This window comes from Gordionus sp. m RMFG-2023, chromosome 1, assembly GCF_954871325.1.
Source record: "Gordionus sp. m RMFG-2023 chromosome 1, tfGorSpeb1-WG-v2, whole genome shotgun sequence".
NCBI lineage: Eukaryota > Metazoa > Nematomorpha > Gordioida > Chordodea > Parachordodidae > Gordionus > Gordionus sp. m RMFG-2023.
In genome coordinates this window covers 11,765,774-11,837,862 of record NC_088775.1, presented here as the reverse complement: position 1 = coordinate 11,837,862, position 72,089 = coordinate 11,765,774, and the positions used below count along the sequence as shown (strand labels likewise).

The 72,089-nt window shown below is 27.3% G+C and overlaps 1 protein-coding gene and 1 long non-coding RNA gene across 2 annotated transcripts; one reads left to right on the top strand and one right to left on the bottom strand.

Annotated features, from left to right (window-relative positions):
- Window positions 1-39,714: 39,714 nt before the first annotated feature.
- On the top strand, window positions 39,715-71,555 carry LOC135922088 (nuclear hormone receptor FTZ-F1-like). The gene is made up of 5 exons (XM_065456503.1): window positions 39,715-39,876; window positions 61,178-61,769; window positions 61,920-63,520; window positions 68,263-68,521; window positions 70,348-71,555. Exons 2-5 carry the CDS (start codon window positions 61,463-61,465, stop codon window positions 70,602-70,604), a joined length of 2,424 nt encoding a protein of 807 aa, XP_065312575.1. The 5' UTR covers window positions 39,715-39,876; window positions 61,178-61,462; the 3' UTR covers window positions 70,605-71,555.
- On the bottom strand, window positions 54,845-56,742 carry LOC135922204 (uncharacterized). Its single transcript, XR_010570782.1, has 3 exons — window positions 56,617-56,742; window positions 55,132-55,250; window positions 54,845-55,027 (listed from the first exon to the last, which is right to left on the bottom strand). It is a non-coding gene; the product is annotated as an uncharacterized LOC135922204 (long non-coding RNA).
- Window positions 71,556-72,089: the final 534 nt, after the last annotated feature.

The window sequence follows — 72,089 nt, the reverse complement described above, 5'->3', positions numbered from 1 at the left end:
ATGGGAAATATTTTTAGATTTCCATGATAACTTACATCTGTCGAAGATATAATTTGTTTTTCAAATATCGACTAAAGAATAACCTAAAGAATGATATGATTTTTATGAACAAAATTTCTGGAGTGATTGACCACATAGTGGAAATTTTTTTTTGTTTTTAATGGATTTTATTTAAAAAAGAGAAGAGTACATATTAAATTGAAAATGAAAATAGATCAGGATATATTTTTTAACATTTCAAGGATAGAGGACGCCTGGTAAGCCCACTGATATATATATAATAGTCGTTTTTATTGCACAATCTAAAATAAAGTATAACTAAAAATTCTGACTAGAAAAATTCAAAAATAAATTTTTAATTTAATATGGTTTTTATCGCAATATTTAAAATGTAATAAAATTAATTAAAAAATATACCAAAAATGAAAGTTAGATTAAGATTATTTTCTTGTCTTTTTTAAAAAAGAAATTAATTAGTTTTCTCAAATAAACAACTAAATTAAGCCTTTCGAGAAATTATTGGAAGGAAGAAAGTGCAAACATATTTATAATAATTTCATTATCTAATTCTGTAAATAAGGTTATTTTATTTTCCATAGTTATAATTTTTAAATTATTTAGATGAGGATTTTTCATCGCTCATCGTACAGCGAAGTAGAGATTTAATTAGTCCTATTTTGTTCATTACTCTTCTTCGTTAATATTGGTGGCATCACATCAAAAAATATGTATAACTTTTTTTTAATATTAGCATTTATCAATCCCTTTTACTTAGAGGTATTTAGGTTCCTGTTTTTAGGCTGCTTTAATTTGATATCATGGAACGCCTGGTAAACAAATGTCTAACGAAAAACTTTTTAATTTTTTAAATAATCGACAAATTGTAATTGAATACACTATAATATTTTGTACATTAAATTTGAAAACTGATTGTGACAGATAAGTTACAAAAAAACACAACACAATGTTTCGTAGCCAGTAGCATCACTGCGGGGGGGGGGGGGTAAAGCAGGGGCTCGAGCCATCTGAAAAATTTGAAGAGCCCCCTCAAAATTTTGAATTTATTTCTTTATACCACTAAAAAAAGGTCATTTTGGATAATTTAACTAAAAAAAAGTAATTTTGAAATTATTTATAAAAAGAATTTTGAGCGCCCTGAGATGATATAGGCTAGTGACGTCCCTATTCTTAGTTATTATACTATATTAATAACATTTTGAATTTTGATTATTTTCAATATTTCTATGCGCATTTAAAAATAATAATTAATTCACATCGCATAGTGCATAATAATCTTAGTGGGTCATATCATATAATAAATTTTTCAAAAGCAAAAAATAAATATTTAGGTTACACCTATTCTATTTAACTTAAAGGAATTTATTTTCTCTTAAATATAATTTAAAATAAAATTAATTGTTTTTTAAGAAGACGGGTTGAAAGTTATACAATGTTTTTGTTACAAAAGGCAAGACGGGTTGAAAGTTATACAATGTTTTTGTTACAAAAGGCAAACCATAATAAAATTAAAAGTAAGCGGTGACCTGGACGAAAGAAATAAAGCCTTGGCCCGATCTAAAAAGTCCAACCCTAAATTAAAATAACCCCCCCCCCTTAAATTTAATATAAAATTTCTTTTTTAAAAAAATAAATATATTTATTTATTAATAAATGAATTTTCATCAAGTTAACGCACTTGGCGTCTTAAATGAGAATTGCCATAATATATTTTATATTGCAGTATAGTTTACCATGAGCATAATCGAACTTTTGATCTTTATCATCAAATATTCAAAGATATTCCATATTTTATTCCTTATAATTATTTTTATTTCAGACTGTAATATTTTATTAATTAATTTTATATACTACTTTGACAGTGACTATGAATGGATTGAAGCTATCCTCAGCCAAAATCTCTGTCTTTACCTATCTTCCTAACAATATAGAATATCAATTGGCCCTTATTCTGGTTTCAATATCGTTTCATCCTTCAACTGATCTCTGCAGCATAGGAATTGAAGAAAAACCATCCATTTCGCAGTCGCCTCTAAAGGCCGCCATCTTTGGCATAGCGCAGTTAACAATATAATATCTAAATATCTAAGAAGAGCCAGCATAATTGCACTCTCGAACCCTTAGATCTCAATTTTTTAGATGGTTAGAGGCCAGATGGTTTTACCGTAATTCCATGGGAAAGAGATATTCTTCTATCATGGGATTACACTTGTATAGACATATTCGTGAAATCTAACACCCAATAAAACTCTCTTTCGATGAAGGGATTTAGAAAATAACAAATAAATATTCCAGGGCTATATTAAATTTGTTCCTTTTGTCATGTCTATTCCAGGAAACTCCATGAGACACTTTCCTTCCTGAAGGAGATTAACCGGCGATCCCACTGAATATTCCTATATTCGCTAGAACATTGGCTTATAAATTTTCAGCTCAAATTTCTTATCAATTCAAGGCTCAGTGTAGCTATTATCGTTTATAATATAATTATTATAATTAGTCATTTATTTTAAATCTTTTTTCAAAAAAAATCATATTTACTTTTTTTTGTTTTAGCATATACCTAACCCTACATTCATTTATAGCCCATGCTGCGAATTCGTGATAACTGTGAATGCACGGTGACCAATTAGCGGCGGGGAACACAAAAATACCGCGTATTTTATATAATTCGCCGCGAATTGCGTTAACTATGAATGAGTGGTAATGCATATTTATTGTAATGAATGAGCATAATATAAATTTAATATAAAATATCAAGCTCCCTTTCAAAAAAAAGAGATTCTAAAATTATAAGCTTTTTATTTTTTAAATTTTTCTATAAATGATGTATGGCGCCTAGTTTCCTACAAATAAATATTTAATATTTTCCTAATTGTAAAAAAAATATTAGAAATGACAAATAAAAAATTATGGCGTCTTGTTTCTTGCAAAAATTTTCAAAATATATAAATTTTATTTCATAAAAATTGAATGGAGTGGATATTAATTAAATATTAATTTTTAAATTGTGGGAGAAATTTGGTAAAATTTTTCAATATAATATACATACTCTATTATAATTGCGATTCTGTTTACTAAGTTATAAATGGGAATTTCTATCTTTCTCGTAAAGCTAGAAAGGTGGAATCAAGTTGACTATTTTATTTATAATATATAGAATTATCATTAGTTTCTCAAGAATAATGATCTTTTGCTCAAAACAAAAAATAATAATTTGAGAAATGGAACTAACATCTATTTTTTCCTATGTCTGCAGCGAGCTCCTTATCCTGCAAAAAAATATAAATATACATACTTTGACCAGGTATCCATGACCAGTCTGCGGGTGTTCCTCAGTCGCTCTTATACATCCCCTATTTATTTCTCGATTAAATATATATTATTTATTATAAAGCTAGGGGAAAAAAATCTGATGTCAAGGGACCTGCAGTTAATTCCAGGATTTTTATTCTCAAGTATGGGGCACATATAAAATTATTTTTGTTGGTTCTGGTTTGGGTTTTCCATTTTGAAGTTCGATCTAGATACAGTTCGGCCGGGAGATTTAAAAATTTCGTCATTTAAAAATCATTTTGTCTTTATATTTCGCATTATTTTAAATAAAAATTTATACATAATATAATAATGGATATAATTTATATATTCATTTGATCCTGCTGGGGATTTGTTAATTTATAGCCATTTAACTAAACTGCAAGCTAGGCTTTCAGTAATCTTTAAATTTATAGTAATAAGATCAATAGACGTCGATAGGATTTTTCTAAGGCAGCAAGAGCACTTTTATGTTTGTTTTTCTGTCCTTTTCTTTGGAGGCACACTTGTTATTGCAAGCATTTGGCCAGTATACACTTTTTCAAAAAAAAAGTGCTGTAAAAATTATTATAATTTATATTATATACATTTAATTACAGTTTACAGTGACACATTCTATGCATTTTTGAGAGAGGCAGTAGCGGTCACTAAGGGAGAGGCTCAAACTCCTGAAAAATTTAATAATCCCTCAATGAACTTTGAAAACTTATAAAAAAACCTTAAAAGTTAATTTTCAAAAATAAAAAAAAAGATAAGAAAATTTTTGAGCCCCATGAGATTGTATAGGCTTAGTGACGCTACCGGAGAGAGGGAAAGGGGGGTGAGGGGGCGGGATATAAGGGATTTTTTTGATTCTTAACAGGAAAATTTTCGAAGGTAGAAAAGCCTTTCCTTCCCCCCACCTTTCTCACGCTTTGGATAGATCAAATTCATATTCTTTCATGTTTAAAGGCAGAGTTTGGACTGGAGAACCTAGACTAAAATAGGGTCTTGGTCCAATTTCTACATATATTTTAAAAAGGTAGTTCTGTATAAGGTTTCCAAAATTCTTGAAATGTAAAGTTTGTATTGTGTTTCCTGTTCTTCGCGGTACCAAGAGTGCTAGATTGTGAAGTTATCCTACTTCATTTGCCACATTTCCGAAGTTCCAATATCTTTCGGTTCCATAATCTGGTAAGAATATCTAATTTGGTAAGTGATACATTTCGATATTATCGTTGAGCCTCATAGTCTACTAAAAAAAATTTTAATGAAAAACTTTCAGACTATAAAATTTTTTTTATTATTTAACTCTATTTTCTAGTTGTATTTTTTTTTAAACCAAATAACAATTCAGCTAACAAAACAGCTGTTAATTAATTTTAAAAAATATATAAACTTCGTATTTTATAATCTACCTATTATATAATTTATATATATTTTTTTATGGTTTTTTATTATATTTATCTCACAACCAAAACAAAACTATAAAATATTATAGTATTAGTATATGTATGCCTTTGTGTATACCATTTTTGGGTGGTTTTTTTGGTTTTATATAATATTTTATTAACACCAAGACAAAATCAGAAACTGCATTTTTTACTGTATTGGTTTTACTAATAAATGCCAATACTAATAGCCGATAAATCAATCCAATATTAATGGTTTATATTAAAGGGCAATATCAATTACCAATATTATTCAAATATTAATTAATAAACAAACATCTATTTTTACATTTATCGTGAATATTTTGCAAAATTTTTTATTTACCAATATTTTTATTTTCAATTTACCACAAAATATATTATGGCAATAATGATTAGTTTATAAAAATCAAATAGTATCTAGATCTCTTATCTATATTTTATTTATTATTATGTTTAGCGTCTGGTCATTACAATATTTTTTATATCTATGGAAAATAATATTTATTTCAATTATTTATTTAGGATTATCATATTCGAAGTCAAAGATACAGACGAATTAAAATTTAAATAATATTTTACTCTTGAAAATATTTGTAAGGAACAAGGAGAGGGCAATCATCATACAAATTACACACCTTTCTTTGAAAATGATTATGTTTACGTCTTAAAACACAATCTGGAGATTTTTTTTAAATGATTAAAAATAATTGAATTTATTTATCATCTATTAGTATTGAGCACTGAGTGGTTAAGCAAATACAATATGTCTGATTTTACATTAGATTTTATCGGTATTTTTTTTATTTTCTAAGTTATATGGTAATATAACAACAAATCCTATTAATCAATACCAATACAATATAGGTAAAATGTTGTTTAGACCCGAAACTGGATCATCCACACAAATCTGGAAACCGAAAAATATAACAAACCAATATAAAATTTTTAGGAAACGGTTTCTGAAAACATTTCTAAGAAATATATACAATTTAATTGCGTGATTTCATTATAGATGACACTGGAACCCTGGAAAACTGCATCAAAATGGAACCAAAACCAACTTTTCGAAATTGTAAGAACTGGAAGTGGAAACAAAATCTTTTTCAACCTGAACAAAATACTTTTCTCGTTCAGATTCAATACTCCCTGGTGTGATTTTCCTCATAAACTGGAGGGTATTCAATGCTTATCCAGCTTTCACAGTTAGCGCGATCTCACGGCAGAGAATATAAAAATAGAGGGTATCTTGGATAATTCGCATGAAATTCTCGCTAAATATGAATCAGGGGGTTAGTTGAGTTTTAGTATATGCTGTTAGTTTAGTCTTTAAAGTAAAATACATTTTTGCAATAAATATGTTTATATTATCTTTCGAAAATATTTTGAAAAATTAAGTTTAGATTACATTCTTTGAGCATGAAATAACTTTCCAGTTTCTTTTTTTTTAAATGATAAAATTAGGAGTTTGGTTTATGGCTTGTCATCCTAATGATTTTTCTTTATTTGGAATAGTAAAATATTATATAGATTTAATCATCGAGGACCCTTTAATAATGGGGTTACGAATGCGATATAATTGTGCCATTTAAATTTCAGAGGGGGGGGGAGGTCAAAATTCATTATCACTATAATTGAATCATTTTATATTTTAGTTAACAGAGTAAGGGGGGGGGGTGGATTAGTATAAATGGTAAAATAAATTTATTTTTCCCTTTAATTTAATCTCTTCTCAAAATAAAACAAGAAATAAACAATTTCCACTCGAAAACGGTGTTTGCTTATAATAATAATAAAAATTATTGATTTTCCCTTCTTGTTTCATTATTTCATGAAATGTAAGAACTATTCTCTCTACTCAAAATTTAAAAAAACCATATTAATAGCCGGAATATTAATTTTTATCGTATTATTTAAAAAAAATATATATAGATTGTACATTCATTTCTATAGTAAAGTAAGCGATTAGATACGATAATATTATTCCCTTTTTTAAATCAAATCATTTAATTGATCGGTTAAGCTTGTTTAAAGTGATTTATAAATGTATGGTTAAGAAATTATATTATATCCCCTTTAATTTTTTTTAAAATAGCTTATAAGGGAAATTTAAACGCTGAGTCATGGGCAGTAGTGGGGTTTAAACGAACCCCCTGTAAACTCTAAAGAGTCCCCTATAAATAAAATATTGAAACGCTGACAACGCATGGAGTCCATCATTATAAATATAAACAAAGAATCTGTATAATGTATTTTTAATTGTTACGTCAGGAGCCAAACTTGGCTCAATCAGGGATTGGGAAGAATCAATTACGTCAATATTCTGGATATATTTGGATTGGAGAAAGGGAACCCGATTTATACAAGATAATATGTATATAACATAACGGCAAACAAAATCTTTTTCCAAAAATTTCCAGAGGAAATGAGATGCTAAAAAATTCTTGCTATGTAAGACTCATTAATTAATTTGGTTTCTTTAATAAACTCAGAACCCCTTCTATGGCTCTCTGATGCCTAGGTATTTTAACTTTATTTCATAAAAATATTTGGAGGGGGATTTACTTTTTATATATTATACTTATGCCTGTTTTGAATTGACCCACCTTAAACAAATTTAGAATTGATGGTAATATAAGGTCCTTTAAAATTTAGTTATAGTGGCTGATGAATTATAACTACGCTTGCCAGAGTTAGGCAGTATTTACATTTTGTAATTAAATTACAAACTAAAAAACTCTCATTCCTAGAGTGTATGAAATGTTCAGATTCAGATATTTAAAGAGACACAATTTGCTGAAGAATAATTTCTAAGACTTTTCACGCTACAAGAAGATGGAGCCTTCGACATCAGGCTTTTATATCATTTTGGGCTGGAGGAGCCTATTTTTAGTGCTCTTGGGAAAATATCACAATGGCTTGAATCATATATTTCACCTAAAGCTGATACATTATTAGATTCAATGTGGCAGCGGATTTTGGAATGTATTAATAAATTATTCAATTACCACAATTTTATGCAATATTTTACAAAATAATGATATGAATTGAAGCTACGAGAATCGCGAATATTATTAAATTACCACTTAGAAAACTAAGAGAGAATATCGATCATTTTAAGAGAATTATATGATTGTTGAGGCTTACGCGAAATTATATGATTTTGAGATTTACAAGCCTATACTTGCATCCACACAAATGGTTTAAATATTAACATTCTATTATTGAGAATAACTATAAAATAAAAGTTGTTATTCCACTTTTGGCTACACTTTTGATTAAAATCAATGAACGATTTGTGATTCATCATATGGCTCTAGCCATTTTGCAAATAATGTTACCTATAAATACTTCTAAGGATATATTAAATTGAATCTAAATTTTATTCAGAGGATATAAATAAAATATATTTGAAGGTCTACTAATGTAAGAATTTAAATCTTGGTATGAAAGATTAATTTTAATAGATAATCCTACAAGATAGGCAATGGAAGCATTGTTTACTTTATATTATATTTTGGAGTTTTCTCCAAATGTATTATAATTACTGTATATTTTGCCAGTACAGTTAGTGCAAGCACAAATAAGGATATTTTCTTTATTACGGAAAATAAAAACTTATCTCAGAAGTACGACATCTTAAAATAGATTGAATGGACTAACTTTACCATATACATCGAGGTTTAATCTCCATTCGGAAGAAATGATTGAATAATTTGCGCAATCGCAAAATAGGTTAAATTTTCATTTATGAACTATATTTTGATTAACTTATTAAATCATTATAAGTGTTAAAATCTATATTTTATTGTGATTTACAGATACGGGTTATAGATATAATATTTCTTTTAAGAATATTACATTGGTTCTTAAATAATTTGTATTTTCCAATATTTAATTATATTTGTGTTCAAATAGTCATTATTTTTATTAATGATTGGTGATAATGATAATGTATTTTATATTGATTAGTATACTAATAAATATTTAATTTTCCAATATTTAATTGTATTTGTGTTCAAAATTGTCATTATTTTTAATAATAATTGATGATAATATATTTTATATTGATTAGGATACTAATAAATATATAATTTTCCAATATTTAAATTATATTTGTGTTAAAAATTGTCTTAATTTTTATTAAATGATTGGTGATAATATATTTTATATTGATATATATACTAATAAAATGTTCCAAAAAAAAATTTATTTCAAGGTAAAAAAAAAATTATCCCCTTTTTAGAAAATTCTGGGTTAGTGCCTCAATGCTTACCAGAAGTTTACAAGGACACATTATTAAATTTTTTCTAAACCAAAATATAATTTCCTAATAATTCAATGAGTATATCCTTTAAAAAAAATATTTTGATGTGCTAAAATTAAATTACGCCGTGATGAGAGAAAACAACGAATTTATCCTTCTTCAGAAGAGTGGAATATATTCCCTTAGTTACCCTCAATTATTTTAAATGGAGAAGCTAGTGGGCTTATAAATTTTTCCAGTAAGGGGAAATGTATGTATTATGGTAAAATGCGGGGACATTTTCTATGATCTTGCATAGTATTGCTCATATTATTAATATAATATAAATATTTTACATGTTTTACCAACTTTTTATATATTTTATGTCGTTCAACACGTTTTTCTTGTCATTTTGTTTAAATTTGTCATTATTTTTCTAGTCAATTTTTGTATGGGCTAGTAATGCGGATAAAAATATTTAGTACTTTATATCGAAAACAAACTATGGATAAAACATTTAATTTATAAATCGCGGACAACTTGTGCTATATATTCCTTATAGACTGAGCCAGGCCTATATTTTTATAGGCAATTTATAATTTTTATCTTTCATGAAAAATTATAACGGACCGCGGGCTGGATAATTTTGTGCAAAACTATTTTTACTGTGGCCGAAAAAACCCTTTTAAAAAGTTTCACCTGCACTACATATATATATATATATATATATATATTAAAATAGGTAGCGATAAAGGCAATTACTAGTGTCATGATTTAAATATAGGTCTTCTAGTAAGAGAAATATCATTGAAAATTATCTATAATATAAAAAAATTAATTGAGATAAATTTTTTTTCGATTCTTAAAAACTCATCCCATTGATATTTAATGGGGCCTGCAAAATTAAATAATAAATTGAAATAATTTAAAAAGTCGCCAGATATACCTAAAAATATTAAAAATATTATAGAAAAATGTAAAATATTTTTTTATTAAATTGAATTTCCCAGAATGGGGCAAAATGATAAAATAGCATAGAAGTTCTGAAAAATGATATAATAATAATGTATTTTATAAATAAATTCATGGATAACCCCATCTACCCCCCCCTCTTCCTAGATTGTTTTATAAGAAGCTTAAATGAAGAAATTTGCCGAATATTCTTCCAGCATTTCCCGCCAACCAATCATAATAACCACCATTTAACGTTCTTTCACCTTCGCACTCTCACCTTTTTCAAAATAAAACACCGAATTTCCATAATCGGTGATTCTAAAAAAAATTTTTTTTTACCTGCGGCTAAGAATATCAATCTAATAGTTGAGCTATCACATCAATTAACCTACTTCATTGATGGAGAGCGTTATAAAGGCAAGCCCTCGCTTTGTTAAATGAAACATATTGTACCATCTGTGATGGAAAATTGTTTTTTTTTAAATGTAAAGCAGTGTAGGTATGGAAAGATATTGAGAGCCTAAAATGTATGGATCGAACCGATCAAACTTATTTTAAAAACTATAACGGGACGGGCCAGGCCGGACAACCTGTGCAAAAATTCTAAACGGCCCGAAGTGGGCCGGGATTTGCGGTCCTTTATTACAAACACTAACAGATGGAAAATAAGAATGAAAGGAAAATATTCACCAATAATTCTATAAAATATTACGTGAGTTAATTTTACTATTTTTTTAAAAAAAAATAAAACAATAATTTTTCTAATCTTCATTTTTTAAAAAAAACCAAAAACAAAAAAAAATACACCCATTTATCAAATTTTTTACCTAAATAAGATTTTTTTTTGTCATTAAAAATTAATTCGTCTCTCTCAGGTCTTTTTTTGTTTGTTTGACATAAATAAATCATTTTCTAATAAAAATTAAAAAAAAGGAAGAAAAAGTAAAATAAATACAAAAAAAATTGTTAAATACATATTTTTTTAAAATGTATATAATAGCGATATAAAATAAATACTACACCTTAAATACAAGATCTTCGGGCTATGTCCAATTTTTTATGTATAAAAAATATTTTTTCTTTCAACAAAATGTTATATAATTATATTTTTAAAGTACACTAATTATTATTATAGGGAAAAGGGTAGGTGGGGAGGGGAGGAGGAAAGGGGGTCGCGTTGCTACTTTCATTTTACCTTTTTTTAAATTATTAAGGTTTTCTCACAATTAATAATTATTTTATTTATATTTTTTTTTCCTGCCAAAAAGAAAGAAAGATTATAATCATTTATTTTAATTTATTTATATATTTTTATTTTATTATTTTGTCAGATAAGGGTATTTATTTTTATTATGAATATTTCTGCCTAACTCCTCATTCGTATCAGAGCGAATTCGCGGCTAATTATATAAAATACGCTGGTATTTTTGTATTTTCCGCCGCAAATTCGCGGGATTACCCTGCATTCACAGTTAAAACGAATTCCCGGCAAACTATACAAAATGTGCCGTAATTTTGTGTATTTTAATATAGCAGCTAATTCTCGCTAACTGTTAATGCCGAGACTCGTGGTATTTCTAAACAGGAATTTGTTTAACCCACTAAATAGCTTCCTCTAAATAGAATATTAAAAAATAAGCTATTAAATTTTAAAATACACTTAAAACAAACAGGAATAAGACATAAATGACACACATTTACTCCAGCCTATTATATTGTAGCTGACTTTAATATATGTACATTTTTAATAAATGAATCATAATCCTAGGGTTGTATTAATGCCACTGGTTCCACCTTACCCCGTGATATAAATGAGGTCTGAAAATGTATCTAGCCTGTAATCAAACTCCCTCGGTATATTTCTGATGGTTTTTTAAACAACTTAATCATTAAACCCCTAGTAGACTAATATTAATAAAAAAAAATTGGTTTTTATTTTAAAAATATTTCGCATAATATTATTAAAATTACATACATAAGTCATCACCCGAGATTTCATATTAGATATTAGATGAAAATATAATTATTTTAAATCTCACATATATATATGCCTTTACTACCATTAGCCCGAAGTAAGACCAAATGAGGATTTTCCTATATTGCTCATTTTGCATCTTGTGTAGTCCATTCTTTACATTTGGCGCATTTGTGCCCTACCTGTCCTTTTCAAATTTAAAATACTGTTTTTTTTCTTCCCCTTATATACTGTCTGTTATAATTGTGAGAATATTGCTATACTAAATTGGTTGAGGTTTATGTGATGCTGGATTAAATTTATTTTTAGAATTATTAAAAGACTTTAAATTCAAATCTGATGTTACTTGACATTAATCATCACAATAATCCCCTGCTGTTGTATTATGCAGAGATATCGATGTATTTCCAACTGTTAATTTGAATAACTATTGTAAAGGAAGATCAGGACTATGTTATCCATAATAAATTAAACGGCTATAAAAAAAGTCTCCAATTTAATTGTTTAAGAATTAAAACTGAAGTGCTTAGAGAAAAAAAATCCTCTAACGCTCAGAATAAATATCTAACTCTCAGAAAAATACTGAATATGCTCAGAATTATTTCCTAATGCTCAGATATAAAACTTAATTGTCCAGAGAAAAACAATAATTGCCGAGGTATAAAACGGAAATGCTGGGATTGGAGTGAATTGTTCAGAAATATATATGAAACTCTCAAAAAATTGGTATCTATGAAATTCAGTAAAATTCTGAGCTCTAAGGCGGTCTCCTACCGTCTTTTAAGTATCGGCTAAATAGCCAAAAAAGCCAAAAGAAAAATTTTTTAAAAAATGAAATAAAACATAATAAAAAATAATAAAAAATAAAAAACGAGAATAAAATACCAAAAATAGCAATGCCACCGAATACTTAAAATAAGCCAAAATAGCGCCCTAGATCAAATACTTTTTAGCCTATAGTAAAAAAGTATCCAAATTAAAACGTAATAGGACACGGCCTAAATATTTTTTTTTTAATTTCTGAGCAACTAAGGAAAAAAAATTCTGAGCCTTTCAGTTTTTATTCTGAGCGAAATAATACAAGTCTATATAATATTGAGGAAGCAAATTTTCAAAAATATTTAATTGTAGTTTTCTACAGTAGAAATTATTATTTAAAAATTTCCAAAAAAATAGCTAAAATTTTCTATAAGTGTCTATTTGTTTCTTTTAAAAAATATTGAAAAATAAACAATCCCCCCCCCTCTCCCCTAACTAAAAATTTCCAGCTAAGGGCCAGCGTAAGAACTTACAATATCAAGTCCACCATTTTCATTGGCATTCGTGACCCTAAATTATTGGCTTCTGGTATTCATTTTTATAAAAATTAAAAACCTGCTGAAAAATGGCTAATATGCGCTGCGTTAAGATCTTCCCCAGGTCTTCACATTAAATTAAAAGTTAATTTTAGATATTAACTTTATATTAATATTGTCAATATTTTTAAACATGATAAAATTGAGATTATTTTATCTTTAAAAAATTTATATTTAATCTGAGTAACTTTTATAAAAAAAAAATTATTTCTAAAAATGCGAAAAATTTAAAGCCACTTTTTAGGAATTTAAAAATACTTTTATGGTCATTTACAAAAGGGTATATTAGATTTGCTAGAAAATGTATGCTCGGGTAAAATACTATCTCCCCCTCCGCTACTACTTTATTCATATTCCCAAGATTTGTAATTAATTTATGCATTCTTATATTAACTGTTTTAAACAATCGAATGAATATTGCTAATATACTAAATAAGAGTATTAAGTTTCAACTTTTTTTTGTAAATAATGTTATATGGACGATATTTACAAAAAAAATCAGTAATATGAATGCGTAAAAAAATTTTTCTAGGCGAAAAAATAAATATAGAAATAGATTTCAGTAAAAAGCGGTCCTAAAATAATTTTCTCAAATATTTCTTTCTAATTATATAACGGTCATTAATATATGCATATTGAATGACAAATTAATTCAATATATATTTAAAGTTTGTATGACCAGCCAACGCCTATGATCACTTATCTTCTTTATTCCTTATATAACTTAGCTTCAGAAATTCAGTAAAACATATACATTAGTCATTAAGCTAAACCTGGGGGGGGGGGGGGGGGTTAGATAGCTAAAGACTCAATTGTTATTTGAACAAAATTTGAAGAGGAAATTTTTATTGAGGAGCGGAGAGATAACGAGTAAAATTGGGAGGAGAGGGGGCTAAATTGTGACTGGCCTAAAGGGGAGGGTAGAAGTTCCTGATCATAGGCGTGTCCTGAATCTTTCTATAAGGGGATTATTAGGCGTTCGCAATAATATTTTCGCGGCTATACATCCTCTGTAATTAATTCAAGTTCCGCTGTGATAACGAAGACATTCGCGTTAAGCATTCCCGACAATATATATATCTTCCGCGGAAAGAGTTCCGGTAATTATGTAACTTGAAATATTTTTTTGTGAATAAATAAAAACAATTTGGGTAAATCACTTTAACCCTGATGTGATATTTTACAAATATTCTTAAAAGCTTAAACAGGATAATTTTATATAATCTAACGGATTTATTGTTATCTTTGAAAAAAGAAAATAAGTTTAATAAAATATATATTTATATAATTGCAAAACCAGACAGTCAGTAATTTTGTATTTTAAAAAAAGCATAGTTTTTTTTTAAAAAAATCGATATTTGTTAGCGAATAGAAATAAAATATATAATGATAAATAAAAATATTCCATGCACAAAAGGCAGAACAGAGCTAAGGGTATTATTAAGACTTTAATTAATTTATTTATGAAAGACAAAGATGTGTTAAAGAAACAAAAAATAACTTTTATAAAAAACATTGCACCATAAATTCTATATCTAACATTTAATATATAGGTCCATTTAAAACAAATTATCTTTGATTTTTGTTTAATATGCTTTTCTAAAGGTGAATTCCTTCAACATAAAACTAAAAAAAAATGTAAAGGAGTAATACAACCAATGATAAAAATGTTATAATTAAATAGAAAATTTGTAAAAATAACCTTAAATAGAAAAATGGAAGATATAATATATATACAGGAGTTTAGTAAAATTGTACCGTAGTCACGTTGTGTATTTGTCATCCGTCCATCGTCTGTTCTTAGCATAAGAAGAAAGAAGGTTTTTATATTAAATATCATTTTAAGCTATTAAAAGTTACTCCTCTGATACACATCCCCATCATTCCCTTTTTAAAAAGAATAATTATGTTGTGATAACTTTGCATTAAAATGTATTTCACTATATACATAAATTTAGCTAAAAATATATCTAGATTTACATATGCTACATAAACTTATACGACTATCTATCTAGATAAATGTCTTGAGGCTTTAAAAATTCTGATTCTAACATAGAATGCACCATTGGCTAAATAATAAAATCGAAGAATTGTTAAGGTCTCTATTGTTACATAAATTTTCTCCTTGATATCAATATAAAAGTATTACAACAACACAAAACTTTACCCAATAATATTTATAATAAGAATGTGGGAAGGAGGGAGGGGCTAACTCCTAAACCCCTCTTTGCTTACGTCATTGATTGATAGATTTAGAGAATCCTTTTAATTCAATTAACATTAGTTACAACTCAAGGTATCTCAAAGGCCGATCAGTTAAACCTCATTTTCAGATACTTAAAATTATCAAAAATAACGAAAATATGAAAATTAATATTGAAATTAATGAATCTCCTTCCTTCTTGATATTTTAATTAATTAACGAAATTCAGAATCCACAATGTCTTATATGTATTATACTCATGCCTGTTCGCTCCTGGCTCAACCCGGAGGCGCTAAAAAACTTTCCACTCCTGAATTGCCGCCGATTTTTTTTATAACGGCGATGGTCTAAAATTTTAAAAATGCTATATAATTATATTTATATATTAAATTATTGTTTACTGAATCTGAATGTTAAAATTAATAGAATATAAATAAAATATGCATTGTATTGGTATGTAATAGTATACCATTGCAATACCAAATCGAATAAATATGAAAACCTTATCATTGTCCTTCCCGTTGGACAGCATATTAATTACAAGCTAAAAAATATCCTCGAAGGTCAACAAGGACTCTAAAATAATATGCTAAATAAAAAGGTAGATACAGTCTTTGAAACTTTTCAATAACGAATAGGATCCAGTTGTCTTATTCTCATTTACTAAATTCTTTCAGAGAGTCTGTAGAAATTCCCTCGCCCCTCCTTCCTCTAAAAGGGATCAACAATTAATTTAGGTTTATTATTTCGTAGGGAAATAGAAATAAATATACAAATCAATAAATCTGATAAGACAAATATCATTTGTCTAAAAGTAAATCAAAAAATGCTTGACGATAGATTTCCAATTACCGTGTAAGTAAATTATTTTATATAATTATTTTATATAATAATTTTCTATTTAATATTTTCATTATAATAAACATTTATTTAAAATAATTTGCACATTAGATAGTTACTATTTGATCGGAGATTTCTAGATCTTAAAATTGTTTCAGTATATCTAAATTCGAATTTTATAATATCATTGCAAATTTTAATTAGACAAAACTTATAAAGTATCATTGAAATGCAGAGAATGAGATTCAAGTGGTAGATAGTAGACAAACATCCAATTCATATATAGCTAAAATAGCAAACAAATATTTCTAAATAACGGCTATAATAACACTGAAAAAGAATGCCAAATTTTACTCAGCCAACATACTATACCAGAACTGGAAATTCCTAGACCTGCTAATTTAGCTAAGAAAATACTTTGCATACCTGCATTACACCTAGTTAATAATATTTTTCATCGCTGGATTAATATTCATTGCTATAAAGACCTCTTTTTGCCCCACCAATCTGAACAAAATAATATCGAAAATTTACTAAATTTGATTTCTAATCTATTTATATTTTGTTTACATACCAATTATATATAAATTTGTTTTTAAATAAAATTAATAGAATATTACGGGCGTGATGCGTGACTCGATTAAAAGGGTAATCTTTAAGTATACTATTTCGGAAAATGAGAATTACCTAAATATATTTAGTATTGGGTAGGAAATTATCTGGGAACTAAACAATATTTAACAATCTTAGCACTATAAGCGCTTAAATAAACTATAAAAAAAAATGTAATTCACTGAATTATAAATATATTTCATTTTTTTAAAATACATAGCGCCATCGATTAATTAGACCCGCCTATAAACACCGATAAAAATTTTAAAAAAAACAGCCACCGCTTATTGAGACTTCGGCTCACATGTCTAATTATATTCTATTAAACAATATTAATATTAATATAGAAAACAAGGATGGATATGATATGACAGAGTTGTTTAATATCAGTGGAATGAACTCGGGGGGAGGGGGGCAAGAAATAAAGATATATAATCAAATCTAGTAGGGAAAACTTCCGGTAGTAAGGGTAAAAAAGGCAAACGATAACTTTTTCATCTTTATGGCAAATTATTTGGTCAAATGATGTATTTATATGCATCATATCTATCAAATGTCCATTTAGTATAATAGGGAACACCGCATTCAAATAATATTGTTCATAAACAAATTTTAGTCCCTGAACCATTTTTTATTTGCTATATTTTGTTTTTAATCAGAAATAGGATATATTTCTGAATGTCTATATGTCTAGGCTGCCGAATAAACTTAATCAGGGGTTTTCAACTTAGCTAGAATAATTGCTAGAGCAATTTGAGTTAACTCATTATCCCCTTGGCCTATATGGCAAGGAGTAAAATGACAAATTTGCGAATTAAGAATTTCCTAAAGCAATAATTCCAAAAAATATTTAAGCACTGACTATAAAATCTACCCACTAAACCCAAATTACCGATTATATTTGTAATAATCGTTCTGGAGATAAAACCTTTTTAAAGATGTTATTCCTAGTGATACCAAAGGAAATAATCGCTTAAAACATTATATAATTTAATCATAACAAGATGATCTTCTAGACCTGACGCGATATTATTTCCAGTTCGATATAATTATATATATCAATAAAAAAAAGTATATATATCAAATTTTATATTATAGCCAAAAGACAGAAGATAGTTGAAAAGCAAAACCTATTAATAAAATGGAAACATTTGCCTTAAGATTTATCAGACCTATTCACATTGGAAAATTGCAATATTATAACAAAATATCTAAAATCTTTAAATACATAGATCCGTGTTTCACAGCAAAGTAGACTCAATAGATATTAATTTTTTTAATGAACTATGTCAATGTGAAGGTAGAAAAGTTAAGGAAAATATGAATATCTATATTACCTATATAGATATATTACATCTATCAGATTGATGATCGATTTAAATGTTATCACCACATTCATTTTTTAAAAAATAAGAATCGAATAAAATTTGTCTAATCAAACATTATTTAAAAAGAAGCCTTAGAATCTTGCGAATGAGCAAATATAAGATTTCACGAACCAAACCCGAACCCAGAGAAGAAAACCCGAGTTTTTGGAAAAAAATCTGAACCGAATCTGAACCCCGTTTATAAAATTTTCAAAACCCCGAACCGAAACCGGGAATTTTATTTTAACCAGGGTTCAGTGTATTGTTTAAAATTATATAAGTTATTTATATAATTGTAAATAAAATATTAATAATTTAATTGAGATTTTATAATATTTTTAAATTTCCAATTAAGTGAAGTGTTAATAAATTTTACACAACTTAAATCATTTTAAATTTTTTTTAATTTATTCCCAAAGATTCATATTGGAGTGTTAATATATTTTAAACAATTAAATTCATTTCCATTTATCTTTAATTTTTAACTTATTCTCAAAGATTATTAATTAGAGGAAAATGCAAGTGAACAAGTCAAAGTAAAAATTATTATATTGGATATAAATTTAAAGAAATACGTCAAAATAAAATTTTTAAAATTAATACATGACTATGCTTTGTATTTTTTACTATTATAAATAAAATAAAAAATTCATCTTTTATACCAAATCTATGTCTAGTTTTTTAATTATGATTTAAATATAGAATATTTTTTTGTATAAATTCAAAAATTCTTAAATCCGAGTTGAACCTGGAACCAAACCCGAACGGAACCCAGGCAAAAATTTTTCCGGGTTCGCCTCCCTGGATTTAAGCTGTTTATTCCAAATGAACTTAATAATTGTCGTTCGACCAATTATAAAGAAATCAAAAAATTTGAAACAATACATTTTATAATCTAAGTATATCATCTTGTTCTAATAATAAAAGTGACGACCGCAACCGTTGATAATCAAAGAAAACCTAAGATTGAGTAATTTGATATGATATGCCTAAAGCACACAATCGCCTAATCAGATATAGATACATTCTAATTTTTTTAAATATACCTGGACAGGGCTTAAAAAATTATTTTTTAAAATACCCGGGCTGGGTCGGAATATTTTAAATTATTTTAAATCCTCATTATAATCTATTAAAAAAAATAAAATATATTTTTTAAAAAATCGGGGCTAGGACTGAAAATATTAAATCCAGGTCGGGCCGAAATCTTTTTTTAAATTCAAGCCGGGTCGTGCAAATGATAACTCTTCAGGTCTCTGATTTATATACATTTTACATACATTCCCACCCGAAGTTTTCTGTTCTCGTAAATAAAGCTAATATAAGCTATAAACCCCCTCCCAACAGTTTATAATATATCACGATAAACAATAATTAGAAAGAAAAAATAAGTCCTAGCTGATAATTTTCTTAAATAAAGACTATAAATTTAAAATTTTTACAAAAAAAGCCTTATTATAATAAAAAGTTATAAAACCCAAATTATTATTTTAAAAATATAGCATAGCCAAAAGGTCTATTAAGAGCGAAAACCCACAACTAATAGTGGCCCTCCCCCAATACGTAAATCCTGGATAGGCTTCGGTATGTCTTATTTGATTAAGCGGTTAATTAAACAGACCAAGTGAAATAAATATAAAATTGACAATTATTTAATACAACTTATCCAAAATTTTAAAAATCTACTGCTTACTTACTTAATTTAGATAGCTTAGCCGTAATTAATATTATACTGCCCATTTCATTTCTTATTTTAAAGAAAAACGCCTGCTCAAAAAATTTGTGGTCATTTTAATTTGCAGAAAGGAATCCGATGTCAATTAGGGTATCGATTGATTGACACTCAATAATAATTTGTCAAGGTTAGGTTAATGATTATCTTATTATAAATAACGAAATATTTTTTACACTATTTTTGAATTTGCATTAAAAAGATTTAAAAAATTGGTCTTCTTTAACATTATATTATATATTTGTAAGTAAGACATAATTATAATTTAGCACAATGGGATTATAATGCAAAATTCTATTTTAAAGTTAAAACAGTTGCAAAGCTGAAGTTTAAAGGAATTGACGGAAGGGAACCATCAGAAGTGGAGCTTGCAACATAATTTGACTCAACATGGTAAAACTCACCCGGTCAAAAAACTGTAAGGATTGAGAGATTGATAGCTCTTTCTCAATTCAGTTGATGGTAGTTACGGTTTTAATTTGTGGATTAATTCCGATAACGAAAAAGGCTCTAATCTACTTTCCAGTATACAGGTTCTGGGTCAAAATTTATAGTGAGGTAGGGTTCCAGAAAATATTGAGATCGGCCTAGCTCCAGATTGGTAAAAGTATACCATAATATTATTTCGGCCATTCTGTTACCTATTTCATTTTGATCCAATATAGTTCATTTATTTTAAGAAATACTTCCAATATATTAAGGAGTTAGTCTGATTTGTATATAAACCAAGAAGATAAAATCACTATTGTTGTGGCATGGTGATGGAGTGAAGGGAGCGTGAAGGAATCTGTATCATTTTAGCTAATAAAAAATTTCACACTTACCAACTCCACCACCTTCTCTCCCAAAAAATGTATACAATACTAGAAACAATAAAAAAGAAAAATAAGAAAATGTTAATAAATTTTTTAAAATAATGACTAATTCGAAATATTTTAGAAAAAAGGGGATTTATTTTTTTAAAAAAAGAATTAAGACCCGAAAATTATTTTCATAATATGGTAACATAGTAAAATTCAAATAGTGGCGCTTAAAGACCTTTTATAAAATTCTTGGGGAAAAACCTCCCCTAATAGTGCCAACCCCCCTCCCCCACCAGCATAATTCTGGTCACTTATTAATATCATCATTTAAACCTTTTCAAATAATCTTCTAAATAAAAAAATACACAAGATATTGTGTAGTTTGAAGCTTTTCAATTTCACTATCTGTCTGTCAAGCCTTTTTTTTATTCTGGGAGTAAAGAGAAATACCGCCTTGTAAATTTTTAAAAATCATAAAAATCAGATATGCGGATTTACTTTATTAAAAATAAATAGAACTTAATCCAGTATAAGAAGTACAAATTAAGATTTAAAAATATAAAATTACCTATTCATTTGAAAAATAAAATTACAACTGGTGCTTCTAAATTGATAGTACGTGTGTTACGTGCTGCGTTATTTCTAAAATAAAAATACATATAATGTCGGGCGCGTAACCACAAGTCCCCCCCCTCATAAATATCATTTTGAGCTAATACCCTACATTCTCACCACCCCTTTTCACAAAAATCTAAAAGTTGAAAGAAAAATTAGTAAAAGTTAATAACTTTTTAAATAACAACGATAATATAAAATTTTTAGAAAAATAAACAATTTTATAAAAAGAAAATAATTGAAAACCCAAAATTATATAGCCAAAGGCTTACAATAAGTGGACCTGAATACCTCTAAAAAAAATTATAGGAGGGGGTAACCTACTTAATTGTGACCCTCCCCCTCACCCACCCCTTTACAAAATTCTGGATACGCCTAAACATAATGTATTATTCTCTAAATTGAAGTCATATTTTTTAAAAATATAGGAATGTGAAAAAAATTCATATTAAAAATGAAAACATTAGTAAAAAACAACAATTTTTATAAAATATTGTAAAACGCAAAAAAAGAAATTTAAAAAGGTTTTGATTTTTTTTAAATGTATTTGAAAATTTAGAGTTGTTAAGGAACGGCACTCTTGGACCGTCGCTACACTTCTTCAAAAACACCTGGAGCGCCTATTAAAAATCAGAAGTTAAGGCTGGAGTGGAGGAGCGCCACTCCACTATTATTTTAAATTTAATGTATAAATTTAAAAAAATTTAAATATTATGAAATTTTATTTTATTTAAATTTATGCAATATAAATGTTGAGCCGAGTTTTATATTGGTTTTTCATCTAGTCAGAAAATCAAGTTTTTCTTTCTTTTTATATTGAAAATTTCTTGGAAAATCTTGTAAGTCATATTAATATTCATTTTATAGATATATAATAAAAAATTATATTATGGATCCAGACATCATAGAAGAAGAAAACGAAATAAATAAATTATATCTTTATTTCAGATTTTCAAATGTTTATAATGATGAAAATATGATTGCGTCTATATCCATCCTACATTAAAATTAAATTGGAAATGGATAAAAAATTCACAAAATATGGAACTAAAATACTAATTAATTAATTTTTAAAAAAAAGAAATTCCTGATGCAAAAATAGCTACTAGTTCATGGAAACCCTGTTGCAATGATTTGGAAGATTTTTTGAATTCCATGAAATTGATCATCAGAAAGATAATATATTGGACAAATATTTTTTAAATAATGATATCAAAATTACTATTTTTGATAAATTTCCTGAATTAAAAAATATTTTATAAAATACAATACCGCGCATCCTCTAGTGCTCCTTTTGAGCGCCTGTTTAATATTGCTAAACAGGTTTTAGGGGAGATAGAAAATTTATTAATATCAAAAGCTAATAAAAGTTTATAAATAATTTGTTATATCATTTAATATAAAACTTTTTTGATAAAATAAAAATGATTTTGTTGCGTGTACCTTCTAAAAAAAGCGGCTATGGAGTGGCACTCCATTACTTGGAGCGGTAGCTAGTTCCTTTTGAAAAGGTAGGAGCGGAAGCTTTTTCAAAAGGAGCGTTAATAACTCTGTGAAAGTTACAAAAGATTTACTTAAAATAGATTTTGACATTTTTAGGTAAATTTGATCGAAAACTTATCTTCTTTAAAAAAAACGTTCAAAGATTTTTGCTTGAAAAAATTTTGAGGATTAAAAATTATGGAAATAAATTAATGATGAATTTTTAAAGTCTAATATAATAACAATTATGAAAATTATTTTATTTTTTTTTAAAAATTCAAATAAGCCCATCTCTTTACCTAGGTCGAAGGTAATTCGATTATTTTCTGTTGCAATTAGAAAATTTTGACCTGACAACTACAGTAATAAGGTTAACAGAAATGATTCTAGCAAACCTTATAGAGCTTTTTTGGATGATTATTTTATAGGGAATAAAATAATCTAAATTTATCATATTGAAAGATCAAAATGATTAATATTTAGCAAAAAATATTTTTTTAAATAAAAATAGGGACTAAAAAAACGGTTATTTTGGTTAATATTAATCAAATCTCAACTTTGAAATATTTAGCTTGGAAATCGTAGCCCGTTAGAGGGTTCCATCCCTGTCTCACATAGTTTAAAATTTTAATATTTTTATATTAGCTGTGATTATGGTATATATATATATATAATGAGTATATAACATCTTGATGATATTATTTAAAATAAAAATAATTAGATATTTTCACCCAAGGGCGATCATCAGTAATATATTTCATATATCTTTTAATGCGTTTAATGTAAATATCCAAAAAATAATAATCAGGTGACAAATGTGATTTTTGTCAATTATTTTTTTGACATAATATTATCAATAATTTTTTTTTTAATTTTCTATTCTTACAATTACATATATATTTTAGCGGAAATGAGTTTTTTTCAGCAATGTATTATTATTTTTTTTAACTTTAAATCTAATTTTACCAGAAATGTAATTCCTCATGTTTGAAATACCTACCCTATGAATTTCAAGCAATTTTTCAAGAACTTTTAAATTTAATATATTTTAAATTAGTTTTTCTATAGATCTTTTATATAAAGTATAAATGATTCAAAGGCTAACGAATAAATTGTCTACAATTCATATAACTTATTCTAAACATGTTGGAAGAAATTTCTAGTAAAATCAGATTTTTAAATTTAAAAAATAGTGTTCTAAAAATAATTTAAAGTTAAAAAATAACATATTGCCGGGAAAAACATATTACCGTAACACATACGCAAATTATATAATATTAAAAATACTCTTAATTTTTTAGGGGTTTTATATTGCTATACATATTAAAACTTGAATATTTAAAATAATCAAAATATATATAGAGCAGTGGCGTAGCTAGGAATTTTCCTTAGAGGGGGTCCATAGATATAAAATCTTGGGGGCTTCGCCCCCCAGGCCCCCTTTAACGGGCCGGGTTTATCTAACAAATCATAACCAAATCTTCGATAATATATAATAAATATATTTTTTAAATGCATCAATAATTATGTTATTATAATTTAGTAGATATTCTCAATGACTTTATAATAATACTATCCAGAATAATTTCAATAGTAATATAATATCCTTCCACAAACATCAAAACCAGAAAAATATAATTCATATAAAATCACTTTTAAGTCTTTTGAACATATAATCTAAAAAAAATTTTGCTCTGGGAGGAGTCCAAACCCGAAAACCACCCCCGTAGCTACGCCACTGATATAGAGTATAGCACTTATATAGAAAGTGTCGAAACTTTTTGATATAAAGGATCTGTTTAGTTAAGGGTCTAGAATTGAAACTTTTTGATATAGAGGATCGGTTCAATTAAGATTTTAGAAACAAAAGAAAAAATTAAAAAACGTTTAGATTTGGTTCAGGTTAAGGAATTATAATTTATTAAAATTCATGTTTATAAAATCTTTAATCCTTAAGGTTCAGTAATTATTATCTTTTATACAAGTTACCCCATAATTGGACACTCTTAAAATATAAGTTGTCAATATTATATGAAATTAAATATAAAATCTACGAAAGATATAATAAATTTCCAATCATGAAACTTATCGCTCGACTGTAGTCTTAGTTAGCTGTGTAATAAAATAGCGATTGTTCTAAATTAGTAGAGTTCGGATTGTTCTAATTTTCTTTTTTCCCGACATTCGAGATCATCGGTGTTTGTATTAGTCCTTTAGGATTATTTATTAATCGCTCTTGCTTTATATTATGTGACATATTTTTTGTTTTTTGTTATTTTCTTTCGTTTTGCAAGAATTAAAAATTGTCCTCTAGGTCGGGATAATTTTATACTAATGGAGGAGAAGGAATCAAATATAATAGTATTCAATAAGTACATGCCTAAACTAGTGTTCTAAACTAACGCGTTCATTTTGAACGTGTTCGTGAACTAAGTTCGTTTTTTTTGAAAAAAATGATGAATAACGTTCCTTTTATTTTTGATGAAAGGATGGACGTGAACGCGTTCCTTTTTTATGACGAATGCGTTCGAATTTAACGTTCGTTTAACTTTAAAAACACTTTTTATTTTTATTTATTTGAAAAATTTAATATTAATCCGAATTTTTTAAGAAAAAAGTCTTATATTTTATAATCTACTGTTTTTCCTTTTCACATTTCAATTTTTTTAACACGCCATTATTATAGTTTAGTAATTTGGATATCATTGTTTATATTTTAATTTTATAGATTAGCATAAGCGTGGATATTATTATTTCATTATCATCTGATTCTAAAAATTCAAAATCAGATGAATTCACACCATGGCTCAAATTTGATAAATATTTTACAGTAACATCCTATATTGAAGGAACTAATTCAATACTTACCAAATGTAAAAGGTGCCCAAAAATTATATAAGTTTCAATATCTCCAAGTTCCAATTTAAAACGACATTTGATTCTAATATTAATTATTTTATATAATATAATATAATATAAATAAGTAAAATCATTAAATTTGAAGAAAAAATGCATTTGGACTACTTGACGCCAACAATAACGATAATTATTTTAAAATAAAAAAAATTAGTGGCCTAAAATATGGTCAACCATTGATAGACGAAGTATTAAATGGAATTAATAAAAGGTATTAAACCTATCGCTATCAAATTAATTATATATTTTTTTTTTTAAAAAAGATTTGCATATATATGAAGATCAATAAGTTCTTTCTCCAATGCATCCAGTATTCAAGCTTCAATGGCCATGGGTATAACCTCCACAGAACGAACCTTATCGCTGCTGAGTAGCATTTATATAATTCTTTAAATGCATGATTATATTTTTTTATACATAATATGTAAGATATTTTCAAAATTATGATTTTCTTTAGCTTCCGAAGCTAGCAATCCTTCTGCTATCTTCATTTCATGATGCAGTGTTTCCATATTTAAGTTTAACAGGGATTTTAATGGGGCCATTTTATCTGATAAAAAATAATCAGGGTCAAGAGGGGGGGGGGGCAATGTATTAAAAGATGAAAAAAGATTAAAATCATCTTCTGTAAATCGGTCTAATCAGTTTCTGAAATTTCTGATGTAGTATTACTAGTAGTTTGTAGAGGTGATGTTGCTTGACATTTGTTTAACTTTAACTTAAAATAAGAGTTAATAACTGATTATTTCTTCATAATTTTAAAATAAACGCTGTAAAATAAAATAACTGGTTATATATTATAATATAAATGTGATACCTATAGAGAATGTTATACACAACAAAAACAAATGAAAAAAAATAAATGAAGGATAATTTAATATTGGGTAAAAATAAAAATAAAACTGGATAGAAAAATACAAACTAGACATGTTTGTAGAATAAATATTCAAAATTTATTTTAAAAATATAAAAATAATCAATTCTAAATAGACATGTTTTTTGAATATTTTTGAATAAATATTCAAAATTTATATTAAAAATATAAAAATAATCAATTCTAAAAAGAATTTTCAAATTTGGGGGCCAGAAAAATTTTTGGGGGCCACTTTTGGGGGCCAAAAATTTTTTCTGGGGGCCAGGTTTGGGAGGCAAAAAATTTTATGGGGGGGCCGGGCCCCCCGCCCCCCCCCCCGTGGCTACGGCCCTGGTTATTGGAAAAATGCATTGAAAACCCTAGAAATGATAATGCAATAACTGTTAATTTCGAGATATCCTTTTTTTTGACGAGGAAGTCGAGAATGGATTGGAGGAGGATAACTTATCTCAATTTTTTTAAAAAAGGACAAAACAATAAATGTTTTTAATAAATTCCCCACGTTAAAAGAGTTGTTTATTAAGTATAATACCGCAATCCTCTCATCTGCCCCTGTAGAGCACGTTTTTAGTATAGCGAATGCCGTATTAACTGCCAAGTGTTACTGTCTATCAGATGAAAATTTTTAAAACAATTGTTAATAAAAATTAATAAGAAAAATTTTTTATAAACTTACCTTCAACCTCAACTATTAATGAAATATTTAGAGATTCTGAACCTGTTCAACCAAGCAATATCTTATACAGCTTTTATTTATTTCAAATAAAATTAATTCTACTCTTGAAAGAAAGATTTGATAAAATTTCTATAATTTTTTATTTTTCTGATGGAGCTGTTACCCACTATAAAAACAAAAAAAACTTCATAAACCTCTACAACCAATATACTTTTATATTGCATAAAATCAATGACATACTTTCTAAATAAAGCTTTTATGGTTAGACATTCTAAATTATATTCATGCCAAAGAAATGTTATAATAATTCATTCATTGTAAATGAGGGGGGCTTTAATCATGATCTAAAAAACACAATATTTTGATAGTTGGTAGTAGAGCTAAAATAATTGAAGTTATTCTTTTAACAATTTATCAAAGGAGTACCATTATAATTAAAAAGATATGATTAATAATGTGTGTTTTGAGGGGGGTTTGCATCGAGTGAAAATCTTGTCATGTAGACGCCGGAGGAAACTGTAAAAGGCATGCTTGAAGTAACCTCTAAAAATAAGGTTAATTAACGATTGAAGAATAGGTTGAAATAAAAGACAATATATATTAATAAGAATAAATATTTTATTATCACTTTATTAAATAATTCAACATAATTATAAAATAGTAAGACATAAAAATTAAAAGGCAAAGCTAAAATAAAAATTAAAAAAGAATTCTTTTCAAAAATTTAAAAGTGAATTATATACACAAATCTCAAATATATATCTTTCCTTTAAAATTTATATCTTCGAAATATCCTTATCTACATAGTTTAAAATATGATAAATAATATGGTAATAATTCTTATAATTTGCATAAGAAAATGTTTATATCACAACAGAAACCTTTCATTCATTTGTATTATAAATGTATCTAGAAGAGGTATAAAAATATATTTTGTAATATCCTACTATTGCCCCTATTTAACTTTAGACGATGAGCTTGCCTTGCTGCAAATCGAGGGAGACATATATTAAACTCGTGAAGCTCTGCTTTTGACCAAACAATAAATCCTAAAATTCTTCATCTATATTAGCCCTAATTTCCTTGAGTTCTAATAAAATGATCTCCGCTATTCTCTTCTCATTGTCTCAATCAAGTCAATGTCATGTTTATAAAAAATATTAAATAAAATAGTTGTATAATTAAATAATTTATTAATACATTCTGATGGGAAAAAAATATTTGGTATAAGTAATGAATCTAATAATTGGCTAGCCTCTGAGGAAATATCTCTTTTAGTTATTGTGGTATTTAGTAAAACATTAATAATAATCTCTTTTAACTCCATAAAAGCTGTTACTGCTTGCTGAACTTGTTTTACAAACATTTTCCAATTTTTTTCTCCTTGTTGGGAAAGGAGTTTTAAAAATCATTCATTTTAAAATATTTTGTTGCTTAGGGTATCTAAGCATCTTTTAGATGCTAGATATTTTGCCTGATACAAATAAAAAAAAAAATTTAATTAAGATTAATAAACATATACCTAAGCAATGATTTCATTTGTAAAGAACATGAATTAGAAATTTCCAAGTAGAGGAAATGAGCAGCACAATGAATTTATATAACTATTGGAGCCCATTGATTGCTCACTCATTGCACGATTTCCATCATACCCTTGGACAGGTATTAAATTTATATTCTGCTATATTTTTCAGAAAAATAATTTTATAGTGTGACTAATTATTATACTTTAAATTCTTTAAGATTCTCAAATATTTCACCCGCTAAGGTTGACCTACTCATGCTTGAAACGAACATTTCCTTGATAATATTATTTTGAGTATCAAAGTATCCTGCACACAATGACATCTGTGCTAACAATATTTGTAGCCTCGCCTTTTAAAATTGAGAAATATAGGGCAGAATTGATTTCATTAATCAAATTTTCTTAAATAAACTATTTCATGTTGAATCCTTGGGCTAGATATGTAGCATTTTTATTGCTGCTATTTATACTTCATTAATGCAGAATCGACTGATGCTTTACAGCATAGGCGTAGCCAAGGAAGGGGGGCAAGGTAAATCCCCCCCTCTTTAGAAATTTATCACTTGTGAATATCATTTTAAGATAATAAAATTTATCCCCCTTACTCCTCCCCCACTCCTGACCCCCAATAATGTATGCAATCTTAAACAATAATTTGAAAGAAAGAATGTAAAAGTTGATATTTTTTTATAAAACTATTCATCATAATTTATACATTTTTGGAAAAAAGCATTTATATATAAAAAAAGTGAAGCAAAAATATTTTTTAAGAAATGGAATATAAGCCAATAATTAATCTTAAGACAAAAGTGAAATGTATAATAATTATTAATAATAGATCATAAAATTACTAAATAATATAATATATAAAATATAATTTTTTATAAGTGAGTAATTTTAATTTATTTTTAATAAAAGTAAAATATAATTATAAAACTATTGATAAAATTAAATCAAAAATTAAATAAATAAATTAAAGCACAATACAAACAGTGGAATATTATTTATCGTAGATTTACAGTATATCTAATTTTATCAATTATGACTATCATATAGTTTTTACCAATATAGAGAATTATATATTTTACAGAAAACTATAAAATATTGATAAGAACATCAGAAAATATATTTTAAAGACATTGTGGCAGTGGCCCCTACAACGGTGGGTGGGGGGGGGGGGGGGGGGTCCGAAGCAACTGCTTCAGTAAATTTGAGTGGGGATACCTTTTTTTTATTTAATTCTTTTACTGTTTTGTTACATCCATCATGATCAAGTGATTCCTGGTTTATAAATGTAATAATAAGACCCCCCCCCCCCCATTTAATATTTAATTTAATATATATTGACGAAAATTTTGGTTGATGTTTAGTAAATTAGGTTGTTATCCGAGATTTCTTGTCATAAATTATTTTTCCAATTTTAAAATATGCCTAAAAATATTAACCATAAAAAATACAAATGCCTAAAATTGCAAATCGTATAATATAAGAGATGATAAATGGATAGATCACATTAGAAAAAGACATGGTGGGCTTAATTTTAACGATATAAAGAAAAGCTTTGAAATAGTAGCTTTTAAGAATGTTACTCAAAATTGGACAAATAGCAAACAAATTTTTTTATTAAATATTTAATTATTTATACTTATCTTATTATAAAGGGTATTAAATCACAATTTAAGAAAAAAGAAATAAAAATTGGGAATTCAATGCTGTTGGTATAATAAATATTTTTAATTAATATAATTATCTTTTAAAAGTCTCCTAATAATATAGAAAATGTGTTAGAAGAAAATATAGTATCTGATGATTCTGATAATGATCATGAAATTAGTGAACCTGAGGTTATTTAATTACTCTTATTTTTTATCTCTGCTATATTTTTTTATAGGCAGACACAGAGCAGAGATTTTATAAAGTAGAACAAGAAATAACTATTATCTCTCTACTGGTAATAAATATTAATTTAGCTTTATTAAATTTTAATGAATACAACATATGCAGTTTAACGAAAGATTTAATGATGATTCGATGAAATTTTTACATCAAATCATTTCTTACGGTAAAGGGAATGGCAGAAAAATCAATTATTAAAGAAGATATTGAGGATATCTGTTAATTTTACAATTTAAATTCAAGTCAAATTTTCGAAGTAATGTTGAAGTTTAGAAATATTTATAAGATGGCCTTACTGGTTCAAGAATATAAAGATTTATCAGATTCTGAGAATTGTAAATTTATTTAATTAAAATATTTTTACCAATACATTATTAAGCTTCTTTTGATGATGATGATAATTCAGGGACTTACGATTTGATTGGAAAAACTAATCATTTATTTTACATTATCGTCTACTTTAAAATTTTTCTGCTTTCCCTAATTTAAGAATTTTATATAAATATTTATTAACCATTCCTACAACCTCATGTACTGCCGAAAGAGTAAAATTAAATTAATTAAAACAAGACTTCGTAGTACCATGAAAGATTCATTTCTCAATAATTTAACCATATTATCAATGGAAAAAAATTTATTTAAACAATTAAATATTGAGGAAATTATAAATTTTTTCGCTTTCTCTTCCCCTAATTTATCTAAATTATTAATTTAAAAATAATATTTTTAAAGTATATATTTTTTGCATTTTATTTATATTATATATTAAAAATTGATGCAATAAAAAATATTTTTTAAATTTATGGGTGTCATAAAATAAATATCATTTTTTCGAGGGGGGGGGGGGTACTTTTCAAGGGGGTAATCTGCTTCATTTGCTCAGAAAGTGTAGGGGCCACTTGGGTTAAATAATATGAAGATTAATTTTTAAATATCACTTTTATTTAAAATAAATAGATGGCGTTAAATAATTAAATGCAAATTGTTGCTATATTTATTATCAAGAGCATTGATGTAATTATAACTGTCAAATATGTCTGTATTTAACCTAGAATTTTGTAATCAATTCTATATAATAGAGGAATATCAACTATACATAGGCGTAGGCAGGATTTTCCTAAGGGGGGGGGGATTAAAAAATTTTTGGGGGCTTCGCCTCCAGACCCCATTTTGGGAGGGCCTTCAGCCCGCTTTTGCCCGGCCTTCGGTCGGGTTACCTTAGTCTATATATAGTCATAAAATACTTTTACAAGATAGGAGGTTTATTTTAAAAATAAAAAAATAATAAGCCTGGAACAAATATGAAATATATTTTTATTAGTTTATATAGAATATAATAATTTCTTGTATATACATTAATATAAAAGCATGATAATAATTTATTCCAAATAAATACAATAAATTTATAAAAAGTAAGTAGACATATAGTTGATATTCCTCTATTATATAGAATTGGTTACCAAATACTAGGTAAAATTCCACTTTTAAAGACATATTTGACAGTTAGAGAATATATTACAGTTAATATTTTAACAAATTTTACTAATCAAAGCTCTTGATAATAAATATAGTAACAATTTGCATTCAATTATTTTATCCCGTCTATTTATTTTATAAAAAAATATATTAAAAATTAATCTTCATATTATTCATCGCACAATGTCTTTAAAAGATTTCTGATGTCCTTATCAATATTTTATAGTTTTCTGTAAAATATATAATTCGCTATATTGGTAAAAATTATTTGATTGTCATATGATAATTGATAAAATTAGATATACTGTAAATCTACGACATATAATATTCCACTGTTTGTATTGTGCTTTAATTTTTTTATTTAATTTTATCAATAGTTTTATAATTATATTTTACTTTTATTAAGATAAATAAATTAAAATTACTCACTTTATAAAATATTATATTTGATATATTATATTATTTAGTAAATTTATGGATCTATTATTATAATTATAATATATTTCATTTTTGTCTTAAAACTTATCTTTGGCTTATATTCCATTTCTTTAAAAACACTTTTGGTTCACTTTTTTTATATATAAATGTTTTTTTCCAAAAATGTATAAATTATGATGAATAGTTTTAGTTTAAAAAAATATCAACTTTTACATTCTTTCTTTCAAATTATTGTTTAAGATATATGAATACATTTTTGGGGGTCAGGGAATGGGGGGAGGAATAAGGGGGATATTTTTTATTAGCTTAAAATGATATTCATAAAAAGTAATAAATTTCTGGGGGGGGGGGGATTTTCCCTTGAACCCCCCCCCTCTTCCTGGCTACGCCTATGCAACTATATGTCTACCTCCTTTTTATAAATAAATTTCTTATACTTGTTTGGAATAAATTATTACCATGCTTTTATATTAATGTATACAAGTAGTATTATTTTTTATATAAACTAATAAAAATATATTTCATATTTGTTCCAGGTTTATTTTTTTTATTAAAATAACCTCCTATCTTGTAAAAATATTTGATGACTATATATAGACTAAGGTAACCCAGCCGAAGGCCCGCCCAAAATGGAGACTGGAACGAAGCCCCCAGAAATTTTTTAATCCCCCCCCCTTAGGAAAATCCTGGCTACGCCTATGCTTTAAATTTAACAAGACGAAAATTACCTTCATTATTATTATTATCAAAATTCAAGCTTTCTGAATGCAAATGGCCGTGTAATGCTAGGTCCTGCAATCCACAATACAGAATGCCCTCAATAGTTTATTTTATTTTACGTTATTTTTTAGTGCAATTTTACTCCCATTTTTATCAATATATGATGAAATGGGAATCATATCCCCACCATTCTATTGTTTATTTAGAAAAAATTAGTTACTTTTATTTGAAGGAGTTCACATCCTTGTAATAATTTGTTTTTGATGATCGTCAAAGTTTTATCCGGCATGGAGTCTTGACAAGACAGCTTAACTAAATTTATTCCATCATATCATAGGCATTTAAATTATGATAATTGTATCTTAATTGTTATGCCAAATAAGTCAGTCCTTTATCAATCATTACAACGGCATAAAAATTAAGCTCAACCATTATATTATTTTTGGCGCACCCTACGCATATTATTTATTTTTATTTGTTCTTAATTTCGTATATTCATAATTTTGATATAAAAGGGCAGGTTCATGTAATTCCAAATTCTAATATTATAATTAATAAAAATATATTCCTTAATATATAATAATATGGAAAATTGAACAATATATAGAGAAAAATATATTATATTTATGGATATATACAAAACTTTATTTTTTTAACATTATAAATCTTTGTTGAAAAAACGATTGAATTAAAAAATAATAAATAAATAAATACATACATATTTCCAAGAATTTTGTGAGGATATTTTTTATTATTGTTAATGATAAACATAACCAAACAAACACCACACTTTAAAATTTTTATTTATAATTATCAAGTGCAGAAGAATAAAACTTCGTTTTATCAAATGATTGAGTGATAAAGTGTCTCCATGATAAAGAGTCGTGGGATAAAGTGTTTCCAAACCAATATAACACCTTATAAATAGGTTCATCCATAAAATAAAATTTATCACAATTTATTATTCAATATAGGTAATCTTGATGGTCGTCAATTATTCTTCCACTTTTACTTCCATTATTTGTATTTATTAGGGGAAGTATATTAATTATTAAAAGTAAATAAAACAAAATGTAAAAAATTATACTCTATTTTTGATTTTTTGTAATATATGACTATGATCCATAATGTCATTATTATCAATATCTGTAAAAAAATTCCCTTATATCCATAATTTAGAGGTAAAAAAAGCTGAAATTATTTGTTGACGGAAAATTTAAAAATGGTAGATAAATATTGCGCTAAGAAAAATTGGAACTCAAAATTAATTGATAGAATTAATCAGTAAAAGAATGTGATAAATAAATTTAAATATATATTTAATAAGAGAGATAGGATAGGAATAATTATTATCATATATAAACTTTTTTTTAAATCCGATTTAATTAGAAATATATTCCTCGAACAATTTTCTCTTAAAAAATTATGTAATTACTTAATTTATATAAAAAAAATCATTATAAATTAAAGGTAGTTTTAAAGTTCACGGCAAAATTGTTTGAAATAGACAGTGTGGGTAACTCTACAGATGCTTAAGTACCTTTTCGGTTAAATCTAATTTTTAAAATTTAAAATTTTCCTTCAGTAAATGATTTAAAATTGGGAGATTCCGAATTCCAGTGGATTTTATATCCTAATATGACAATTTGAAGCATATGTGATAAGGATAGATTTTTTATGGTGAGTTATATTTTATATTATTATAAAAAACGTGTCTTTATAAAATTCTTAATTTAGGTCTTTCTTACTCTTTCTCTCTTTCCTTCAAATCAAATCACTGTATTTCATTAAATCTAATTTTGTGACATATATAAGTATTTGATTCTTAATTATCACTAATAATTATCTCACTAAATTTTAAAAAAGTAATTATTGCTTAATAAGCATTTAAAATTTTGTCGTTTATCAAAGTTATCTTTAAAAAAAACACTACCCATAGTTGATTAGATAAGCCATTTTTATAACATTATAAAGAACATGAATGGTATAATGTTAATATAACTTAATAGCCCTCTATTTATGTCAAATAAATAAAGCATTGTAGTTTTAATAACTAAAACACATCCTTTTAATTCTAGTCCTTGTTTCTGGTAATGTCAATATCATAATCCACGGAGTAATAGCTGCTTTAAGATACAATAACTTACCAAATCTATCACGCGAAAGAAGAGTTTACTATTGGGTTCATATAATTTGGATGCAGCATTTGATTCGGGATCAAAATTAGAATACATCAGAATGGGGATTAATGGAGGTAGTGCATATAAATTTGAAAATGGCTATACGAATTTGCAATTTTATAAGTATAATTTTTCTCTGGATTTATATGTAATCTAGTGGACTCAGGTCTTCAATGTTTTTCCGCCATAGATAAGTCAGGTCTATCATACATACTTGATGAGTGGTTAAAAACATTTTTTTTGCCCACATAATCTACCAATCATAATAATCAATCTATCCAGTTTCTTTATACTGATTTGGCCATTATCCTCCACAAAAGCTTGGGTAATAGTTTAGCTCCTTCTGAGTTATTAAGTACGTCATAATTGGGGCTACAATTTTTCCTGTCAATCATATTCTTCTCAGCATTATCTAAAATCATCATTGCTCTTTTCCCTATTTGTCTCATGGCTTTTACACTGTTTTAAAAACGATTCATTGGTTAAGTTTACGACTCTGCTATAGAGAGAATGTCAATACCATCAGATACACTAGCATAAACGTTAAGTCTCCAAAATATTAGCGTCACATGACTTGTGTCTTTTAATTCTTTTTCTGAAATACATTTTTATAGGGAAAGCTAGTTTTATCACATTTTTGTTCAGCTTGAATATTCTCTATATAAAAAAAAAGATTAAATATTCCGTATGTATAATTATAATTTGTTTTTAAACTCTTCATATTTTTTAAACCTTTCCGAACATTATTAAAGTATGGAATTATAAAACAAATTAATTATAGTTATTAAATTATCAATGCTTCTTGCGCGCTCCTATTCGGATAGAGCGATTATTTAAAGTAAAAAAGAAAAACATTAAAACAAATTCCCCCTATTTAATATTGTTTAAGCTAATTTTTATCGACACACTTATAGGAATTGGATCTTCAAAACTGTTCGGCATGCCCATTTTTTATGAAGGATTATATTTTGCCTTACATTTTACTTGAGTATTTCTGAAATAATCGATATGGTAAATCATTCATATGATGAAAATGAACGTAACTGCCATGAGTTTGGGCGCTATAACTGATATTTCCTGGTAACTTATTTTAAATCAAGTGATATGCGGCAATGATTAGAAGAGTCCAGTAGCTAGGCACATTAAGGATGCAAATCTCACAAATTTATTTGTTGACAATATAAATCAGTTAAGCTTTAACTATAATGTAACGTTCAATACTAAATAATAACAGAATCAAGGATATGGTCTTAAGATAAGGTTGTTAAACGGTTCGTTTTGAACCTATTTTTTTAGCTAACTCCATATTTTAGCCAGAAAAATATTGCCTGAGCCTCGAAATTTCAATCGATCATATATATTTAGCTAGACCTTTGCCTTCTATAAGCAGAATCTTCAGGCTTGCATAATATTTTTCTGGATGAAATATTGAATTATCCGTTATTGAAAATCGGCTCAAAACGAGCCGTTTAACAACACGTCTTAGATAACGTGTTCCTAATTAGGGATGGCAGAATTTAACAATTTTTTGCAAGTGAAATTTTATTTTCAAATAAATCAAAAAAGATGGAAATGATTTCCATTAAATCTGATCAACACTGTAGTATATTGTTTGGCACGAATATTATTTTACTGATAGAATTTTTAAACCTTTTAAATTACATTTAAAAATATAGCAAAAAATGATACAGAAATAGTTTTATTTGGAAAATAATTTCTATGATTGTGGGCCAAATATAGATTTAGTTGATGTTTAGCAATATCGTTGTATTATAATAGGTCTATAATAATAGTATTAATTTTTACAGTAATAAATTTTGCACTATTCCATCTAAAAATTTAATAGATAACCTCCCATTAGATTTATACCCGGTATACCCCCTTTAATCCTACCCCATATACCCCCCTCAAAATATTTGTAAACTGTTCTTCATGTAGACGCTTGACAGGATTTTCGCTGGGTACAAACCCCCTTCAAAAACCTTTGCCTACCCCCCTAAAATATTTACATCACCTTCGGCGGCGGTGTCTCCCTATTATTATTTTCACCTTTTTAATTTATTTCAGAGAATTTATATATGATAACTTAAATTAATCTATCTCTACTATTAACTATCGATATTTTGTGAATATAAAGAATTTATTTTTTAGATAAAAAATTCAATTAAAACCTCCATTATTTACAAGGAATTAATTATTATGGCATTATAGCTGAAATATCTAAACCTTTTAAATAAGCTTTATTTGGAAAACAATGTGTATGATTGTTTGCAATATATAGATTTGGTCGATGAATTGTATTATAATAATTCTATAATAAAAGTATTAATTTTTATAGCAATAAATTTTGTCCTATTTCATCTCAAAATTTAATAGATACCCCCAAAAATTTATACTACCCTCATTAAAGCAGCCTACCCCATACCCCCCTCAAAAAATAGGATGCGAACTGTTCCTACCCCTCCCGCTCATGAAGACGCTGGACGCTGCTACCAACTACTATCAATATATTGTGAATATAATTTTTTGCACCATGAATTAAATTAAAAACCCCCTCAATTACAATGATTGCATATAGCATATTGTTTGGCATGAATATGAGTTTGCTGAGAATGTCTAACCCGTAATTTAAAAGGATAGCAGAAAGTTTTATTTAAGAAATAATGTCTATCATGTTTGCAATATATAGATATGGTCGATGATCAGCATTATTATTGTATTCTAATAGATCCTTAATAAGGGTATTAATTTTTACAGTTATATATTTTGTCATATTTCATTTAAAAATTTAATAGAGCGTTCCCCAATAAATATATCCTAATCCCTTAAGGCACCTACCCCCTATCTTCCTCAAGTTATGATGCAAACTGTTCCTACCACCATCCCCCTCCCTGCTCATGTAGACGTTACTCATGAGCCTAAGGTAAAAATCTTAACAGAAAAAATAAGTTTGTGTTAATATTTTTGCTGAGTATCCTACCCACCAAAAAAGATTTGAGTATACGCTAACTTTCCCTTTCCTCTATCAGTGTCTTCATATCTTCACATTTATCATATAATAGAATTATCAGCAATTATCAATAATTCAGATCCTTTACATCATGTCATCGACTTATGGATCCTTGCCCCAGTTGATTCTCCATCAACCTCATTGCATAGAAACTGGGATTTACTGTTGTTAGGAAACTCCGCCAACTTGTAGAACATTCCCTTTTCTTTTCAGCATCTTCTAAAACGGTTATGAAATCATCCCTTTATAATATTTTATTATTTACAAAGAATGAACTTCATGCAGTGGTGTGGCTAGGAATTTTCCTAAGAGGGGGTCCATACATATAAAAGCCTGGGGGGGGGGGGGGTTATAATAAATATATTTTTTAAATGCATCAATAATATGTTATTATAATTTAGTAGATTATTTTCAATGACTTTATAATAATACTATATAGAATAATTTTAATGGTAATATAATATCCTTCAACAAACATCAAAACCAGAAAAATATAAATATTAATGGTATTTATTTGATATAAAATCACTTTTAAGTCTTTTGAACGTATAACCTAAAAAAAAATTTTGCTCTGGGAGGGGTCCAAACCCAAAAACTACCCCCGTAGCTACGTTACTGTTCATGCCATAGGACTGAGAGTTAATTACGATATCCCCATCTAGAAATTCTCCCCCACCCGACTACAGTTCTGATTTAACATCCATAGATTAATCGCAATACATTTTTGACTAATATCCGCTCGCCCTTTAAATACTTATATATTATATTTTTTAATTAAGCTTATGTAAATTTATTATAAACCTTTTAGTAAGGTGTGGTATATCTTTCTATTTTATATAAAATAATTTAGATTCATTTATTAATTTCAACAAATTATCCAAACATTAAATGAAGTTTTATAACTATATAAATAATTATAGTGAATTGTTGAGCTGCTTATAATAAGTGATACTATAATTTTTATTATAAGAATTAATATTTTATTTTTAATTTATTTTCCGAGATAATAATATTTGAATTAACAGCTGACAATTTGTGATTTTGTTTAGTTGAAAATATGGAAATTTATATAATTTTATAAGAATTATTGAACCTATTAAATATTATTGCATGCCCGATGTTATACATTATCAAAAAATCAACTAGTATTATTATAGGATTTCGCATTCTAAATATTATCCTATTTACAACCTTGAATGTTATACTACAAAAATTAACTATATATTATTCTTATTTAGAGTAAGTAAATTTATATTAATTAAAAATGTGCTTAATTTGCACTATGTGTAATGATTTAATAATTTAGTCTGGTTTATGCAATTAAAATAAGAAATACAATTGTTTATAATATTAAATTTAAACCTAATTTGATATAACAGCATTATTAATATCTGATTTATTTTATATTCTTATTCGAATGTTACAAATATCTACAAACTATTGACATTTTATTTTAACAAAATATATATTATATATAAATAAATGAAAGATGAATATTACAGGTAAAGATATTTTAAAATAATCATATATAATACATATAAGATATATTATTTGTAATTAAGTTTTTTACAAATGTTAACAATTGTATATGTATAACTATTTTCTCTTTCAGAAATGCATGATTTTGTGGTTTCAGCAACTAATCATTGTTAAAATAAGTTATAAAATAGTGATAGGGGAAAATTGTAGAAATATGATAAGTAATAGATATTTAGTCATAATAAGTAAAAATAAGCATGATCAGCTAATTTTTACCAATTTATGCTTTCCATCTTGATATAAGCATTGATTTCTACATAAGTCCTACTAATACCTATTTCTTTTAATGCATTCAGTGCCCACTGCCAATTTTAGATATCATGCATCTCGGATTAATTTATTTTTATAATGTATTTATAACTCATTTCCATCTTTATTGATTTACAATATTTATAGATTTTTTAAAAGAAAAATCAGGTGTAAACATTCTACGTTTAAATTAAATGTTTATTTAGAGTATTTAATTTTTGATTATCACAAACATCCCTAAATTCTATTTGTTCTTTTTGGAATATTTGATTAGAGCTATTTTTATTCATTCATATTTTTGTTGAGTGTTTCTTACCGTTACATAAATTTAAGGAATGATAATTTTTTTAAAACACCATACAATAAAATTATGTCTTTGATTTTTTTTGCTTACTATAATATAATACATTATATTATTATAAAAATTGTTTAATAGAATTTTTTTTTGCTATATTGACCATATTTGACAAGCCCATAAGTAAATGGATTTAATTATTTTTATATAATATATATATTAAAACTAAATTTCCTATAAATATTTTTGGTTTAAAATTTAAAGTGTTTTAATTTTAAAAGATTATAATCTTAAAGATTCACACATTTTTAACAAGCCAGGTCACACAATTAGTGTGAAAACTCATAATGGCCCAGGTTTGCATCTCCATATTAACATATATTCCATTTACTATGCCAATGACCAAGGCTTTAAAATAATTAGATGAAAATTTGTATTCACATGCTGGATAGCATATTTTATATAATTTCTATCTTGAAAACTTTCCAAATATAGTTACCATTGTTATGAGCATTTATAAATGTAATAACATTATACTTGTGGAATCTTTTTTTTGAATACTTAATTTTTTAACCCGATATTTTTTCTTTGCCATATTAATATATTTTTTTACTTAAATTTGATATATATCCATTTGCCTGGCACGTTATCTTATGTAAATAGAAAGCCATTCCTCCTTACCATTCATTTATGAAACCACTCCCCTACCTATGAAAGACATAAAAGAGATGTCGTCTACTTATTTTTTTTGAAATGGCAATTTTTTTTGTTCTGCCTAATTAAAATATGACAATAAAAATAATAAACTATTGATATTATGATATTAATTGGGCTTCCGAATTTTAGCGTTTAGGTTAAATATTGTTTATTTACAATTTAAATAATTCAATAATGAGTATACTGATCACGTGTTTACAGTAAAAATTATTCAAAAAGACAGCCAATCATATTTCTAACAGATGTAATATGATATAACTACTAACTTACTATTATTAATATAAATAACGACGTTTATTATATTTATGTCCATATTTTTTGTTACCGACTGACTATTACATTGTTTATTTATCCCCCATCTTTCTTTCATTTTTTTACCAAATAGCAAAACCGACTTTTATTTTTAGAAAAAAAGGTCACCGTATAATAAAAAAATTGATAATGCTCCACTATAAAAAAAAGAAAATATTGTCACAAAATCATGAATTTAAAAGTAAATAAAAATAAACATAAAGTTATTAATTATATTTTATGGTTAATTATTTATTTATTATTATTTAATAAATGCATAATTAATTTTAATTTTATAAATTTACATATAAAATATGTATACGTTATAAAAAAAGTAAGATAAAGAAAAAAGAAAAAATGTTAATAAGAAAATGGATGATAAAAAAAGAGGGGAGAGGGAGAAAGATGAGCCAGAGGAAACGCAAAAATTAAATTAAGGACGTATTTGAACTTTTGAACTATTTTTTGTCATTTTTTATTTTTTGCGTTTTCACGTTTAATTTACAAAGAAAAACGACAAAAATAAATGCTTTTAAAAAAAATTAATAACATAATTTTGAAAAATTATAAAATTTTTATTATAATAATAATAATCTTTAATTTGTCTTAAATTTCAATTTTTTAAAAAAATTAAATTTATTCTGCCGACGATCAGATCGTTTGCTCAACTCGGCGATTCATTATTGATAATAGCGTCAACGAAATTCCTATTTTTCTACTGGATCGGATCCCTAAAACTATTTTACCCATCCTAATTACTGACACCTGAGCTAGGGGATTTAGTCATAGTATGAGATTTTTTTGGATCAATTCATATTCCAATTGCTTATACTTGTTTTATTTTTGCTATATCTTGCACTCGACTCAACATCTAACCATTAAGTGCACCCTGAATTCCTGCCCACTCTTTATTACCAATATCAATATAGTATCAGCTAGGGATGCATCGATATTTTTCATTCGATCAGCCCGATATTTCATCTTTTTTAAAATATCGATTATCGGCCAATATTATAAAATTTTTCGATCCGATAAAATGGCGTCTAAATTAAAAAAAAATTTATTTCAAATTAATATATTTGTATTATATAAATAGATTAATGTTATATAAAGTAGTGATTTATCAATAAAAATATTTTATACACTTTTACTATAACTGATCATTATATATTTAAATGTACACTATTAAAAAGTATATGAGTATGTAGTGACACTAAATCACTCGAGCCGATTTTTAAAAACGGCTAACTATATTTTAGCCAATAAAATATTGCCTAAACCTCAAGATTTCGCTAATAGATGTCACCTTTGTGCCATCTATGGACAAAATCTTCAGGCTTATATAATATTTTTAAATACAAAATCAGATATGATGTCGGTACGGATCAGTACTCGGCCGATATAAATTTAATATAGGCAATATCGGATTAGATCGGATCGGCTTCCAAAAAGTGTTTAGTACACCCCTAGCATCAGCTGATAACACGGATACCAATATGGTGTCAGCTGATACCACTGCGGTATAATAACAAAATATCGAGATTGATACATCTCTGCTCAAATATAATCGATATTTATATTAAGCACTCGCGTTTGAAAAAAAATAGACGTGTATCGATTCGCACAATATTTAATATCATTTTGAAATATGTCGACTATTATATAGACCTTCGTTATTTATATCTTTGCATATCGTCTCTTTTTTTTGTTTTTACGCTAGACGCAATTTAAACTCGCCGCGGAAAAAAAAGAATCAATATGTTCAATCAAAAAAATGGCGCATGAATTTTCGAATTGTTAAAATATTTCAGCCAGCATAAATGATACTTACTTTTTATTCGCGACTTTTTTTCCCAACGTGATTAATGGAAATTTATGTTGCAATGAGAAGCTAAATTTTTTTAATATCAGCAGCTGATTCATCAAAATTTTGAGTTTATAGAAGTAAAAATTTTTTGGTGGAACAAAAGCTAAATTGGACGAGAAACCGCTTCTAAAAGGATGGGAACTTTTTTATATATTAAGTGCTTGGTTTGAAGCATGGATTTTTAAAAAATAGCAAATCATTTGTCCATCCTTGATCCCCCCCACAGATATTTTTAGTTATTACCAGATCCTACAGTCACCCTGTCCTAAATTTTTCTAAAAAAAAATTGTACCCGCCTGGCTCGAATTTATTTAAATATAGAAAAATATATTTTATTTGATTGTAAAAAAAATATTCTATCAATAAAAAATATTAGCCCCTTGTTTCTTGCAAGAATTTAAAAATATATCAATATATTTGTCAAAATGTAATGATATCATATTTAATAATTAAATCCCGACCCTACCCGAACCTAAATAATTTGAAAAAATAGACCCGGCCCGAACGTGATTTTCAGATCTATAATTATAATACTCTTCTCCCACCCCCCTCCCCCCCCCACTCCCACCGCCATTTTTAGTTACGATCACCATATATATTATGTAAATATACCTAAATAATTGGAGGTTTCTCTATTCAAGAAGCATTAACGCCATCTTTTCATCATAAAATACTTTTGATTTTACATTATTAAAAGTAGTTATTTCAAATATGGGCGATCTTAGATAAATTCAAAATGGATTTCCCCAAAACTTACGGAAATGAGCAATTTTTTTTTAAATTTAAAGATTTTTTTTGTATTCTATTTATAGATTATTTCTTATTATTAGATTAATTAACGGAATTACGTTTGTATCAATATTTGAATATTTCGTAATTCTTTCTTTCATTTTTTCTTTCGATGATATTTTAAATGAATTTTTTTTACATGAGCCCGCTTTCTGTTTCTTTTTCTCTTTTTTTTTATTTTTCTCGCGATTTGACATACATTTAATTCTCTCTCTCCGTGTTTGTGCTATCTAATAGTAATTAATAAATACGATGTGATATTTTTCTTTTATATACGTAATATAAAATATAATAAATAATTATTATACAAAAATAAATACAATAAAAATATTTTTTTTTGTCTCATATTCCCATTCCCCGAATGACAATGGCACTTTTTTCTCATTCTCATCCTAACTCTATATCCCTTTTTTTATATCTCACCCCCCCCCCCTCCCCTCATTCTTTTTTCTCCCGAAAAATAAATCAATTACGATATTTTCTTTAAAAATTTTCCTAGAGGATTTCTATAAATTATAAATTCTAACGCTTTTTTTTATTAAAAAAAATGAATAATTATATACAATTAATAAGTTTACCCCCTCCCACCTCACTTTCTCTTTCCCGCACCCTCCCTCGTAATTTGTGTTCTAATTATATTTGCCCTATATCAAAAAGCGTATATTTTTTAAGAATGAGAGAGAGAGGAAAAAAAGGCGCGATCAATTTTAACCGCTGGATTTTTAATTATTTTTTTTATAATTGATTTATAATATTTCTTCTTTTTTTTCCATTTCAGGATACTAAATACTTATAATCCCTTCTTCGGTGTCTCAGGTTACAATGTACCGTTCTCTATTTATAACACTTCCTACGAAAAAAAGAAATAGGTTCTAAATTTCTGGTCCTTCATTAAAACTCTTATAAACCGTTTAGAATTAGAGAACTGCAAAGCTTGGCTCGTTTAAGCCTGTATAAATTTTTGTTCACGTTGACCGACCGGGTCCGTTAAAATTTTATGAAACGCTACACCCTCCTGCCTAGTGTTAGTAAAAAGCTCGATCGGAAAACGTCCCGATTAATATCATAACCAGAATAATATTATGTAAGCCTAGAGATTTTGCTCAAAGATGATAGAAGGGCTTGGACATCTATTTGCCAAATGTCAGTTTACATAATATTATTTTGGCTAAGATCTTTGTCGGACTGTTTTTTAAAATCGACCCAAATCGGGCTTTTAACAACACTAATCCGCCGACTCAATAAATTTTTTTTCTTCGAATTTTCCGGTCATCACATTTTTTCCCTCCAGTGTCAATTGAGGCCCTTATATCTATAAGGCCTGGCCAAATTATATATATTTTTATAAATTTCTCTGCGGGCCGGGCTTTACAGATCTCTACACTGAACATCTATAGTCCGCCCAGAATTTGATTTCTCTAAATGCTTGGGAAAAAAAATAAATATGTTTAAGTTTAGAATTTAATATAAGTGAAATTTAGTGATCGATATAAATTTTATAAAATTTAAGAGGTAATTTCATAATGCTCATCAAATTGGCAGTATAAAAAATATTTTTGTGAGCAATATTTTTTGTTAAAAATCAAAATTTAGGAGGAAAAATATTTTTTTGTTAGATTAATTAAATAAAATTAAAATTTATAGGTAATTCAACTATAAATGATAGCATAATCTTTTTTTGTATGAGCAATTTATTTGCTAAATCTAAAATTCAAGAGGAGCAAAACATTTTTATAAATTATTTTTTGTATCAAAAATGCTTCATTTCATTTCATTTTTATTTATAAGAATCTTATTAAATAAATTAAAATACATTGAGGTAATTAATTACCAGTGTTGTTAAAAGTTACTTTTGAAACTTAACTTGTTACTTTCATAAAAAGGTTACTAATTACAGTTATATTTAAAAAGTAACGAGTTATATTATAAGTTATTTTATATTTATAACGCATTATTTTTTTTTATTTAATATTAAAATAAATTACAATTTACAAATCTTAATTAATGGTAAGAAAATATACAATTTATTTATATAAAAATATAATTACACTGAAAAAACAATCCGGAGAATAGAATAACACCGAAATAAGGTATTAGAATATCTTAAAATATACGTATGCATTGATTATTTTTACAAATATTCGAACTTAGTAAATTTCTATTTGCCTTTAATAATAAGCTATTTAAAAATTTCTATCTATAGGATGCACTTACTTCTCTTCAAAAATAAGCCTACCTAGAGTGATAAAACGTTCTACAGGAGCACTTGGTGTGAGGACAACTTTATATTTAATAAGAAGTAATAATTTAATTTCTTTTTAACAAATGATGGCCCACATTTATTTTGTAAATTCCACAATGGTTGACATTTAACAAGAACATCATCATTCCTTGAGAAGGTAGTCAAAATAATTTTAAATATTAAGTTAGTTTAATTTAATTGATAATTCTATATAATATTCGCTAAACAAAAATCTTGTTACATGTACATTTAACTAAAATTTAGTACAATTATTTAAGACATATTATGTGATAATAATATTACAGAGATGTGTTCCTATAGCTTGACTGTGAATGACTTAATTACTGAAAATACATTTTTTGGAAGGCATAGAGTACTGTTAAACGGCACAATTTGGGTAAGTCAAAATAATATTATGTCAGCCTCGAGATTCTACCAAATAGAGGTCTAAACCTTTCTGCCAATTATGAGCAAATCTTCAGGCTATTATTTTGGCTATCTTAATCGGGCCCTTTTAAAAATCGTCCTAAATCGAGCGGTTTAACATTACTACATAGAAACACTTCATGATATTGCCTGTACTATCAGTCTTTTCTATATGAAATCCAAAATACTTTTTGAAGCTTGGCATAGGTATTTTAACATTTAGGTTTGTTGTTTTGATAATTCTTTTAGAAAGGGACTGTACAATTTCTATTTTATTATTCTTAATCATTTGAATGCCATCCTCATTAAATCACGAGTGAGTCGGAATTCATAAATTCTCAGGGAGAGACAAGGGGAAATCCCCCTATGAAATGTCTGTTCTCGTAAATATCATTTACAGCTAATAAAAATTCCCTCCTACACCACCATCCCTCTCTCTCCCAAAAATATATTCAGTATTTCACAGAATTTGAAAGAAGAATAAGTAAAAGTTAATAATTTTTTTTAATAACGACTATAATAATTTTAGAAAAATATTTAGCCAAAGGCCTACCAATAAAATTTATGGGGCAAACACCCACATAATAGCGCTTTCCTTCAAGCAAAATCCAGGCTACGGCTATGATTCTGTAGCTGTCTGATTTATTTAACAATATTAACTATATAAAAAAGGCCCGCAGTTACAGATATTTAATCAGAATTTTAAATTAATACGTTTAATTTAAAATTAATTTATTAGATAACATATTAAAAAATAAAATAAATTATTTGAAAATATTTATAATAATATATACGAATCTTATAAAAAGTAACTAGTTACATTTAACAGTTACATTTTATAAAATATAACTAGTTACAGTAATTGTTTTCAAAAATGTAACTAGTTATTAGTCACAATTACTTTAACAACACTAGTAATTACTATAAATCATCAAATTATATAATATAGAACACACCAGGCTAGTAACCAAAGGATGGGAAAGTGGGAAATTTTCCATCCCAACGAACATTTGCCTGTTCTCGCAAATATCATGTTTAGGCTGATAACAAATCCCCCCTCATCCCCTTCCATGTAAGTGCTGTAAACGTTTCTTTAAAAAAATAAACGCGTTGCTCGCTTTTGAAAAAAAGGAACGCATTACCGTTACTCATTTGTGAAAAAAAGGAACGCGTTACTATTTATTTAAGAAGAAGTAGCGCGTTATACGTTACTTGAAAAAAAATTAAATATTATATATATAAAAAAAAATTCCACATAGATAATAAATATAAAATTATACCAAAATAATATTTTATATAAGATAAGATAAAATCTTTTTCTCTAATAATATTTTTTTTTTAAGAACAATTAATTTTCGAAATTTTGATCAGATAAACAAGAGCGAATAGTGTGCGCCTGAACACGCCTTCAACTAGGACTAAAGATGGGTTTGGGGAATGTATTAAAAATATTTAAAGAATGATCCTTATTTTCAAGAAAACTTCTTAGATTATCTTCAAAGGTATCTTCATTTAAGATCCTTATCGAAATAACTAGAAGTTAATCTGGGGTATATCTAATTTGTATTTGTTAAATTTTACGTTGAAATATTTGAATTGCAACACAATCTTCACTATCCTAGTGTGATCTAATGCCTTTAACTTTCATTTTTGGTCTAAAAAAGTTTCATATTTGGCACTAGTGCAGATTTAAATCAGCTCTGAAGAAAGAAATAACTATGATTGCCATATTTTTTATAAAATAAAAATAATTATAATATTATTAGAGAATATAGATTAACTTATCATGATTGATTTAATGTTAATTAGATTGAGAATCTTAGCTATACAAAATTCAACAACAAAAATTGGATAAATAAAATAAAATTGAAGAACTTTGTGGTTGATTTGAATTAAAAACTCGGCTTAAATTATAGTAACGTTTTGCGTTACTTTTACTCAAAATAAAGAAACGTGTTACCTTATAAAACAAAAAGTAACGAATGTATTTCCTTTTTCTTTATCATCTACGTTACTTATTTCCTTTTTCTTTATCATCTACGTTACTTATTTCCTTTTTCTTTATCATCTACGTTACTTTATAACACTTCCATAAACAATCATTTGAAAGAAAAATAAGTAAAAGTTAATAATGTTTTAAAATAACCACTATAATTCAAAATTTATAGAAAAAAGCATTTTTTCATTTTTTTTAAAAAAGCATTTTTTCATTTTTTTTAAAAAAAGCATTTTTTTATTTAAAAAAAAAATATAACATAGCCAAAGGTCTACAAACGAAAAACCTACAATAAAATTTTTGGCAGATTTATTTCTAATTTGTCCAATATCATATATAATGCATGTATTAGCAAAATTTACGAAAATAGCCCAATTTATAGCGGCTCTAACGTCGCCAAAAAATCGAATATTTTCAAAATCTGGTTTTTATTTATACATTTATTGGTAAATTAATAAATTTAAAATCCGCTATTAACTTAAATATCTTAAAAAAATTTCGTGGAGCACTCTATTTCTGGAGACGAAATATGGCACATTTTTTTTTATAATAATTAATAATTTTTTTAAGAATCTTCATATATATATGTTAATTCCTTTTTTTTTGCCTTGAAAAAAATATTTTAAACCAAAAGAAAATATATACTAACTTTTTATTCGAAAGATATTCCGGAAGTAATTTCATGGTCTTTATGTTTTATACTCTCAACACCCTGCATATTAATAAATCTTTCCTCGAGCTCGGCCGAAATTTTTGGTTTTTTAAAATTGCTAATTGCTTTGTCCTTATCATTCTGAAAAATCCTAAAATTTGTCTGTTCCAGGAATAATATCTTTTATTAGGTTCGTTCGGGTTTGGTTTCAGAAACGGATACTGCTAAGGTAGAAGAAAGTTAGAAGTGTTCGGGTTAAGTTTCAGAAACAGATAGTGTTTAGTAGTGGAAGAAATTTTTTAATTTTCAAATCAAATTATATTACGATTCACGTCAGTAATTTATTTTATTTTGCGGTAATGTTATATAAAATTATGATAATATCCGTATAGTTAAAATATTTTTTGTTCATTATTCTCTGTGGTCGAGCGCTTGTCCCTTTAATACAAAAGAAGGGGGGGGGGGTTTAGAGTGAAACATGGATATTATTTTTTTAGTCATGATGAAGGGAAGGGGACTATAAATCTCTGGCGCATGGAAGAATATATTTTATTCCTCTAGAAAAGTTATTATTTCCTTATAAATAAAAAAACTATAATTGAAATTTTTTACAAAAGAATAAATATAAATCGGTTAAAGAAACTAAAATAAAAAAAAATAACTATAGGATTTAAAAGCGCGCCGATTTAAAAAGCGCTAGGTGCTCAAATTAATTCTAAAATGGGGGGAGGGGGGAGATTTAAAAAAAATTTAATTTATATGTTAAAAAAGGTATCCTTCAAAATTTTACCAAATTTTTTTTTTTTAAAAAATATTTTTAAAATTTTAAATCTTCTTTTGCATTTTTTTAAAAATATGTTATTTTTTGTTTATTTTTTGGAAATAATAAACAAATTTTTTTTTGAAAAAATGAGGCTTTTCTCAAAAAAAAATACGAATTCGTGCAGCATTTTTTTTATGGAAATATTTTCTTTTTTAAAAAAAATTAAAATTTAAAGCGAGAGTGAAAAAAATGATAAAATAAATTATAACCTGTATTATAGTGACCATATTGATAAAATAATGTGACCAATTTTGGAGGTATTTCTTTTTTTCGATTTTAAGCACGTTTTTGATTTTTTAAATTTTATTGTTTTCATAAATCGTTGGATGAGGATTATAAAGTTCCATATCCATTATTTCCCCTCTCTCCACCCTGACTAAGGCTGCATTCATAGTGGAGACGGATCCGTTTTTACATCCGTTCCGTCAAAAGTCAAACTCATTAAAAATGATATAAATGTTCATAGACTATAAAAAAAATTGTAAGTAACGTTATAACGCTCTATAAGATTTGCCGGATCAAAAAGTCAAAATGTTTTGACTTCAAAATTTGCCGGATCCGTTTTTAAGACGGAAGGTATCGGAACGGACGCACTATGAACATATATATCATTTTTAATGAGATTGACTTTTGACGGAACGGATGTAAAAATCGGATCCGTCTCCACTATGAATGCAGCCTAACTTCGTGGTCTCAAAAAGTAACCTTCCGTTTACCGCTATTTGAATTTTAAAGATACTATGCTGCGCTGCTAACTATTGCCCCCCCTCCCCATGTTAACGCGCTATAACAAGCAGGAGGCTTCTAAACTTCCCGTAAACCAATAACAATTTACCCCAAACCTCCCTCCGGAAAATTGATTTTTCCATCTGACATTTTCAACCCGAAATATGGTCAAAATTTAGTAATATAACTGGAATTAGACTTCTGGAAATTTCTTAAAAAGTTTTCCTTTCCTATCGATATTAATTGTTTATAAAAAAGACACATACATTACAGATGTATCACATATATTGGTGGAGATTTTGCTAAATTTAACCTTTTTTCATACGCCGCAATTTATAAATTAAGATATTCTCTATAAGTGAATAGCGTTTTTTAACATGTAAAATAGATTAACATTATAGTTTAAAATACCATCTACGGCATGTACCGCTTTACTATATAAGCCACTTGAGGGGGTATCGCCATCACCTTTTTCTTTCTTCCAATATTACTCTCTTGGATTGAGTAATACGTTAACGTTACCTTCACTGCTTTATAAAAAATGGGTTTTTTTTTATTCTCCGCCGCGAATTGTCGTTAACTATCAATGAGGGATTATCCTTCACAGTTAACTTGAATTCGCGGTGAAAATTCAAAATATGCTCTACTTCTGTATACTTCGCCGCGAATTCGCTATCTATGAATTCAGGTTAATACTTTACCGCTCTTCTCTAAGAGTATTTTAATATACTTAATTTTAAATGTCATCTACGTTTACGTTGCTTTCTTCGAACTAACTTTACTTTTACATCTCAGTAACTAATATTTTAAAAATATGTTAACGATATGAAAATATTACATTATTTTTTTTTAAATTTCACTTAATTATTAATATTTATTTATTATTACTAGTATAAAACTTTTTTTTAATTGCCATTATAATTATTATAACACATTATCGTAATTTTTTTTTGATTTTAATGGCGCAGATATCAATTTAAATTTGCCAAACCATCTAGTAAAAAAAAAATCATTTACTTGTCTATTTCGATTTTTAAATCACTTTATTTATTTATAACGATGGAATTATGAATAATTTTAACATTCGGTGTTATGATAGATTGATCATTACATAACTTATACGATAATAGCCATTTTACCCGAATTTGATACGGGAGGAAATCTTTTTCTCCCTGTCTTTGGCACATTTTCGGGGAACCAGAAATTTAAAACTTAAAAAATATTGTCTAAGCCCTGAGATTTTTTCTCCTGAATGGGCAGAAAATTGGGCATTTATTGGCTTGCGTACTATTATTTTTTGTTCAAAATCTTAATTTAAAATTTAAGAAATCGATTAGTTTAACAACACTAATAGTGACGATTTCTACCTGTGGTCACCCTCACTCACCATTATAATTAATTATATTTAAAATATTTCTTTTTATCTTTTATTAGTCATATTTTTTTTCAAAAAATACTCACGTATTATAAAAAAAATCTAATTTGAAAAATGCAAATTTTTTTTTTGTAAAATTTATAAAATTTTTCTTAATAAAAAAAAGTTATAAAAAATTAATTTTGCGGATTTTATTGAAGCGGCAATTTTAAAAACACCGAAATCTAAAAAAACGCTTGAAATCGGGAAAACGTAACATTTTGATTTGAAGAATTGAAATTATACGCGAAAATTGAAAAATGGGAGGGGAGTTATATGTAGAATTATTAAAAAGCAAAAATGACCCAATATAGATTTTAGCCAAAATAATATTATGTAAGCCTGGAAATTTTGCTCAGAGATGGATAGGTTTGGATCCTCTATTTACCAAATCTCGAGGCTTAAATAATATTATTTCGGCTAAAATCTTAACCCGAATCGGGCTTTTTAACAACCCTAGATATATGGTTATTTTTGATATAAAAAAATATATTTTTATAAAATACAGAAAATTCAAGGCGAAATGCGTTTATTTTCTCTTTTCGTTTTAAAAAACATCATTTTGTTAAAAATATAGTTTTTAATATTAATCGTCAAACAACGAAGATAAATTTATTTTTGTATGAACAGGATATTTTTTTAAAAAAAATTGAAATAATGAGATGATTGGAAAATTTGATTTAAATTTTTTTATTATGAATTCATTTAGATTTAATAGATCTTTCTCGCTAAAGCGTTAATCAGAGTTTGAAAGATAAAATTTTACCTAAAAATGCCAAAATCTTTTACTAAATCCAACCAGCAAAAAATCTTTCATGATGAAAATCCTATCAAAAATTGGTGCTGAATACACGGATCAATTTGATATAGAATCGTGCAAATAACATTAATTTACTTTTCTGGCATCTCTTTCCTTCGCTCCTATCACATTGTTCTTTAATAGCAGCTATGATTGCGTTAACCCCCATCACCCTAACCCTAAATGATTCGGTTATTTCGCGTCTAAAACTTTGTTCATTTTCCAAACGCTTCGTAGTTTTAGTTATATGCCGCTTCCTCCCACCCTCCTTTCCCTTAGTTTCTAATTTGTATTTACAATAGTATTGCTAAACGGCTCGAGTGATTTCGTTACCTAAATCTCTTGCATAATATTTTTGGCTAAAATATTTGGTTAGCCTTTTTAAAAATCAATCCGTTTAACGAGAATAAAAGTCTCGAAGAGTAATGAAAAAAAGTTTGCTATAATTAATTGCTAGGAATTTATGTTAAGTATGTTATTTGGGGCAAATATGACCCAATTTTTGAATTACTTTTTATTTTTATACTTATAAAATTTTTGATCTAACTTTAATAATATTTTTTGAAAATAATACTGTTAAAAAGAAATGAGACTCAAAAAACCTTAAACTTTTATTATTATTATTTATTCTTATTTAAAACAATAAATCATTTTTTTTAACATTAAAAAAAACTTAAAATTTGACGAATTTCTAAAAAGCTTGGACATCTCTTTAGAAAAACTAAATATTTTGTTTTTTTATTGTCAAAAATATTTACTATGTAAAATTTTTGAGATCTAAGAATTAGCATACTTTATTTATTATTTTATTTAGACTTTTACTTAGATGTAAATAGGCTCATACATCATATAAAGTTTTTTAGATGTGAAATAGTAATGGAATTAATTAAGTTTTCACATGAAATAGATTTCGCGTTTGGGACAGCAATTTTTGAAACTTGATAAACTCGATTTTAAAATATTGTCTAAATCAAGATTTTATCATTTACAGTAAGCGTGCATCGCTGAATATTTTTTAAAGAAATAATAGGTAAAATTTATAATGACCGCGTGATGTAGTGAAATGAATTATTAGATCACTATAGATGATAAATTTTACCTAATTTATTTGCTTTTGAAAAACCTAATAGATTTTGCCTATTATTTACTTGTGAAAAACCCAGAAGATGCAGCTTTACTAAATAGCCTTAGATAAAAAAAATATTTTCTTTTGGCAAAAATCTTGATTAAAACCGTTTAAAAAAAACGCGTAAATCGAGGTTTTTTTAACTACACTAATTACATAGTGTACGTTATGAATTTTGTTGCGATCAAAGCACATATAGATTCGGACATATGAAGTTCATTGCCACTAATTTATACAAATAATATAATAACGAGAAGAATTTATACAAATAATATAATAACGAGAAGAATTTATAAAATAAAATTTTTATAAGATATAATTTTATTCCTTCAATTCCACGTGGAAATAAAATTGAAATCCTTGCCCTCAGCATTTCCTTCATAATTTCCTCTTTATAATATTGATAATTCGCCTTATATTTTATTTTCGTTTTTAGAACCTATTGTTTTTTTTAATATGTATACACTTATATCGATCTTGTTATTTTTATCCGTATTTTTAAGATAATATTGAAGATTACTATAAAAGAAAGTAAAAAAAAACCAATGATTTCAGTACAGTAAAGATTCAACATAGGATGCCTATCCAAAAATTATCGTCAAAATTTTCTCCGATCATCGAACAGTTTTTCGGCTGATTCGAGGTGCATAGCCAGGAATTTTCTACAGTGGGGGGGGGGGGGGGGTAATTTTTTTTATATTAAAATGATTTTTTTGGAGCATTAAAAATTTATAAGAACTAATCATCATATATTTCTTAGAACCAATCATCATATAAAATTTAAAAACCAATCATATTTGAAAATATGATAATTTCGAACATAAATAATAAAATATTGGAAAATTCATAATATTAAGTGTAAATATAATACTGTTAAAAAATATCATAGCTATATAAACCGGTATGTAAATCGCAATAAAATATAAAATTAAACATTTTGTGATTTAAAAAGTTAATCAAAATGTCATTCGAATAATTTGTTCTGTGTTGTGGATTAAATCTTGGGGAATAAAGCTAGTCTTATTCAATCAATTTTAAGATGATTTGGTAAACCTAATATATTTTAAAGTATTTAATGTTTCCACTGTATTTTATTATCTTCAAAAATTTTTCATACTATTTAAATTCTGAAATGTTGGCATTCAATGTATATTTATATCCTAAATAAAATTTAGCTAAATAATTGATTTATCCTCAGATCAGAGGGAGTTATAAGATATAGTATTTGTAAATAATTGGATCAAGTCTTGATGAATCACAAATCGTTCATTGATTTGAGTCAAAATTAAATCCTCAGTGGAATAAAAACGGTTATTTTATAGAAATCATCAATTGAGTCTACGTTACTATAAGAACGATTTTTGTCGGTGAAAGTCGAGGCTTATAAATCTCAAAATCATATAATTTCGATTTCACCTCAACAAATAACCCAAATCTCAAGAAATTCTTGGTCGATATTATCTCATGGTTTTCTAAGTTGTAATATAATAATATTCGCGATTCTTATAACTTCAGCCTAATCCATTTTTTAAATAATATTGCATAATTGTTGTGTAATAAATGATTTATCAATGCATTCCAATGAAAAAGGCAGTCATTCTAATAATGTATCAGCTTCAGGTGAAATATCTGTTTCAGGTTATTCTGATATTTATCCAAGACAAAATAGGTTCTTTTAGATTCAAAAAATGCTATAACATCTTGATGTCGAAGCCTCCATCTTGTCGTGCTTGCTTTTTTTAGTTTCTTTTTCCCTGTAGACCAAGAAGTCTCTAATTATATTCAGCAAATTCTGTCTATTAAGATATCCGAAAATTACATATACTCTAGAAATTTTCTAATCATTTAATAGAGATAAATTAAATAAAAAAAATTTTGGTTGATAAAATTTTCTTATATCCATCAGTGTTAAAGGTTTAAATGTAAGAAAATAAACTTTAAACTTTCGTAAGATAAAATATTAATATACAAGAAATAAATATTTAAATTAATTTTAACTTTTTGCTAATATTTAGAATATAATATAACCTATTTGAAATAGAATACTTTGCAATTCCCAATTCATGAAACCCTTTATATTTTTCCCAAATTTCTTGGTCCGCAGTCTACGCAAAAAGTAAGTCAAAGGCCTCCTGTACACCTCTTTAATGCTGCGTTTAAAATTCTTATCCTAAAAATTTAAAGCGTTTTAAACACAACTTTTAAGAAACGGACCCCCCAGAACCATTAATAAATAGCATTAAGAATTTAAAAAAAAAACATTTTTTTGATCGATTTTGGATTTAGATTTGCAATACTTTCTTTTTTTGCGATGATAAAATTTGACAAACTATAAACCAAAATATTTTATCTAAACAAAAGAAAAAAACAATAGACAGATAGATCATTTTCATATCGTCGAAATTATATATCCATATAATCTTCATATTGTTGGACACCTCGTCAAGATATATAATAAAAACAAAACTTCAATTTTTGCTAGGTCTATTAGTAATTTGAAGATTTTATTTTTGAATGAGAAAGATTTTTGCTCAAATTTTATTGCCTAAAAATGCCAAAATTGTTTTAAAACTTTCAGAAATTTTTAAAATTTCTAGAATTATATTTTGGACATGTTTTAATTTTTATACTTAAAAAAAAATCTATTTTTTTTTCTTCCAGTTTCAAAAGTTTGCGAATCGTATTTTTTTTGTTGATATTTTGGACTTAGCTTAAAGGCAAATCTTTCAAACTCCGCTATAAATCCGTCCAAAAAATAAATTCGCGTGATATTAAATATTGCGGAAAACAGGACTATCGCTTGATTAGTTTTATTAAAAAAATATATAACTTTTACAAAAAAATATTGTCACTTTTTTCCCCTCTCTATGATGACTTGACTTGATTTAAAATAATCGCAAATATTATTTTTATTATAAATATTATTTTATTTTATTTTTTAATGTAATAAAAAAAACATTTTCCCTACATTTAATTTCGTGTAAAATGCCCTTGACCCGTATTGGAAAAATAATAATTTTTATATTATGATTATTTATTATTGGGAATTATTATTTTTAATTATAACTTATTCATTTTTAAATTTATTTTTTAAAGAATGCTTCTAATTATCTTCTATTTTACATTTTAAATTATATAATAATTTTTTTTAAAAAATTTTCTTTTCCTCCGCCCATTAAAAACTAATAATGACATTTTTATTTTTATGTATCACTTTAAGTATTTTTCAAAACAAAAAAAAAGGAATTTTTCCGCCTCTCGCTCAAAAATTAATTAGCGAAAAAGAGGAACGCATTGAGAGATTCATGCATTTTAAATATTTAACATAAATAAATTCATAATTATAATAAAGCCATGTTAGCTGTTGGATTTAATAAGAGACATGAAACGGAACATTCCTAACAGGAAACGGTGATCCCGGGAATGTTCCCAGAAATTTTAGAACGTTGCGAAAAATAATGGCTCAATATATTTTTTTAATAATTTTCTTAATTCCAGTTTATTTCCAAATAACAATATATATTTTACCGTTGTATTCTGAAGCTTCTACATTTCTTACTTTTTTTTCTTCTTTTAAAAATGATAGTTTTAGGATATAGAATCTATGAGGATTCAGAATATCTCAATATTATAAATTGAAAAAATGTATAAGAGTATCCACAGCTGTGAATTTCCGACAATCAAACCTTTGTGCGATTTTAATTTATAAATCCGCTTGAAAAATTAATATAAATTGCAGAGTAGTTCAAAAGTTCCCATGCAAAAATTGCCTGAAATTCGTAGTGTGGGGTATACCATAATAAACGTTGGAATAAATAGGTCTAATCAGATTTTCAAATTTAAAGATCGATCTCAGCAAATGGTTTAGAATTGAAAATTTTAAATTCCCCATGGATCCCATATCCCAATAATGACATGATGTTATATACTTAAATGTAAAAAGATTAAAACGAGTATACTTGATTTTGACAATAATTTAACTTTTATCAATCTTATTTATTAACGCAATCTATTAGTTGGTTTGTTGACTGGCAATGAGTTAAACGTGTAATTTTTAAAAAATTTGAGTAATATTATCATTATTGTAAGTGTCAGTTAACTCCTAACGCATCATATCTTCACGTTCTATAATGGACAAAAATCGGTGGCTATTGTGATCCATGATATGATATTAACTGCGAATATTTTTTGTAATTTATATAATAATATGTTGTTTTTTTTAATTTTAATTTAAATACTTTATCGTAATTAGGCCATGGCAAAGATATATCACTCGAGTTCGAAATATCAGATACAATCTTTTTAAACATAATAAAATATCCATATTATAAGTCTAGACACTAGTGTCAGAAAGGGAAACGCGCTGCAAAATATTTCAAGGAAACAGCTGAGTAAGGAAATTAAATCAAACGAACGCGTTCATCAAAAAAAAATTAACACTTTCGCTCACGCTCAAAATTTGTAACTATGTTTAAAAAATGGAATAAATTCTTTTCCGCTATGCTTTAGTTTTATAGTGTGCACAAATTGAGCGTTTGCTTTTTGCGGTACTTTTATTTAATGATAAAAGCGTAATTAGCATCGTCGATTCATTTAACTAAGGGCGATTATAGTAAACGCGTTAGTGTTATGTTCAGGTCAGTTATTTATAAAATATAGGTATTATTTATATAATGCAGCGTTTTATGCTAGCGCTAAAATAAAATTTGAAAAACATATATTTTGACGTATGTTTCTAAAATTATTAATTCTATGAGGAATCAGCGGTGATCTCTATAGCATTAAATAACGTAAAGCTTCAATATAACACTTTTATTATAAAGGAGACCTAGGTCATATAAAAAGAATTGATTTTTGAAAACTATATTATCTTCTGCCATTAATTTCTAAATATTCCATTATAAAAGATAAGTTATTTTTCGAAAATAAAGCAGACCAGTTAACGTTTTTTTAATGGTTAATAACGCCAATCGGTAATTTGACCAATTTGCGCTATATACCATTTGAAATGCAGTATTTGCGTTTGAAACGCTCAATCTGTGTTCTATGAATAATGTTTCAAATTCGCCTAAAACCATATTGCTCCGTTTTTAAAAAATATTTATTTTTTTTATAAAGAAAATAAGATAAAAGAGAAAAAATATAGATTTTTTAAAAAAAATTTTATTAATAAAAAGTTAAGAAGGTAAAAAAAAAAGTAAAAGAAAGGAAAAACCATGATCTAATTTTATTTTTAACTTTATATGATTTAGCATTTTTCTTTATTTCTCGTAAATGAAGATAAGAATTTATTTTTTTTTATCTCTTAAGCCGAGAGATACAAAAAATGAAGGAATATAATAGGTAATTACAGAAAAAATATACATACTATAATATATTTTTTTTTTAAATATTATTTCATGATATATATTTTTTTTACTAAATTTCCCTGCTTCTTCCCAATAATTTATTGATTTTTGACAATAATTCAAAATCGATAATTCAAAACAATTCTAATCTTATTTGTTTATTATTCCTGTATTTTTTATGTGTATATTTTTTTTTGAATATTATATAAATACAAATCATTTTTTAAAAAAATATTTTATTGTTACTTTTTGCGGAAAAAATAAATATAAATTGTAAATTTGGACTTAATATAATATGGGATAGATGGATAGGAATAGAATAAGGAATTTTATAATTCTTTTTAAATTAATTATCATTGTTTTTTTTAGTTTTTAAATTTCGATTTACTGCTAATTCCAAAATAATAGTATTAAGTATTTAACATACATAATACTCCTTTCTAACTTTCTTTTTGATGATAAAATGTTTCGATATTTCATAAGGAACTGAATAAACATTATATTAATAGAGCGATTTTAATAGATTTTCATTCCACATTTTGAAAAAAAAGAAGTTTAATTTTCAATTTGGTAAAATATGTTTGAGTTTGAGTGTAACTACACATAATAATTGGTTTTGGTTATTATTATATAAATTATTTAAAATAAAAAAATTTTGATACAAATATTTATGAAAGGATATTTATTACCTATGAATCATTTGACTACATAAATATTAAGAGAGATTAAGGTACCGATAATGTTGTTAAATGGCTCGAAGTCGATTTTTAAAAAACGGCTAACTTAATATTTTATCCAGAAAGATATTTCGCAAACCTGAAGATTTTGGTCATAAAAGGTTTGGTCGAGGTTGAAGCAATATTTTTTCTGCCTAAAATATTGAGTTAGCCTTTTTTAAAAACCGGCCCGAATCTAATCTTTTCTTTGAACTAACGTAACGCGTTGGCCTTTCTTACGACTGGGAACCTTTATAGAAGCCGATCCGATATCCAAAAAATCATGTTCTATTTTTCTTTTAAAAACTTCCATGGATTCAATATTAATAAATCAATTAATAATGAATAGTACTATTATAATAAATTATTTACCATTAAAATATATCGGTGTATAAATTCAAAAAAAAAATACTATTAATCGAGCCGGTGTGTTATTTAAAAATTGGTATATATATAAATAACCTTGATCACCGCAACGCAGTTTCCTTTTTTTATATTAATTTATGTGTAAATTTATATTTACAGTCTCTCCTTATCAACAAACCTCATACAAAAATCGTATCGCCCATTTTAATACTTATTCATAAAGATTGAACAAGCAAAGCCGTTCGGGCTAAGAAAATCTGACATTTGTAAACTGAGAAAAAAAAGATAACGGCTTCGTTTCTCTCGATCCACGCGTTTTACCGTATTTTGCTTTTTGATTCCACACACGCGTTTTTAGCAAAAATATAGCCTACAAACGACGCACCGAGATAACGTCACCCTCGCAAAAAATAATATTCGTTTAGAGGCGTGGACAAAGGGATAATGAGCACGGTTCCGCCTTCCGTGGTCCCGACTGATTTTGCCCATCAGGATTCGCCGGACACGAAAGTTGCTGAGGAAGCTGAAACGGAAGAAGAATCTTGCCCCGTTTGTGGGGACAAAGTTTCTGGCTATCATTATGGTCTGCTCACTTGTGAGAGTTGTAAAGGGTTCTTCAAGCGCACTGTTCAGAACAAAAAAATTTACACTTGCATAGCCGACAAATGCTGCGTCATAGACAAGGCCCAACGCAAGAGGTGTCCTTTTTGTCGTTTCCAGAAGTGCTTGGACGTCGGCATGAAACTCGAGGGTAAATATATAAACATTTTTTAAACAATATATTAATATTTTATTTGTTAAACTAAAATAAATATTAGTAGTAAATTACAAAACAAATAATATTCCAATACTTAGACTTAATATATAAGTTTAAATTCATTTTTCTTTATTTAATGCTTAGCCGTTAGGGCAGATCGAATGAGGGGCGGACGCAACAAATTCGGGCCCATGTATAAGCGCGACCGAGCGCGAAAATTACAAACTTGCCGTAACCGAAACTCTAATATCAGTAGCTCTTCCAACTCTGGCAGTAGCCATCACAACGGTCTCGGCGACCATCGCAGTGATTCGATATCTTCGCATAACTACAACCCCTCGCAGCATTTATTCGACAACGGAGCCTCCAACGAAAGCAGCATGAATAGTTTGCTGCTTCACAATGGCACGTCCCTTTCGCTCTTAAATTCCCGGTCTTACTCCACTAACTTTATACACAACGCAGCCATTAACGGTAATGGCAGCGTTAACCAGAGCGGCCACCAAATTAACAACAACCACCACATGACTAACGGCCAACCCGTATTTGCCGATCATAACAACTCTCTCACCAATCCCCTACAACACCTATCTTCTACTTACAATAATATCAATCACAATAACAATAATCATATTACCGGAAATAGCAACAATAATCACATAACTGGAAATAGCAACAACAATTTATACATGGCTTGGCGGATGGACTCTGCCAACAGCAATATCGGTGACCATAACGACTCCCACAACAATCGCTACAACCACATCATCACTTCCTCCGGCCTCATCAAAGAGGAAATCTCCTTGCTTTACGACGACGAGTCTAGTGGTGCGGGTTCTCGTCATCGCTCCGCTGCCGCTTCTGCCAATTACTATGAACTCGAACCACCCTCTCTTACATCTGTTGATCTTTCCGGCTTCGGCAATAATAACAATAGTGAGAAAGGCGGCGGCTCGCCTTTTGTGGCAGTCCAGATCCCGACGCTTAGTTCGACCCAGCTGAGTCCCGAATCACGCGTTTCGTCTTCAACGCCACTCGGACCCGCGGTCTCCCTCTCCACGCCCGCTTCGGTCACTTCCGATTACCCTTCCCTCACTCCTCTGTCTCGTCATCCTCAAATTCTGAATCATCACACCAACCCCCTCCTACTGCTCGGTCAGCTCAGTGGCAAGCCACCCGACCAAGACGAGTTAAAGCGAGAACCCTGCGAAAATGAGCACGAAAATGAACAAGTGCCGGCCTCCGCCCTGCCAATGTTAGATGTGTCCGACATGTTCCTTGGAGGCATTACATCCGGTGAGGAGCCGCGTGACATAGTTGGGGATGAAAATGAAAGGAGTCCCCCATCTAACCACCACCCCGTGATCCGAACCGGTAACACTCCGCTCTTTTGCGGCGGCTCCGTTGCGAACATTAATAACGGTCACGGGTCCATTTTTAGGGGCAATGGTAGCGCCGGAGATTTTCCTCACAATTTGCAACATCATAGCATGCACCATAATCAAATTTTGAACCACGAAACGCAGCAGTTGGGATTCGATCAAAGTCAATTTATTAAACAGCTCGTTAGCACCAATACCGTAGACGATCAAATTTGGAAAGAGAATCTGTTTGGCTTCATCCATTCCCAGACTTACAATCAATGCGAGGTCGACCTATTTGCTCTCATTTGCAAAGTTCTCGATCACAGCTTGTTCACTCTCGTAGATTGGGCTAGGCATAGTTATTTCTTCAAAGATTTGGAAGTACATTTTACTTCTTTTTTTTAAAAAAAATTAGTCGAATTTGTTATTTTTATGTTTTATCTTTATAGTATTGGTAACCTAATTTTGGCTTCACAAAATAAAATTTGCCCGTCTTTCAGATAGGTTAATCTGTATTTATTTAATGATTTTTTGGGGCAAAAATTTTACCTCCTAACTAATATTAAATTCAAAAATAGGTCCTTCAATAAATGTTGGAAGATGTCGCTAAAAAATCATGGCCTCTTTTTAAAAAAAAATTTACGCTTGTATTCAAAAAAAGAGCTTTTTTTCTATGGTAGAAATAATTTTTTTTAGAATTCTGGAACTGAAACCTGCAATACAGTGTCATATATAAGAACCGTCGAATCTTCTTTTTCAAATAATATTGAAACCAGGGAATTCCTTTTCCAAATTTTCAGGAGCGGATAACACAAAGTACAACTATCTAAAAAAGTATTTATCTCTTTTGTGATTCATTTAAAAAAGGTTATTTCGTGTTTAAAAATCCAGATCGTTTTCCTGCTAACGGAGTTTTTAGAAACCGTCTGAACCGAACCCCTAAAAAGTCAGATTTTTTTTGTCAGTGTATTTCCAAAACTGTGATGATTGAGAATATTATATTTTTTTAATAATAAACCTAATTCAATAATTAATATAACTTTTCTGTTAAACAGCTCGATTTAGCTTTTTTTTAGATATCTAGCCATATAACCCCACACTGCGAATTTATGGCGAAATTTAAAAAATACGCTATTTTTTGTATTCTTCGCCCCGAATTCGCGACAAATGAGCATTGAATGTATTAACTTTCACTCCACATTTTAACGATGGATCGATCCCCTCTATTTATAAATAATATTTATTTTTTTAAAAAAAAAATGTATTTTTCGCTAAAAATAAACGTGCCTAAGGTAGTACCTATCAAATTTGTGTTTTCGTTTATTTTTTATTTGGATAGGTATAGGTACTGCCAAATATTTTAATATATATAAATTTGAAAAATCGTGATTTTTGGAAAGCGTCTATGGCCAAATGGGAGCTTCGCTTACCAATCCGATGGTTTTGGGGTTCGAATCCCAGCAAAGAACATGTTTTTTTCTTAATCCAACTTAATGGTTCCGTCCTTGGGGGCACGATATATAGGAAATCGGACTGGTCTTATTACATTTATATTTTTTGGTCGGTATTTAGCATATTAGATTTTTATTTAGAATATTACTGAACTTTGACTTGGCAGTATCCATCATTAACCTAACCTAATCATAATTTTTTTTCTTCTTTCGATTAAATAATTGCGTAGATGGAAAAAGGAGGAACAAAATATCTAAATATTTAACATTTGCTATTTTTTCGTCGTTATTTAAAAATAAATAAATATATAATAATGATAAAAGATTATTTTTAATGATTATTTTAATGTTAAATATAAAATATGGATCTCAATTTATTTTGCTGTAAATAATTATAAATTTTATAGGAAAAAAAATATAATGATTCTTATTTCTTATCTTTCTTTCCCGTAATAACTTTATTTATTCAGCATTTTTGCGCTACGTTGTTATATCATTATCAGATCAAAACTTCTTACATTAATATCAAAATTTAAAAAATAAAATAAATTAGAATTAATATGGTTAAAGTTATCGATATTTTAGTTTTTAAAAAAAATTAAGATTAAGATTTCATATTTTCATCTGGCTATTTTTACAAAAAATTAGTATCCCTGTCTTAATTCAATAATGGGCGGTGATAAGTAGATGACCATACTTGTAGGATCTTCAAATAGTATGATGCCACAGAATCAAAAGGTAAGCCGTATAACCATGCATTCACAGTTAGCGAGAATGCGGCGAAGTATACAAAAATGAATGTAAAATGTTTATTATCATATTTTGTACACTTCGCCGCTAATTCGCACTAACTGCGAACGCAGGGTTAGGGCTCGTTTATAGTTAACACGTATCGCTTAGGCGACGCGACACATCGTTGGTTATTTTTCAAAATAAAGCAAATAATAGAATTTATAATGACTGCGCGATGAGCATGAAATTAATTACATCGCATCGCTATTAGATTATAAATTTATAGCTATTATTTGCTTGCTTTTGGAAAAATACCCAGCGAGTTATGTGCATCGCTTAAAATATAACGCGTACACGGTTTATCTTGCTTTACCCAAAAATAACTCCTTGCCAGATGATAAAAAACGGAGCGGGTTCCTAGCTATATTTGCAGAATATTTTTCAGTTCTGTCCTAAATCTTCACAGTTTCGGGCCTGGATGTGTATTTTATATATATTATTAACTTATACTCTCGTGATAGGCTTATTAATTCTTGCCCGGCTAAAATCACCATTTAAATTGCTAGCTTTAGCTGGAGTGATCAAAAATGATAGATCACCATATAGTAATTTACTAACTGACGACCAAATTGAAAATCATTATAATCTGATGAATTTTTTAACCCTAATCTCTTCTATAAGAAATGGTTTCAGAACAAAAGTCCCGATAGGGATCGAACCTTCTACATGATGCAACCTCACTCCATATTTTACATGTCTCTATTAACCGTTCAGCCACAGTTTCCATTCAAAAAGCATCATTTTTTTGTATATATTCTATAAAAGATATTGCGTTATGAATCGGTCCGAAATATTTCCAAAAAAACCTTTAATTCTTAGGCTCTCAGTCATCTTTGACTTCTGACAGAACGGGCACAGGGGTTGCTACAGAAAATTTGAAAGAATTTTTTTTTGTATTGCAATTATGTTTCATATATTCAAATATTTATCATTTTTAGCTAGCATTATTAATTTTTCGGGTCGAGTCAAATATTCGACCCGATTTAACTCGAATAATCATCTCAAACATGTCGGGTCTTTTGGCTCAACCCGGCTAGAAGCACTCAATTTCGATGTTAGCGTTTGCATTTTGATTTCCAATTCGCAAATGTCTGTCGTAACGCTTCCCGCTTCTTTTGGGGGAGGGGTTGGAAGTGGTAATTTCTGTCGCTCGCGAATATTTATAAGCGAGGTTTTATTATTTAACTTTAATAATAAGTAAAATCTTTCTATTTAATTTTTGGTGTAAAATTAAAATGAATCCGGTTTTATCTCGCAATTTAAAAATTAAAACCCGACAAAAGCTAATAGAAGATTATAAAAGATCCTCATTTTAAAAAAATTAAAAATAAAATGAAACTTGTTTAATTTGAGTGGGGACCAAGATTTTTGCCCAATTTATCAGTATTTTCTAAAAAAATAGTAATTTAATAGTGGGACTATAAATTTTGCTCAGGGAGTTCCGAATTATCGAGACCCCAAATTAGACAAGTTTTAATTTAATATCAAACTGTTCGCATAAATATTCTCTAGGGTTGTTAAAAAACCCCTATTCTGGTCCATTTTTAAAAGCACCTGATTAAGATTTTAGCCAATATAATATTATGAAAGCCTATAGATTTTTGCTCATAGATGACAGAAAGGTTTAGACCTGTATTTGCCAAATCTCGAGAATCACATAATATTATTTTGGATAAATTTAGTCGGATCGTTATTAAAAATCGGGCTTTTTAAGAACCCTAGAAGTAAAGCAAAATACGACTATTTAAATTTTTATATAGTGCCAATTAGGTCTATTCAAATTATTGATACGTTTATTCTTTTAATAAATGAATTGGAAATAAAGTAAAACCTGTCTTATTTGGGCACCGATCGGGAGACCTAGATTTTAGCCCAACATAAACCTTTGCCCAATTTATCAATGCATTTTCTGATACATAGTGGTTGATAGTAAAAAAAAATTGGGACTTAAATTTTGGTCATTAGGGAAGAAATATTTTTTGGGTCCCACTAATCATGACCGCCAATCAAGTCGAATCTGATTATCTCAACAGTATTAAAAAAAATTTATGCAGTGTGCCGAAAAACGTTTTATTTGCCCTTTTCCCAAACGATGACCAAATATTTAATTTGTTATATTCATTTTAGCAGAATACCTTTTTTTTAAAAATATTTGACATAGTAGAGACTTTCCGAGGTCAAATATTTTACCCTACACTATCATTTATTTTTAAAAATTCACTATTTATTTAGCCATCCACATTTTGTGTTAAGGTTTAGCACCAAGTTTTCCTTTTTTAAATAATTTTAGCAAATATATTTTTGTCAATGGTTTCCAAAGGGTAATTTTTTTAACAAAAAAGAGAAAAAAGAAGAAGAATATTAAATGATGACCCATCACGTGATTTTTAATTGGTTAATCGATATGATTTAAATTCGAGCCCGTATTTTTAAAATCATACGAATTTATGGTTCGTTTTAAAACTGCAGGTCTAGTATTAGCTTAGCAGATATACTTCTTTTATATTATATTTCACTTCATAAGCCTCGATTACAGATCGAATCACGAATTATTCGTAGATTCCTATAGACAAATTCGATAAGTTTTACATTCCTATTCGTAATGAATAGTAAAATTCACAGTATCTTGTTTAAATAATAAATTATAGTAAGACTTGTCTAATTTGGGCTTTTGATAATTCGAAGCATTTTATCCTACTTTTACATATGTGATTTTTATCTAATTCATGGATTTTCTCAATTTAACTGCTTACTCAAGCGACCCCCCCCCAACCATTGGTCTCAGATTTACACCCCAACATTTTTATTATTATTGGGGGCTCCTCCAAAAATGGAAATTCTAATATTTAAAAAAAAATTTAAAACGCCAAAACCAAACAGGTCAACGATCAGATGAAACTGTTGCAGCATTCTTGGAGCGAATTGCTCATTCTAGATCACACCTACCATCGCATTTATAACGAGCTGCCGGAAGAAATGCTTTTACCGAACGGGCAAAAATTTGACCTGATAACCATATCCCTACTTGGGTTTTCTACCTTGGCTCATCACCTGCACCAATTCATGTCCAAGCTTAACGACCTAAAGATGGACAAAAACGAATACGTTTCGCTTAAATTCTTCGTCTTACTTAATCCTAGTTTTACATTTTACCAATTTTGATTTTTTTAAAAATATATTTGTCCCGTGGTATGTTTATTATATAAGATAATCGGAAGACGGGGACATATATCCTCGTCTGAGTATTATAGTGTTCTATATCTACATTTTTTTTATCAAAATTTATTTCTTCAGTGCTTTATTCCTACATATCAACAATAAGAAAAATATTAAAATATAATTTGGAATAATCCTTTATATTATAGTTGTTAAATTAGTGTTGTTAAAAGCCCAATTTGAGTCGATTTTTAAAAATGGCCCGATTAAGATTTTAGCCAAAATAATATTATGTAGGCCTAGAGATTTGGCAGACAGTTCAAACCTTTCTACCATGATCAAAATCTCTAGGTTTAAATAATACTATTTCGGTTGTAATGTTAATCGGGTCGAATGCTCTCCGTAAAATTATTTTTTAAAAAAATGAATAGAGCATTATAATACTCATCCGACGATATATTTTAGAATTATCTACGATATAATATTGAGTGAGATTTGTGTCATTGATAAAATTCTTAACCGGAAAATTCTACCTTTTGATCCCTTTTTTTAAAAAAAAAAGAAGAGGTCATATTTATTCTTCAATAGTCAATATTTAAAAAAACAGGAGATACTTTTAAATATGAGGGGAAAATGTCGGGGGGGGGGGCTTCATTGACCCACGTTTTTAAATTAGATTTTTATAACTTAAATGATTAATAGCGCCGATTTATTTAATTCTGAAAAACCTTTATTTTACCGAAATCGTAATTGCAACATTTAAATTAAAGTACCTTTACCCTACGAATTTCATACTATGTCCCCATTCTATAAAATTTTCGAAATTAATACAATTGGTAAAACAGATGATATAAAATAAATGAATGCGCCAGAACTATCTGGTATGGTTTTATAGTCTTAATTTATTTTCTCGCGCAGATTATTTACACACGTGACACTTTACCAAATTTTTAGTTGTTTACAATGAAAAAAAAACAATGTAACGTGTAAAGTTTTCATAGGTCAATTTTTATATTATGGATTAGCCATTTGAATTTCTAAATAAATATTTATTTCTGATAAATGTTGTTAAACGGCTTGATTCAGTCAATTTTAAATTAAAATATTATTACGAAAGTCTCAGGATTTCGATAATAAGATGTCCTAACCTTTCTTCCATCATTTAGCAAAATCTCCGTGCTTGCTAATATTTTATGGCTAAAATATTTGGTTAGGCGTTTAACAACACTTGATATCTATTCTCTAACAACATTTTAAAATTAACTAGATTTTTATTTTACGTATTACTACTACAACACCACAAATATAGTTTTTACAATTTTAACCATATGTGATATTATATCATGGTATATTTTTTGGCAAAATATAATTTTGATAATTAGTTGATAGGATCTTAAAAATTTATATCATTTATAGGGTGCGCTTTTTTTAAATTTTTTATTTTAATTTTGTCGGTATTATGTCCCATTATGTATATGAGGTCAGCGTGGTCTGTGGAAGTTTTTGATAGAGTTTCTCGGCCCGTTAAATAAATTTTTACAAGTTGTTCGATCCGGTTTATAAAATTTTTTTTAATGAATGATAAACGCTTAAAATATTTTTTTATTTAACCAACTTTCTGCTCGCAAATAAAATATTTCCCGCGAATTGTTCGCTCAAAATTTTAAAAAAAGCGCCATGCAAATGATTTAAATTTTATAGATTCCTCAACAACTTATTGCATACTGAATTACTTTAAATTACTTGTTGCCGTATGACATAATATTATTGTTTAATCTTATTTTTTTTCTCTCACTTTATAAAAAAAAGCTGTACGTGGCCTACAGAACAGGAAGTTAGTGGAAGAGGCTCAAGACAAAATTCATTCGGCTCTCATGATTTATTCCTCCCTCAATTACCCCCTGATAAAAGACAAATTTTCTCGCATAATGGCGTGTCTTAGCGAAGAGCTCAGGTTGATCAGTCTTAAGGGTGAGGAGTTTTTGCATTTCAAACAAAATACCGGTAATTTACCTCCTCATACCCTGTTAGTCGAAATGTTAAACGCAAAGAAGCGACGAGTCTGATATAACCCCCTCTCCCTCATATTTACTTATTTAGCCTATTATTCCTTTTTCAAAAGAAAGGATATGATGACATTTTTACAAATCACTCCCCCCCCCTCTAACATCTGTATAACAAACATTGCAACTACACTAGTTATAATCTCTAATGTGGATATATAATTTTTTTTAAAAAAAATGCAAAAAAATCCTACAATTTTAGTGGAGTAAAACAAACAGCAAAAAATTATATTTTTTGATTGCACAAAATAACATATTTTTACAAAAAAAACGAGCATTTTTATTATTTTATTTATTGATTATTTTTTTAAATATTCAAATTATTTAATATCTTGCTCTGTATTCTCCTCTCTATAAAAGTAATAACGGCCTATGTAGTAATATCTAATATGATGTTTCGTTCGCATGTAAAACACCCATCTATTATTTAAAGGAACTATATTAGTATTGCGCATGCGCGGATTCGAACATGCAGAGCATTCATTTTATTATACTTAAAAATATCAAATTTATTACGCGAAGAACTTCGATTGGATAACTTTATAAACAAAAAATCAAATCTCTTATTTTATAGTGATTTTTTTTACCTCTATATTATCTTGCACTATTCAAATTTTTATTAAAAATTGTGTCGCATTTGGCCGGATTGTTCCGCTAATATTTTATCGGTCAGTAAATAGCAAATTTCGACGACTAATGAATGTTTTTAGAAATTTTTACCCCCCCCCCCCCATCCTTGCATCATCCATCAATTTTTTTTTAAACATTACAAACCAATCGAATTCTTTACATAAATTTGGCAGCAAAACAGTTTTAATGTTTTAAAAAATATCATAATTCAAACAATTTATGCGGATATTTTCGGTAAAAAAAAGGAATTTAAATTCAACTCTAAATTTTATTTTTTTAATATAAAAACATATGTGGTTTTTTCTTCCTCATTTTTACTAACTGTATCTTCTCCTATCTAAAATTAAAATTTATAATTATATACTTTTTTTTTAAATTATTTATTTATTAATTTTTTTTTTCAAATTCTAACTTTTAACTCTGTTTTTATTTTGTTTATTTAATTTTTTTAAAAAAACTTATATTTATATTTTTTAAAAAAATTTCATTATCTTTTACAAAAAAAATTTTTGTCGATCTCTTCAATTTTTATAATTAACCTTTTATCTTATCTAAATTAAAATTTACATCATCAATCCAATGGGGGAGAGGGAAATGCCTAATAACCAATTTACTAATTTGGAAAAGCAATCTTTAGCAAGATTATAATATATTTTTTTTTATATAAAAATATTTCAACAAAAACACCTATGATCAAATTCAATGCATTTTTCTTTTCATTATCCGTAATAATTATTAAAAAATAAGATCCCAAGTGAGATATTATTTCTTGGTTTTGCCGATTTATATGACGTTTAATCCTTAACATAACTTATTCCAAGCGTTTCCTGTATATAGAAGAGTTATATTTACATTTAT

Bases quoted from the DNA above. Each gene is read 5' to 3' on its own strand.
- LOC135922088 (XM_065456503.1), top strand. From the start codon at position 61,463: ATGAGCACGGTTCCGCCTTCCGTGGTCCCGACTGATTTTGCCCATCAG. The intron at 61,770-61,919 runs GTAAATATATAA...TTTAATGCTTAG, and splicing joins CGTCGGCATGAAACTCGAGG to CCGTTAGGGCAGATCGAATG. The intron at 63,521-68,262 runs GTACATTTTACT...AAAACCAAACAG, and splicing joins ATTTCTTCAAAGATTTGGAA to GTCAACGATCAGATGAAACT.